Below are 71401 nucleotides of genomic sequence, written 5' to 3'. Positions count from 1 at the left end.
TAAGGCGTTCTAGTCCGCGAGAAATTCTGCCTAAGCGTTGTAAGATTTGGTATTGCTATCCTTCCCATTCCGTGCCACATGCAGCCGCGACATGAAAACCATGTTTGTGTGTGTGCAGGGTTGGTCACGAAGAGCTCGGAGGTTACTCAGCTCGCTACCCTGGCCGAGGCTATCTACACGACGGTGTAATTTTGGCTGATATCCAAACGCTTGCCTTTGTGGTTGCGACTTGGAGAAATCATGAGGGGTTGGGGAAGAGGGATGCATACCGGGCCCAAATAAATTAAACTTGTTAAAAACTGATGTTTTATTTAAAGTTGTACTATTGCATGTTGTTGCATGTTGTTGTTTATGGTTGCATGTAGTTGCGTTTATTGGTAGAGTGATTTCTGTTAGCTTGATAGCTTCCGCATGTCATCTCTGATGGTTGTTGAGTTGTTTTGCTTGCTTGCTTGTTAATCGCTTATGCCTGCATGTTGTTTATCTATGCTTGCATGTTGCTTATTTATGTTCACATATTGTTGTATTTGCGTGCATGTTGATTGTTTATGGGGAATTGGGGTTTGAGATTTATTTCTCTGCAGGAACCCTGAGCTCACTAAGTAATCTTAGATTACTTATGATAATATTGTTGTTCTGCAGGTAACCCTAGAGGGAACTAGAGGGCGTGGTGAACGACAGGACTCCGGAGTAGTTTTCTTTTTGGTGTCTATTGTAAAATAAAAGTATGTTTATTTGCGAACCAAACTTTGGCTCTATGCCTTGTGAACTTTTATGTGTACTCGGTTGTAGTTACTGTTTTAAGTTTTAATGCATTGGGATTTTTCTTTAAATCGAGCGATGTCGTACTGATATAGACTTAGTCCGAGTCGGCTCAACACGCGGCGTGTCTGTAGGGTTGCAAAGCCTTAAGGATGGGCCATGTGGTCGGGAACCTCGCCGAGGGACTGGTCGAAGGGCCTGATTTGTTCTCGCACTTGGCCGGACCTTTGACGAACGTTCCCATAGTAGCGCTTTGGTGCCGTCCGATGGCCTGGGTGGTCATAGTGCGGTTTGGGGGCGTTACAACGGTGGTATCAGAGCATGGTTATGATGCTGTATAGGACTCGCATTTTCAAATGATTTATCGAGTCAAATGGTCGCAATAGACACTTAGGATAATCCGGATCGTTCATCACTTAGGGTTAGATGGGATTAAGTAAACCCTTTGTTGATCGTGGATGCAGATGTCTCGTCAAGGATCCGAAAGATCTAGGTCGACGTATCGTTTGCCGGACACAGGGAGGGGTTCAAGTCAACAGTTTGGTCCGGAGGAATGGGGTTCGCAGTTTGATGATGCGCAAAGGGAAGAGTCGTTCCCAGACATGTATGGGCCGGACATGGTTATGCCGGAGTGGTATGTACCTGGCGCGACGCCAAGATACACACCATCGAGTTCAAAACGTTTTAGTACACCGGAGAGTATGTACCCGCCAGGGTTTTCACCGTTTGGACCGTACGCCGCCTATCCAACTCAGAACATGCCGAGGGGAGATCAAGCGCATGGAGAAGGACCGAGTGAGCAGAATGTGCCGGAGACCCAGCAGTCACTTAAGATGGTCCAAGACCTCTTAAATCACATGATCCAGCAACAGCAGCAGGACCAAGCAAACCGTGCAGCAGAAGATCCGTCCGACCAGTTTCTAAAATGAGTGATGTTGTTGCGAAACTTAGGATTTCGTAAATTCAAAGGGGACCTGAATGTGGTATTAACAGACGCGTGGATAAAAGACCTGGAGAATAATTTCGAGATGACAAGGTGCCCAGAGGAGTTTAGGAGAACAGTAGCAGTTAATTTCTTGGAAGAAGATGCTCGTGCATGGTGGGATACCGTAGTTTCTCGTTGCCGGTTCCAGACGATAACGTGGAGAATTTTTTAAGAAAGAGTTCGAGCTGAAGTACTTTCCACCAGAGTCACTCGACCGGTTGGAGAATCAGTTTTTGCAACTAGAACAAGGTGAAATGACCGTTCGAGCATATGGGAGGATTTTTACAAGACTTCGGAGGTATCTGTACCAAGGAAATGATGACGAGTTAGCAATGGCCCGGAGATTCTTTAACGGACTCAGGCCAGATATTAGAGGAAGGTTACACGTTGTGACCTACCGTAGTGTTGCGGAAGTAGAGCTGTGAGTGTTGAGGAAGCCATCGAGATAGAGAAGGAGATTGCAGCTCGGGAGAAAAAGAAGGAACCAGTCCAGCAGACTAAGATTGTGAACACCCGAAAGGTGAATCAAGTGGCAGGACGGAATTGGGGCACAGGCCGCAGGAAGGTTAAGATGAATGTTAGCCAAGGAGGTCGTAATGTGAGCAACATGGATCCGAGGGGATGCTATGTGTGCGGGCAAGTTGGGCATTTCGCTCGCGCTTGTCCGACTGTTGAGGAAACAAAGGGTAACAATCTGTCAACCGTCACGTGTTTCTACTGTGTCGAGTTAGGACACTATGCGAACTCATGTCCGTCGAAGCCGGCCAAACCGAACGCCCAAACTGTGAACCGTGCCCAGTCAGCGAACCAAGTAAAGGAACCCCTAACAAAGAAGCAAGCAACCCCAGCAAATGTTTTTGCTTTAGGAGTAGAGCCACCCAAACCTCCGCAGGCCACGAAGGGCCCTATAACAGGTTTGATTGGGTTCTAACTCTCTTGTGATTGTTAGTGATTGTTTGTGTGTTTTGCGTGGTTAGTTTTAGCATTGCATTTTGTTATATTTGCTTTGCGTTTAGGAACATTACTTGTTGGTGGTAACCCCACACATGTACTGTTCGATTCGGGAGCGTCCAATAGTTTTGTGACTCCCGAAGTGGTTGACAAGTTTGGAGACTTGTGTGAGGAGGAAGAGGTGAACATCAACGTCTACACTGCTGGTAATCAACCACCGCTGAAGACAAGAAGATGGGTCAAGGAAGTGTCGATAGTCTTGCAAAATACGAACCTCCCGGTAAATCTGTTGGTGATCCCATTGGATAGGTTCGATGCTATTTTGGGAATGGATTGGTTATCGGAACACCAAGCCCATATAGACTGCAGCAGGAGCAGAGTTATATTTGAAAATGGAGGGAGGACCCCTCTAGTTTTCAATGGGATCAGCCCAAGTAAAACGGCATACTTCGCATCAACAGCAAGAATTGGAAGATCGATTGAAGAGGATGAAGTGTATTTAGTCACTCTGACCGCCATGGGAGGAGATAACAAGGAATGCATGGAATTTGAGGACATTGCCATAGTCAAGGACTTTGAGGACGTGTTTAGGCCATTGGAAGGATTGCCTCCACCAAGGAGCCATCCTTTTACCATAAATTTGGAGCCCGGAGCTACCCCAATTGCTAAGGCACCGTATCGCATGGCACCAGCCGAGTTGGCTGAACTCAAGACTCAGTTAGAGGACTTGTTGGAGAAGGGTTTTATACGACCAAGTTCGTCGCCATGGGGAGCCCCAGTGTTGTTCGTCAAGAAAAAGGACGGAAGCATGCGGTTATGTATTGATTACCGAGGTATCAATAACATAACTATAAAGGACAAGTATCCTTTGTCAAGGATCGATGAGCTGTTAGACCAGCTAAGAGGAGCAAGTTGGTTTTCAAAGATTGATTTAGCCTCCGGCTATCATCAAATCTCAATTGCGGAACAAGATGTGATGAAGACGGCGTTTCAAACGAGATATGGCCAGTATGAGTTCGTGGTAATGCCGTTTGGACTTACCAATGCACCGGCGGCATTCATGCGATTGATAAATGAAGTTTTTCAGGATTACCTGGATCGGTTCGTGATAATATTCATCGATGACATCCTGATATATTCGCGTAGTGCGGAGGAGCACGCGGAGCATTTGAAGAAGGTTTTGGAGAGGCTAAGGGAAATGAAGCTATTTGCAAAGTTTAGCAAGTGCAAGTTTTGGCAAAGGGAAATTGGATTTCTTGGACACCGAGTTTCGGAGCAAGGTGTGTCCGCTGACCCAGAAAAGATCGCCGCAATACATGATTGGTCGAAGCCAACGACCGCGTCGGAAGTAAGGAGTTTCTTAGGCCTTGCAGGCTATTATCGGAAGTTCGTAAAGGGGTTTTCGTCCATCGCGAAACCGTTGACACGGCTTACCGGGAAAGGAGTACCTTTTATTTGGAGCGAGGAGGTAGAAGAAGCTTTCAGGAAGTTAAAGGGAGCACTGACATCAGCACCAGTGTTAGCCCTACCCGAGCCAAACAAACCATATTCTGTGTTTACAGATGCATCAAGAGTTGGAGTTGGATGTGTGTTGATGCAAGGAGATAGGGTGATTGCCTATGCATCTAGACAGTTAAGGAAGCATGAAGAGAATTACCCCACACATGACCTGGAGATGGCAGCCGTGGTGTTTGCATTGAGAATATGGAGATCGTATTTGTATGGAGAAGCTGTCCAGGTATTTACAGACCACCAAAGTCTTAAATACTTGTTCACGCAACCAGATCTTAATTTGCGCCAGAGGAGATGGATGGAGTTCGTAGCCGACTACGATTTGAAGATTCAATATCACCCAGGCAAAGCGAATGTAGTAGCAGATGCGCTAAGCCGAAGAAAAGCACAAGTTGATGTCGAGAAGGACGTGGAGTCTTTAGCTGAGGAATTGAAGAAGGTAAGGCTTTTAGCCTTAGAGGGAGAATCTAGTGAGCTGTTGGGTTTACAAGCCGTAACTCAAGCGAGCCTGTTACATCGAATTCGTGAAGAACAACCCAAGGACGAGAACTTGAAGAAGATCATCGAAGAGTTGAAAAGTTCGGAAGGACCGAATGCTAGTGGTTATCATCTGGCGGATGATGACACTTTACTTCTCAATGGGAGAGTAACCGTACCTGACAAGAACGGACTACGAGAAAAGATATTAGGAGCCGCCCATAGCTCAGCATTGAGTATACATCCGGGGAGCACCAAGATGTACAAAGATGTGCGTAGGTATTATCATTGGCCTGGACTGAAGAGAGCAGTAGCGAAATGGGTAAGCCAATGTGATTCATGTCAACGAATCAAGGTAGAGCATCAAGTGCCAGCAGGATTGCTTCGCAACTTGCCCATACCGACTTGGAAATGGGACTCTATCTCTATGGATTTCATTACCGGTCTACCTATAAGAAAAGGGAGAATCAATGACGCAGTATGTGTAGTGGTTGATCGTTTAACCAAAGTAGCCCGTTTGGTTCCAGTAAGAAGCACGGATCAAGCGCCAGTCTTGGCAGAGAAGTATATAGACGAGATTCTGAAGTTGCATGGGGTACTAGCAAACATTGTCTCTGATCACGACCCGAAGTTCGCGTCAATATTCTGGCAAGATTTACATAGGGCGTTGGGGACAGATGTTCATATGAGCACCTCATTCCACCCAGAGTCTGACGGACAGACGGAGAGAACTATTCGAACCATAGAGGACATGATCCGACTATGTGCGCTAGAATGGTCATCAGATTGAAAGAAGAATTTGCCATTGGTGGAGTTCGCGTATAACAATAGTTATCACTCGAGTACCGGCATGTCGCCATTTGAAGCCATGTACGGAAGGCCGTGTAGAACGCCTTTATGTTGGACGGAAGTTGGAGAGCGGACAAGTTTCAATCACAAGTTGATTGATGAAACAACAGAGAAGATCAAGTTTATCCGAGAGAGCATGAAGAAAGCTCAAGATCGCTAGAAGAAGTACGCAGACCGGAAGAGGCGAGAAGTGGAGTTTGAAGTTGGAGACATGGTGTATTTAAAGGTTGCACCACAAAAAGGGAAGGATCATTTTGGCAAAGTGGGAAAGCTTGCGGTAAGGTTTATTGGACCGTACCGGATTGTGAAAAGAGTTGGCGAGGTAGCCTATCGTTTATCAATGCCCGAGGTTATGCGATTGCATAAAGTCTTCCACGTTTCACAACTACGGAAGCATGTGCCAGATCCTAGAATGATTGTGCCAGAGCCTATCGAGGAGTTGGAGTCAAACCTAACCTACCCCGAAGGACCGTTTGGAATAGGGCAAAGGAGAACCCGAAAGTTGAAGAACCGGAGCATTCCTCAAATCCCAGTATTTTGGGGAAAGTAGAACCGTAAAGTCACCACATGGAAAGATGAGGATAGGATGCGTGCCAAGTATCCTCAGTTGTTCGCTGAAGAAGATGAGGCAGGACCGTCAGAACCCTATGGAATTCGGGACGAATTCTATTAAGGGAGGGAGAATGTAGTGACCCTCACCTAGGGGTAAATTTTTGACGTGATTTTAAGTCTAAAAGACCAAGAAAGGAAGCCAGCAGGAAGAGCAGAAAGTTTGTTGAAGGGAAGTCCGAGAAAAGTGTAATGGATGAAGAGTTGTCCGAGTCGTCCGAGACGTACCGCCCGTATCGTCCGAGACGCATCGTCCTGTAGTCGCCGAGAAATGCCGAGAGTACCGAGTACCCGAGAAAGTGCCGAGTACTCGAGGAAGTTACCGAGTACTCGAGGAAGTTATCGAGTACTCGAGGAAGTTGCCGAGTATTCGAGAAAGTGTCGAGTACCCGAAGGAAGTTGCCGATAGATGCCGATAGCTTCCGAGAGAGCTGCCGAGGATCGACGATGGTCGACCGAGAATATTAAAAGTCTTCCCCACCAATAATCACTTAAGTCAAGGAAGTTAGTGGATTAATATTTTAATCAAGAAGACTTAGTGGAGTTAGTGTGATGAATATTTTATTCAAGAAGACTTAGTGGAGGATTAAAGAATTCAAGGAAGCTAAGTGGAAATTAAGGTGGCTAATCAAGATTCTTCCAAGTGTTGAGTGTTACTCTAATACACACTAATGAGGAGAGTGCATGTGACTCTTATTGGTTGCCTCCACCGCCCATTCACTCTATAAATAAGCTCTCATTCCTCTCATTTTCTCACAAAGAAAGAAGGGGTAAGTTGAGAGAGTTTGAGAGAGAAAGAAGAAAAGAGTGAGTGTGGCGAGAGAAAGAAGAAGGTGTTGCGAGAGAAAGAAGAAGGTGCAAGAGAAGACTATCAACCAACGACCATCAACGCTAGATCGATAAGGAAATGGATTCTAACCGAAGGAGAGATCCGAGTTGCCGCGAGAAGAGCTTCATCAAAGGAGATCATTCGTCGACGGTTTACAGTGAGTTCAGGCACATATTTGCATCGGCTTAGATGGAGAGTTAAAAACATCCATCTAGTGCGCGGTTTTGCATGTTGCATGTAGATGCATTTACTTGAAGTTCTTTTATGTTTTCTTGTTTAAATGCATGCGCGGTGAGGTTGTGCTAGTTACTAGATCGAAATGATCTAGTAACAAAGGCGAGTTTTGGTTGAGATACTTGTAAGATTATGGGTTTAAAAACCATATAAACTCAAGTATAAACTTCGGTGAGATCTTAAGGCGTTCTAGTCCGCGAGAAATTCTGGCTAAGCGTTGTAAGATTTGGTATTGCTATCCTTCCCATTCCACGCCACATGCAGCCGCGACATGCAAACCATGTTCGTGTGTGTGCAGGGTTGGTCACGAAGAGCTCGGAGGTTACTGAGCTCGCTACCCTGGCCGAGGCTATCTACACGATGGTGTAATTTTGGCTGATATCCAAACGCTTGCCTTTGTGGTTGCGACTTGGAGAAATCATGAGGGGTTGGGGAAGAGGGATGCATACCGGGCCCAAATAAATTAAACTTGTTAAAAACTGATGTTTTATTTCAAGTTATACTATTGCATGTTGTTGCATGTTGTTGTTTATGGTTGCATGTAGTTGCGTTTATTGGTAGAGTGATTTCTGTTAGCTTGATAGCTTCCGCATGTCATCTCTGATGGTTGTTGAGTTGTTTTGCTTGCTTGCTTGTTAATCGCTTATGCCTGCATGTTGTTTATCTATGCTTGCATGTTGCTTATTTATGTTCACATGTTGTTGTATTTGCGTGCATGTTGATTGTTAATGGGGAATTAGGGTTTGGGATTTATTTCTCTGCAGGAACCCTGAGCTCACTAAGTAATCTTAGATTACTTATGATAATATTGTTGTTCTGCAGGTAATCCTAGAGGGAACTAGAGGGCATGGTGAACGATAGGACTCCGGAGTAGTTTTTTTTTTGGTGTCTATTGTAAAATAAAAGTATGTTTATTTGCGAACCAAACTTTGGCTCTATGCCTTGTGAACTTTTATGTGAACTCGGTTGTAGTTATTGTTTTAAGTTTTAATGCATTCGGATTTTTCTTTAAATCGAGCGATGTCGTAATGATATAGACTTAGTCCAAGTCGGCTCAACACGCGACGTGTCTGTAGGGTTGCAAAGCCTTAAGGATGGACCGTGTGGTCGGGAACCTCGCCGAGGGACTGGTCGAAGGGCCTGATTTGTTCTCGCACTTGGCCGGACCTTTGACGAACGTTCCCATAATAGCGCTTCAGTGCTGTCCGATGGCATGGGTGGTCATAGTGCAGTTCGGGGGCGTTACACTGTCACTCCCCCTCCTCAAGGGGACCACCACCTGGAAGCGCTTAACCAGCAGACAATAACCTCACAGCTACTAGTTGAACAACAGTCCAGGGAACAAATCATGAATGACCTCCAGGAAGTAACCATACAATATATAACCTGTCCAGACCTTGTAGAAAGTGCTGCGAGGAGACTGAGAGTCATAAAAAGCGACTCAAAAAATCTCATGGAAGAAACTGCTAACTCTATCTTAGCGGCAAACATACTAGCTTGTCACTCCCGGGACTACCTCCCTCTGAAACCCAAATGGCCAACAAGCAAGCTAATATCCTGTCGGCTGACCCAATTGATCAATGTGGTACCATGGGAGGGACCAGTAAACGTGGCAGAGGTCGTCCTCCCTCGCTGGAAGAAGCCATGTGTAATAACAACTCTTGTCAAGCCACCATTGATTTTATAAACCAGAAACTTACCATAGTGTACAAACAAGAGGAAGAATTCTGGAAACAACGTAGCAGACAGCTATGGTTGACTCTAGGTGATTGAAACAAGGTTTGTATGGTGGGTGAATGATGATGATGATGAATGTATGCAATGGTGAGATATGAATGGAATGATGGATGGGTGTTTCAATTCCCCTTATGCTGTTGCAGTATAAGAGGTATCAATCCTAAATGAGTGTTTGTGAACAATTAAGATATGAATATGAATCTAAGTCAAGCGAAATGTAAAGATTGTTTGTCACTAACAATCCTAAGATGAAAATATAAAGATGCACAAAGTAAACTACAAGAACTAAGAACTAAATGCAAATGAAACTGAATGATTGCAACAGTAATGATACTAGAACAGAAATAGAAACTACCACTAGTGAACTAATGCAAGACAGGTAATGAACTGAAAACTAAATGAATGCAACTGGAATGAAACAGGAATGAAACAGGACAATCACAAATCATAAACAAGAGTTCTGGGGATGAACTCGAGCAAGCACTCGACCGAGTGTAGGTCGAGTGGAAGGTCGAGTTGGTTAAATCCGGAAAACAGAGCAACACAATAAAAACAGAGCAATGCAAATACGAATCAAACAACAAGCAAGCAACAAGATTAAGACTTAAAAATCAATAAACAAAGAAGGTCCTGAGGATGGATTCATGGGATGAACTAATCATTGTGGTTATCTAACTTGGTCAACAAATCTCAAGCAAACTTTGAGCTAACCTCTAGACATATAAATCTAAGACAAGTTTCTTCCACTCTCATGGCAAGAAACAATCAAACCTATGCATTTCTAGACTTGTTCTCACACAGTAAAGAATCTACACAAGCAGGCATTAAGCAATACATCTTAAACCAAACAAGACCTCTAATCTCTTAGCAAGCCTAATGGTAAGCTCTAGTTCTAGCCTTATCTATGCTTCTTAAACATTGGTGTGATGCTAAGAAGCTTGAAATCAGATCCTAACCTCTCAGTTCAGGATCAGCATTAAGAACATCTAGCCTAGAAGAGATCTACAACAATCAAGCTTGACCAAATCACACAAACCACAAGATCAATCCATCCTAACCCATCCTCAAGATCCTAAGCAAACTACTCACAACAATACATGATGAACAAAGTCAAAAACCCAGAAAATATTGAAACTTGCATTATTAGAAAGATGAAACAAAGATTTTTAATATTGATGAAAGGATCAAACTCAAATTCTCAATATTAAGAAAGTTATGAAACCAACAATATTGAGGAATTTAGTCTTTTTCAAGTACAAGATCTAAGAAAAATAAAAGTGCAAAAAGAATAATTCCCAAAAAGGGTAAAAACTAGGTTTAGAGAATATCTAAAAAGCTGGACTCCTTTGGTGGCTGCAGGTACAAGGCTTTATATAGGAGAGGAGGTGGAAGCCCTAAAAATACAAAAAGTCAAAGTAGTCAACGGCTCGGTCAACTCGACCAGTGCTCGGTCGAGTGGCTGGTCGAGCTGGCTTCTCTCGTGCATCCTCCACTCGGTCGAGTCCTCCTCAGCACACGGTCGAGTGTCTGGTCGAGTGTGCGGTCGAGTTGGACTCTGGACCTTGGTTCTTCAGCCTTAACTCCCTTGTTTCCTCCTCATGATTGCTTCACATCTCTTCTCCATCGCTTCCATGCTCCTTAAGCTCTAAAATCACCTATTTATGCATGAAAAGATGCAAATGCAATGCAACTAAACTCTAATGCATGATTGGTCCTAAGGCTATGCAATAATGGTTAAAATGGATAGCAAAAGATGCAAAAGATGTGAATAAACTAAGGGAAAACAAGGTAAAATATATGAACATCAGTGATAAAAATTCAGGCTACTTCCATGCAGCTACAAAGAACATGAGAGCAATCAACAATATATCTGTACTGGAAAACAGTAGGGGAGAGAAGGTCTATGAGGAAAAACAAATAGTCAAAGTGATTACGGACTACTACCAGGACTTGTTTATCTCGCAGGAGGGTGAAAGAAAGTCAGTGGTACAGGAGGCTCTGTCACCATGTGTCACAGCTGCTATGAATGACACATTGATATCCATGCCAACTCCTCTGGAGATCCAACATGCCTGTTTCGCGATTCACCCTGATAAAGCCCCAGGTCCAGATGGCTTCTCCGCCAGTTTCTTTCAGTCAAACTGACCCTCAGTGGGAAATGCCATCATTGCGGAGGTCCAAGCGTTCTTCATAACGGGTCTCCTACCAGAAAAGATAACCATACTCATGTCAGGCTCATACCAAAGATTACTACAGCTAAAAAACAGCCGACTATAGACCTATTGCCCTCTGTTCGGTATACTACAAGATAATCTCAAAGATCTTAGCAAAGAGACTCCAACCTGTTCTGAATGAGTTTATATCTGAAAATCAATCCGCTTTTGTTCCCCAGTGAGCCATTTCTGATATCGTTCTCATCACACATGAGGCCCTACATTACTTAAAAACATTGGGGGCAAAAAAGAGATGCTTTATGGCAGTGAAAACAGATATGACAAAAGCCTATGATAGACTGGAATGAAATTTTATCAAAGCAGCACTAGAGAGAATGGGTTTTCACAGTACCTGGATCGGTTGGATCATGCAATGCGTTTCCACCGTCTCCTACTCCTTCTTAATAAAAGGACAAGCCAAAGGTATAGTCCATCCTCAGAGAGGAATCCGTCAAGGAAACCCACTCTCGCCTTATCTTTTCATTATCTGTAGTGAAGTCCTCTCGGCTTTGTGTATAAAAGCTCAACACCAAGGAAACCTTATAGGACTACGGGTGGCAAAGGGGAGCCCCAGAGTGAACCATTTGCTCTTTGCTGACAACACCATGTTCTTCATCCGATCTGACCAGCACAGCTGTCTGACACTCCAACAGATCCTACATAAGTACGAGTCAGCTTCAGGACAGAAGATAAACCAGACAAAGTCCTCTATCACTTTCTCTAACAAAACTCCTCCAGAAACCAAGCTAAAAGCCAAAAACATACTCGAAATCTAGAAGGAAGGAGGTCAGGGGAAATACCTCGGTCTACCAGAGCTTTTTGGTAGGAAAAAGGACTTGTTCTCCTCTATTGTTGACCGTATCAAACAAAGAGCCATCAGCTGGTCATCACGCTTCCTATCCACAAGTGGCAAACTGACAATGCTTAAATCAGTCCTGACTACTATGCCAACGTATACCATGTCCTGCTTCCATCTCTCTTCATCCCTGTGTAAACGCATACAATCATCACTCACACGTTTCTGGTGGGATACCAAGACGAAGAAGAAGAAGAAAATGCCATGTATAGCTTGGAAGAAAATTGCAATACCATTGAAAACGTGAGGTCTGGGACTTAGAGATATCAAGCTTTTCAATCAAGCTCTATTAGTAAAACTGAGCTGGAGACTACTTACCAAACCGAATAGTCTTGTGGCTAGAGTCCTTCCTGGAAAATATTGTTCGTCCACCACTCCAATGGATTGCCCGACTCCAAGTTCAACCTCACATGACTGGAAAAGTATCTGCTTGGGTCGATATCTTCTCAACCGTGGTTGTCCCTTTCCTCCCCAGTATCCCCGATGGGACCTCCAACTGAATCCACCCAAAACCTCACAGTTGCAGACCTAGTCCACCCACACTCTAATTGCTGGAACACTGAGCGCATTAAACAAATCCTTCCTATGTATGAACATGATATTTTAAAGTTGAAACCAAGTGGTAAAGGAGCACTAGATACCTGGGCATGGCTTCCATCAAGAGATGGGGTATATTTGACAAAGTCTGGTTATTATAAAGCAATGAAATTAGATTCAGTCCAAACTGAGACCGAGGCACTATCTCATAGTGATCTCGCACCTTTCAACTGGCAAGGTAACATCTGGAACCTGAAGACCTCTCCAGAAACAATGCTACTGCTCTGGAAAGCTGCTCATAATGCCCTTCCGGTAGGGTTGAACCTCCATCTCCGAAACATCACCGACTCAGCCAAATGTCCCCACTGCGAAGCGGAGGAGTCTGTACTACACCTTTTCTTCCACTGCCCCTTTGCAAAACTCCTCTGGTCCCTAGTACCTGTAATCGGAGCATTCCAACCGGAAAGCATCAGTAATATGCTAATAGGAATCGAAAAAGAAATAAACTCTTATGCTTACCCCATACAGGTATAGGCGCATGCCCCTTGACTCCCTGGATTTTCTGGTCGATCTGGACCTCTCGAAACAAACTCATATTCAACAAAACACGACACACAACAGAGGAAACCCTACTCATAGCAATGACAAGAGCTAAAGAGTGACAGAATTCCCAATCCTTTAGCCCCAAACCGGCCCAAACCCCCAGATCTGCCCTGCGACCTCAGGAACCCGCTGAGACCTTTCGCTGTTCCACTGACGATTCGTGGTCAGATACTGGATCGGCAGGATTTCGATGGATTATCAAAGACTCTCACGCACAGGTCAAGATCCGAGGTTCAGCCTCCGATAACCATGTCAACTCACCCCTGATGGCCGAAACGTTGGCAACTCTAGCTGCGGTTAGAGTTGCAATCGAATCGAACATCTTCAACATATCTTTCGCTTCTGACTCGCAACAGCTAGTCCAAACTCTCAATGGGAAGATCTAAATCAAGGAATTTCATGGGACTCTCCACGATGTCCTCTTCTTATCGTCGACTTTCAATTTCTATAGCTTTAGTTTCATCTCCCGTAATCAGAACCATCAAGCCGATGTACTGGCACAAAAGGCTTTACGCCTTCTATGTAACTCAGGTTAATTTTTAGCAAGAAGTAATATTTTAACCCAAAAAAAAAAGAAGGAAAAATGCATTGAAGAATAGTTACATAGTTTTGCTTAGTTTGGTATGGTCGGGGTTGCAACTTCCATTTTGGAAAGTCTAGAATGGTTGGCTAATTCACGGAAGAGCCTTTGCAATCCTTAGGCTAGATTGTGTTAATCACTGTCATGAACTTTTTAAAGTTAACATTATTAATTTTTGTTTTGGTTCAAGGTTATATATTGTGCTTTGGTGCTTTGGCTTTGTCGCCAGAGGAAAACACATAACATATGGATCGAAGAAGAACATGGTATGTTAATAACATCCGTATTGTTAATATACTTCAAATGTAAAAACAACTTTTCGTTAGAAAATGATTGTTACAGTTAATGACCAGAAAGTAACTTAAGTTAATGACCGGATAATACCTTATGTTTGGGAGGTTTAGTTTTACTAGTGAATTCAATTAAATTTCTTTTAAAATAATGTTTAAATACATAAATTAAAAACGGATGTACAGTATTTATGTCTTTAACTTTGAAAATTTCCATAACTATTTATTTAATATAAGGGGCTGAATATCTCAACAAGAAATATGCATCATAACCAATCATTGATTAATATAAAACCTATGGCTTATTTTCTAAAGTATCCTACTTTCGTTGTCTTAAGACTTAAAAGCACATCAATTTTGGTGTGTTTAGTTACGATGGTGTGGATCTGTATATTTCTTCATATAGCTGCATTTCGTGGTACTGTGGATCAACATAACGTAATTTTAATGGAAATACGATAAATAATATGCTGTATGTTTTGTTAAATACTGAAAATGTACTAGTATTTTATACCGTAGCGATCCAAAAGTTTTTTTACTTTTTTCTTGAGAAAACTAACGATTCTACCACAATCTATACTAAAACTTAAGACAACTACCACATTTATAATTCATTTTCCCGGCTACCACAAAGATAATTGAAAAAGACCAATATATCCTTCCCATTACATAAAGATCATAATTTTTAATAAATTTTTTAATAGTTTATCATCTCCATATTCGTGTATGTGTTGTGTATGTGTCTATTCATTTTTCTTCTTCTACCTAAACTTCAATCAAACCAGTGAATCTAAAGCAATTCTCCGCCACACCAAACATCCCAACTAAAAATCTGGATAAAAAAGAGATCTGTTGCAACCAAAGAAAGAGATCGTGAGATGGAAGAACACCTAGGAAAGAAAGTCAATTAGAGAGGTTCTCTCCGGCGCCAAAAGACAAGCTGGACAAAATAAGCGGATTCTGAACTGTAACACCCGTGTCCCAAAGAAAAGTGGATGAACCGATCAATTTATGTGAAATCATGAAATTGCACAGTTTGGTTTAAGTTCACCCGGTTTAGAGCCAGTTTTGGGAAACCCTAAGTGATGTATTTATAATTATATGGACGCCTTTTCTCTCTATTTGGTCGTGGCTGTTATTCAATACTTGTGTTGAGAGGAAGAAAGAGATAGAGAGAGAGGAGAGAGCCTATTGTGTGTGAAGGAGATTAAAGGAAAAGGAGCAGAATCGTTAGGGTTTAGGAAGAAACAATTTCGATATATCAAATCGTTGTCAAAGGTAAAGAAATTTGGTATATTTATTCTCAAGCCTTTCATAGTCATTCTCCTTTTTACAGAAGTGGATTTGGATTTAAACTCGATGAGTTATTGGCAGTTTCGTGAGACACGATTTCTCAGACGCGAGTTGGAACCATCGGGGATTGTAACTGAGATCGTGGTCTCGTCTGGTTCCTGATCGGCGCGAGATTTTGTGGGAAGCTTCGTGACGTCTCGGAATAGCTTTTAACCGGAGGGATTTGATAGTTAACGGTTGGTTTTTATTTTAGGGTTTCGTCTTTAAGATTGTTCTTTTCTGATGTTTCTGTCCAGTTTGCTTCAAGGTTGTTTTTGGTTGTGTCACTTGTTGTAGGACATTTCTGGACTGTTTCAGATGCAAGGAGAATTTCTCCTGGTTGTATTTGTTGTTAGAATCAGCTTGATAAGGTGAGTGCGTGACCATGAGCTTATCTGAGCGATTGGGTTATATGACTTGTTTTATGTGATAATATGTAGGTGTGGTGAATGTGTTATTGGGTGACTTGTGCAATGACTGGTTTGTTATGTTTTATTTGTGGTTGTACTCTCAATTTGCTTGTGTGTATAGCTTGTAGATGGGAGGATCGCCTCACTGGGTATTTCTGGTAATACTCACGCATCTCAATTGTTGTTTGTGGTGCAGGTAATGAATGTGTAGCGTGGAATCATGGCAATGAGGAGGAGGATGATCTAGAGTCTCGGTTTTGTGATGTTGGTTTTTAGTGTTTGTGTTGATGGAACCTTGGATAGAGTTATGTTAGGTTGTTGGATTGAATGGTTAGGAATGTTACTGCATTGATGATATGTTGGTTCTGTATTGTTGGTATGTTTCCGCTGTGCATGTTGGTTGTTGTTGGTTTATTGTTGAATTGTGGTTTGGTTGGTTTAATTAAGTAGTATGGAATGCTTAATTATATATTGTATTTATCTTTAAAAAAAACGGGTCGGGTCGTTTCATGAACTAAGGTTAGCCGGAAGAAAAATTAGCCAGAAAAAAAAAGATTCAGGTTACTTGTTTTTTTTTTCTTTAATTCACTTTACTTGTCTTTGTGAACCACTTTTTATAATTATTCACCAAATGAACAAGTCGTCCATCATCTGTAGGCTGATTTGAGGACAATTTTACCTAGTAGACAAGTTCAAAACTCTGATAACTTGTCTATTTGGAACATTTATTTATTATTAATTTTATGGACAAGTTTATAATTGAATAATTTTTCTAAGAACAATACCGGTTAATGGGCAAGTTTCATTTACAACTTGTCTACTAGTCAATATATTTGACAAATGGACTAGTTCAAGCTAATAGACAAGTTTATATTTCTCAACTTGTCCATACAACTTACCTTGTCCATCAAACCAATTTTGTCTACTGCGTTATGCTGCTTGCATATCTTTAAACCAAAAAACATATTTAACTTACAAACTCTACGTGTTCCAGCTTTTTAATATAAATTACAAACATTATTTTATGCTGACCCACAACCATTAATGCACTAACTTTTGTGTCATAAAAGGACACTATGATCTCAGATCTCATGACTTTTATCTGAAGGATATATTAATCATTTTATTCCAACTTGAAAGCTCAAATGTGGTAGTTGTCGAAAGAAAAAGAAAATGTGGTATTTGGGAAAAAGTTTTAAGTGAATGTGGTAGAATCAATAAAAATCTCTTTTTCTTTTTCTTTTAATTTTAACTAACTGTAAAATTTAGTATAAATGGCGAAACAAATATGTACACTAAGGGGAGAGTATTCAACTTGACATTTTAAGTGATTTGTGTAAAAGTTAGAAATCCAATGTTATTCAATTATAGATTTTAAAAAGTCTCCTGAAATCCACTGTTATTGAATTGATGATTTAAAATTCTACTTTAAAATCCACTGTTATTCAAAACAGTTTGTGGGTTTGGATTTTAATAAATTTTAGGGATTCTAGAAGATTTGAGAGGATTTGTTTAGTTAAAAATACAGAAATCCAAATCTCATAGTTTTAGGTGGGATTTGAAAGAATTTTACCATAAATCATATCAACTTCTCTAAAATCTATCAAAATTCCAAATTTCATAAATTTCATAAAATCCTCCAAAATCATTGTTTCAATACACCCCCTAAGAAATACACGGTCCGGCACCAAACACTAACCCTAAAGTAGTTCAATAAACCAATATCAAAAGTTAACCACATAAGTGCTTGTCGCTAGTGGCTCGTTGGTAGAATTCAAGCATGGGTCAGTGCTTGTGACTACGAGCTCGAGTGATCGAGCACATATACCAAACCAAAACAAAGTTAACCACATAATTATTGGGAATGGTGACATACACTGCAGTTCCTCCAATCCCACATATAGTGCGGCTCTCATTCATGGCCATAGTTTGAGACTTTGAATCTTCGACTATGTCGCTTGCTTGTAATTTTGTAAATTGTTTTGACAACAAATTAAACAAATGCTTTAATAATACTCCTACAAGATATTTAAAATTTAAATCCATTAAAATATGCAAATCTAAGAAACAATCCTAAAATTAGCATTCTCATAAATACTAACCAAATTTTATGAAATCAAAACAAATCCGGCTAAAACGGATAATAAACCCAACCAGCCACACTCTGGCCTTCCAATAACATACCGGCTACCGCTTGATGGATTAGCATGGTGGTGCGACGAAGCCACAAAAAACGGGTACCCGCCGTGAGATTGCCTTAGATTTGCATGATCTCCTTCTCCTCCTCTTCCTTTGACACCACCACTGCGTCCTCCTCCCCCTTACCGCCACCGCCTTTTCGAATAAAAATTGCTAGTTTCGGTGTCTTTCTTCCATAGCCAATAATACTTTCTGGTTTGGATATGGTGGAAACATGGCCTATATCGACGGAGGCTAGACGTAAATATCGTGAGTTTACAAAGGAAACAAAGTTGTTATGCAAATAGAGAAACAAGAAAAAATAGAAAAGCAACGACATTCTTGTCAAACCCATGTTTGTTTCTATGTCTTCTGAGCCTCTCCTTTAGACGTCTCCTATATATATAAACGGTAACGCAATTTACATGTCCAAACTTAAGCAACAAACAAATATTAGAAAAAAAAATGGAAATGAGATGTTTCTTTCTGTAAATTTACACGGTTTAAGTTGTCAATTTAATTTGAGAGAAAAAAAGTAGCCAATTTTATTTGGACTTTAGTTTCTTTTAATAAGATGTTATCTCTACAATCAATGTTGAGTTCGTCGATTTGTTTTCATTTTTTGTTGTACTATTCCCTCTGTCCCTAAAAGATTGATGTTTATAAGCTTTTACACATTTTAAGAAAACAATGATTAGTGAGTTTAAATATATTTTTTTCTTTGACTAAAGAGATATTATTTAATTTTAAACCAATAACAATTCAAAATTTTAAATATTTTCAATGATTACTTCTTGAAGTTTACAAAACATCAATCTTTGTGGGACAAAAAATATTCCAAAATATCAATATTTGTGAGACAGAGAGAATATATTTTATTATATATATCTTTAAATAATAATTATTACTTTTACCTAAACAAAATCACATTTGCTAGATAATCTATACCATAAAAGTTGGTTAATACTCTCCCTCAACATACCACCTCACCATCCAAGAGTGTGCCACGTGTACTTACAAAACCTCTTGAGCTTCTTGCCTCCTCTTCTACGTTTTGAAAGCTTGGAAAGCTTAAACATTTGATTTGAGACCCATCACCTAATCTCTGAAGATGATATAACTGCTCTAATGTTAAATCAATGGCTACGGATTTCACAGATTTCATCGCTTTCTTTTCTCCAACCCGATTATCTCAAACTTCAATGTTCCTTGGCACCAATATCATCCAAAGTATCTTTATTCGTCGATTGAACAGAAGGCTTCATATCCAATTTCTCGAATTTTCTGAGAGAACGCGTGATGGAGGAGCAACGGAAATTGGCCTTGACTCTTTCATTTTAAAAGGTAGATATTAAGTGCTAATTTTATTTGTTAAAAGGAATGTAGATTCTTATATCTTACTTATGCTACAACTTATATTGGTTGATTGATTCATGGCTCTAATTATCTTGATGATAACTTGAGTGACTCCAAACATTCAATAAGTAAAACACAATTCATTTGTTCTTGCAGTTTTTTAAACCATTTATCTTCTTGCCGTGTATTACAGTGAGGAATGGATATACTCCTTGTCTATAACAGGTGAGTCATCATCAACAGTATGTCTTTGTTTGATCTTCTGTGTGTTTTATTATTATTTCCTCTTATAAAGTCAACTTACAATGACACTAAGAAAAGTGGATTGTCCACTTGTGGCAACTGAACATGATTGTTTCAATAGACATGAGGAACTGTATGAAGAATATCGAGCAACGCCCCTCAGGCTCAGACACTGTAACAAAATAATGGTTGGAAACAAGGCTGACATGGACGAAAGGAAAAGGGATGTATACAGTTGCAATGTTGAATGCTTACTTTCTTGATTTTTAGTTTGTAGTATACTGATGCATGATCTTCTTTTTCATGCTGTCCCAACAGCGAAGGTCCAAGCTTTAGCTGAGGAGTATGGAATGAAATTCTTTAAGACATTGAGCTAAATAAAAAACATAATATCTGTCCTGTTTTCCATTAATGTGTTCTTTAAATTACTGATGTAATTATAATTAGCGCAGGGTGCAAACACATACAAAGGAGGAGGTGTGAATTGCAGGAGGTTGATACTCGCTCTTCTAATTATCTTACCGACATTATCACTAAGTACAACATATATATGTACTCCTCTTGTAGTTTTGCAGCCTCAGGTATCACGATCCGAAATCAAGATGATGTCTCATACTCAGTCTTCTACAACCGAAAAAGGCTGTAGTCGATTAGTAACTTTTAACAAAGACGGGGATGCATAGCTTTGAAATGATACACTGAAAGATGTTTACTTTGTCTCATTGGACTGTATTTGTTGTGACTTTGGTCAAATTGGACAGAGACGCAAATGTATTTTCCGAGGATCTGTTTGGATTAATATGTGAAAGGTTTCTTATTCTCTTCCATAGATCTGTTTATTAACGAATATTTTATCGTAGAATCTTAGATGATTAAATCATCATGGTTTAAGTAACTGTTATGGGTGAATCTTGGATCTGAAAACCAAGTAATGAGAAAAACTTTATTTGCAGCCTCTTTATCTACAACATGGCGAGTAGTTTTACGATTTTCGGTTTCGAAATCCCGGAAATTTAATTATGCTACATTATGAGGTACATGTGAAGTGGAAAAAGAAAAGTATTGGAAGTAGCAGCAGCTTTATAAGATATAGCAATGTAAAAACTCCTGAAAATAATAGTAGGTTTAAAAGAGGTAGCGATATATCCACTAGCAGGTTTTACATTTTCATAAACATGTACCACAAAATGTAGCTGAAATAAGATGCCTTCTTTCTTGTGACCATTTAGAAATAAAAAGTTAAATACATCTTTAACCTATATAGAAGTTCCTAAAGATTTAAGGTAGAGGGACAAGCAACTTTTCAAGATGTTAAAAAAAAAAAAAAACATCCCACGACGTTTTGGAAGCTATAATATATGGTTATGTTAGTGGTTAAATTAACCAATCAAAGAACATCTATTGGAGAAAATGCTGAGATATTTAATTTTAAATAGTAATGTTGTGTTATATTTTATATTTTTAGTGTAAAAAACATCTTTAAAAGTTCTAAGTATATAAAAATGCAAAAGATAACATTTACAGAATTAAATAAACGAATTGAAAATTCTTTGGTTTTCAAAATGCAACAATATAACTAAATTTTGGTTATACTTAGTATAAAATATTTTTTTTAAGTAATCTAATAGATAAAAACCCGCACGTAGTGCGGGTATTCACCTAGTATCACTAATATTTGATTCTTGGATTGGTGAAATGAATTGTATAACTTATGAGATAAAAAACGCTTTTTACAAATACAATGTTGTTAGTAAATAGTACTAAATAATATGTACGTTTCACATATGCATTGGCATTATATGTCTACATTATAATTATTGTGTCTAGATTTTTTATTGACCAAAAAAAAAAAACACTATCCTATTTGAAAATGTGTTTTATTGATAAGATTATATAACATGTGTAAAATTTCATTTTGAATTAAGTTAGTAAAATATTTGTAATTTTATCCTCTTAAAGTCTAAACAGAATGAAATTTACGTCAAATTAGAAATCAAAAATAAAATTCAGAATTATGACTAATCGATTTTATCTATATTTGAAATAGATGTTTCGAAGTAGATGGTATATTTAATATTTTAAATAGCTATATATTTTTTAATAATTTGAAAGAGATAAATTAGAAAGAAAAATGATGAAATTTCCTTCTATTTATATTTGATAAAAGAACAAAATAAAATAAAATAATAGATGATATATTGATTTCGTTTTTAGAAATTTATATTTCTATTGCTATTGTAAAATATTTTTTTATTAAAAACAACATAGAGTTATGATATTTTAAGGCTGGCGGCCTGGCAAGTTTAAGAGCATCTCCATCAATGAATTTAAAGAAAGTTGTTTAATAATTATTTTATTATAATTTTTGAAAAAAAGTTAGATTAACAACTTCTTAAAAAACTATAAAATTCCATTGATCCATTGATAGTTGTTAAGCTTGGGGTCTTTAATTAAAAACTGTAAAATATAATTTTGTAAATATAGTTCAGCTATTTCAATACTCTACTGTATTGTTAAACCTTAACATCCTCAAATGCTCTACGTATCAAGGAACAAACCATATCAAACTTCTGAGTTTCTATCGCAAGAGAAGAGATCAGAGGATCTCCATATACTGTTAAGTGTTAACTCACCTCAGACTCATTTTGCTCTCATACAAAAGGTGAAAACTGCAAAAATCAAAAGAGGAATTATCGAAGTTGTTACAAAGACTCATAGCAAAACTGATCTCCAAATCTATTTTCTAATGTACGATCATTACCGTATCTATTCTTTAGATGATCAACAATATTGTTTATCTGCATTTGTTAACTTACTGTTTTAGACATATACAACACAAGCCAGTTAAAAAAATGAGGTTTTTTTTTTTTTTTTTTTTTTTTTTTTTTTTTTTTTTCTGATGTCTCACCATATTACCATATAAAGTAATGCAGGTTTCACGTCTCCAACAGCCATATAGCCCAACACAATGATGTCAAGAACAGCAGCTTGTTCGATACCTTGCAAACCGGAATCCATCTCTTCTTTCAAAACAACATAATTAGCTTGAAGAAGGTCCATTGCATCTCTTTCCTTCCCCATCTTCACCATAGTTTTGGCCTAACAACTCTTGTAATTCCATCTCAAACTCTTTCATCTCATTAACATTTTTGCTTGAAGTATACCTGAATAGAAAGACAAAACTCAACTAAATTCTTCTTTTTTTTTTTTCAAATTAAACAAAAACATCAATCAAGTTCATGATCTCACCTTTGAACTTCAGAAACACCAACAAGTAGCATGAACTGAGGAGGAAACTGAATCAACTGGAGTCGATAAAAAATGGAAATACTCGACTGAGAACTTAACTGACTCGCCCTGAAAACCCAAAATCACAAATTCAACAGAGAGACAAAAGCCAAACAGTTTCAGATCCATTTTTTAAGAGAGGTATTGAGCTAAACCAAGTCACCTTGGATCAAACTAAAGCTACTTTACAGTAATTTGATACCAAACTCAGAAATTAAAAACACTAATCTTTTTCCACTAAAAGGCTAAACAACATACAAGCAACTCATAAGATACAATGATCAAGATGGTCTAAGAGTGTAGTTCATGTGAGTGGAGAATAGTAACGATAAAAAGCCTAAATGTATATGATAATATTTTTTGTCAACAGAAACATTATATATATTTATGATTTTTTGTTGTGTGTGTATATATATATATATAACTTCATTGTATATAAAAAAGCTATATCATTAAACATATATATTACATATAGAAAATTTTAAAAAATTTTATCGTTCCATTGTTGGAATTATCTCGCATGGGTTAGACCTAGGTCTAGGTGAACTAACCTTGATTCTTATTGTAATCGTCAATAATATTACAAAAACTTAAATCACTGATATATGTAATGGTATTATATGGTAATAGCCAGTTAAAAAGGAAATAGTATATAAAGTTTTTACGCTATTGAGATACACAAGTTAGAGCAGACGCAAGCTTTGAATATTAATTCCACCCATCTCTTCACAACGTATTCCTTCACCTTCTTTTCATCGTTTCCGAATACATTGCACAACGTCTTGACGTAGTAAGAGGGGAACTTTCCTTACAACTTTAGATAGAACATGATGACACGGCTCGTTTCTCTACAATATTGGTCCTCGGTCTTTGGTCTCTCAATGGGTTCGGCTGAAAGGCTTGGTGGTTGCGACCGGGCAATTTCTCTTCTTATGCAAGCTTCCTCGAGGTTTATTGTCCCGGCTATGGAAGCAACAAAAACTACAAAGAAAGTCACAAAAAGGATGATGATGCTCATGGAGGTATTCATTGAAAGTGTAACAGAGCTCTGAAGGGAACATGCAGCTGTGGAGTGTTTCAGAGGTCTGACGTGATGACGTGGAATGACGTGATGATGTGGAGAAATATTGTGGACTTGGTGACAAGATTCGTGAGAAAGAAGGAAGAAGGGATCAAGATATACTCGAAGATATTGAGAGTATATTTGGTGAGAAGAGATAAGGGAAGATATTTCTTAGGATAAGGAATATTTCCTTTAGTTAGGGATTCACAAAGATCTAGGTTAGAGATCATTTGTGTAGGGTATAAAGAGACGAGGGCTAGCCGCAAAAAGAGTTAGCACTCGTGGGGATAAAGTGGTGAGAATTGTAAATCTTCAAGAAACAAAAAGCCTTGAAGGAGAGTGTGTGTTTTTTTAACTCTTTTAGATCTACACAGGGTGTTGTGTTAGATAGATAAGAGAGTGAGCTTAGTTTCAAGTCTTGTAAGAAACGGAAGATTTTATAAGATTGAATAAAGTGTTTGCTTGGCGCGTTCCAAGTGTTTTATAGTGTGTGTTGAGTTCTCTATACCTTTACAATTGGTATCAGAGCAAACACTTGATAAAAGGTTCTGGTATCTTTTTCAATAGGTGAGATCTTGTGACTAGGGTATGGAGAAATCACTGGAGAGTGTTGCGTTACAAAGACCATTGAAACTGAATCCAAAATAATTTGGTTACTGGAAAGTCTCGATCAAGCAAGTCATCTCAAGCATTGGCATGGAAGCTTGGCTTGTGGTGGAAGACGGCTGGTCTCTTCCAACTGAGAAGAATGAAGAAGGCGAACTGGTGCAGAAACACAAAGAGAAGTGGACAGCTGAAGAAAAGGATGAGTCCAAGCACAACTCACGGGCGTTGCTGGTCATTTTCGAATCTTTGCCAAGAGATATCTTTAACCAAGTTCAAGATTGTGTATCAGCCAAGGAGGTATGGGACTTTCTGGTCGTCATGTTTGAAGGCACTTGCCGAGACAGACATACAAAGTTGGACAATCTTGCATCTGTTTTTGAGAGCCTGCAAATGACTGAAACCGAATCTGTGACAGACTACAGTAGTCGCTTGAGTAGTATTGCTCATGAATCTGCTGTTTTGGGCAAACGATACAAGGACAAGAAGCTGGTCAAAAAATTCCTCCGAGGCCTTCCTGATAAGTTCCAGCTGCACAGATCTGCTATTGATGGGTCTTTGAACTTTGATGAGCTCAAGTACGATCAAGTTGTCGGAATGATGGAGGCTTTTGAGATGCTTCAAAAGAAGAAAGTGAAGGTAAATGCTAAGTCAGTTCCTCCTAAAGCTATAGAGGAACAGAGGCTTGCTAAATCTCATGAGCTTGAAGAAGATAACAAAGGTGAAACTCTGAACTTCTTTGCGGCTCTGCTGGGAGTAATAGAGGAAGATGAAGAAGATGAAGATCGATTGTTGACAGAAGAGATTGACAAGAAAAATGAGTCGGACTCTGATGGAGAGGAGGTTGGTTTGTCGATGGAAGATCAGATAAGTCTTCTTATTCAATCTATTGTGCAAAAGACGCAAGATAACAGTGAGTTATCTGCTGAAAGAGATACGCTTCAGATGAACATGGCAATGTTGTCTAAGGAACTAAGTGAAGAAAAGGCCAAGTCTCTGCGTCTTGAGAAGAAATTGGAAGAACAGCTGAAGAGCATCAGGATGCTAAGTAAAGGAACTAAAGATCTGGACTTTTTGCTCAGTTCAGGACAATCAAGCACTGCAAAGTGGGGTCTAGGTTATCAGGGAATCAGCTCTGACAAGTCTACTCAGTTCGTTAAAGGGTAGAACCTTGAGCCAAAACTTAGAGCACAACCTACTGCACCAAACGGACTTTATAATCAAGTCCCTGAGGCAAACATGCATCCCATGCAGATGTTTGTGCAGCGTGAGGTACCGGGTAGACGGACGTATGGTCCGCAGAGCTATCCTCAGACTGCTCAGCAACCTGCTGGTCTCAGCAGGAGAAGAGGATGCTGGTACTGTGGTCATCTAAATCACTACAAGGCCCAGTGTTTCAAGTTTCAGAATCATGTGACAAACCTAGTACAGAATGATAGCTTCTGCCCAGCTGTGAGAAGAGAGAGACAAGGCTATTTCAGAAAAGATGATCTCTACTGTCATGTAGCATACACAGCTGATAGAACTGAAGTTGATCAGGCCAAATGATATTTTGACAGCGGATGTTCTAGACATATGACAGGGGTTCTTGACAATTTGTCTCACATGGAGGATGTTGCTGCTGAAAGAGTCATGTTTGGAGATGGAAGAAAGGGAACAATTCGAGGGAAGTGTACAACTAGTGGTGCAACTCAACCTCAACTGAAGGATGTGTTCCTGGTAGATGGATTGGAGGCCAACCTGATCAGTGTCAGTCAAATGTGTGATGAGGGCTTAGATGTTACTTTCACAAAGAGGGATTGTAAAGCTGTTGACCGACAAGGGTCTGTCAGACTCAGAGGAAAACGATCTGGAAATAATTGCTACATGTGGAAATCAGAAAGGCCATGTTTCAATGCAACTGTTGAGTTAGACACAGAGCTGTGGGACCAGAAACCTGGTCAGTTGAATGTACGCACAATGGTGAAATTGGCAAACCAAGAGGTGGTACGTGGACTGCCAAAGCTGAAAGGTGATCCACACTTTGTATTTGGGTCATGCAACAAGGGAAGACAGATCAAAGCATCCCATGGGTCTCTAACATATATTCGCACAAGTCATGCGTTACAGCTGGTTCACATGGATCTGATGGGGCCTATACAAGTTCAGAGCATCTCTGGTCGACGATTCATTTTTGTGATGATGGATGATTACACTCGCTACACCTGGGTAACGCTCCTTCGTGAAAAAACTGATACTCTTGAGTGTTTTCGTATTCTTGACTTGTAGAGTAAATGTGAGAAGTGTTCAATCGAGACCATTAGAAGCGTTCATGGTGGTAAGTTTCAAACCGACAAGTTTGAGCAATTCTGTGAACATCAAGGGATTACTCATCAGTATTCTGCACCAAGAACGCCTGAACAGAACGGTGTTGTTGAATGTAAGAACAGAATGCTGCAAGAAATGGCACGCGCTATGCTACATGGAAATCAAGTGCCTCATCGGTGCTGGAATGAAGCTGTTAACACAGCCTGTTACATCTTCAATCGTATGCTTGTTCGTCCAGGGTGTGGAAAGGGAAGTCTCCAACTGTGCACTACTTTCATGTGTTTGGATGTCAGTGTTATATTCTAAATGATAAGGATCAGTTGGGTAAGTTTGACTCTAAAAGTGATGAAGGTATCTTTCTGGGTTATTCTGGGCACAACACTGCTTTCCGTGTCTACAACAATCGCCTGAGATTCGTACAGAAGACTGTCAATGAAGTGTTTGACGACACCTCATATCTACGAGTGGCACTGGTGCCTATTGTCACCAACACAGACCTGGTAACTGATGCTGCGAAGTCTATGACAGAAGCTGCTAGTCATGTAGTCTCTGTCAGGCCTGTCTCACCTTCTGGTCAGGATTATGTGCCTTCTCAGGTTCATCAGAATCACTCCTCTACTGATGTTATAGGTGCGATTCAGGGGGGTAGAGTTGCCAGAGGGAAGCAGATTGATTTTGCTCAGTTGGCTGGGAAGAAACAAAAGTCTGGAGTTCCGGAGTCTGTCTCTCAGGACTCTGATGTAGTGCAATTTGCATGTTTTGTCTCTTCCATTGAGCCCAAGAATCACAAGGAGGGGCTTCGTGATGAGTTCTGGGTTGCTGCTATGCAAGATGGTTTTGAACAATTCGCACGAAGTGATGTTTGGGAGCTTACTCAGCGCCCTGCTGACGTCAATGTCGTAGGCACAAAGTGGATATTCAAGAGTAAGAATGATGCTAGTGGCTGTATTGTAAGTAACAAAGCAAAGTTGGAAGCTCAAGGTTACTCACAAATTGCGGGAATTGACTTTGATGAAACCTTTGTTCCCATCGCAAGGTTGGAGTCCATCAGGTTTATGTTCGGTATGGCATGTGCTCTTAAGTTCACTCTGCATCAGATGGATGTCAATAGTGCCTTTCTAAATGGAATACTGCAAGAGGAGGTTTATGTTGAGCAACCAAAAGGTTTTGAAAACTCACAGCATCCTGAGCATGTTTATCGACTGAACAAAGCCTTGTATGGCCTAAAGCAGGCACCACGTGCATGGTATGAGAAATTGACTACATTTCTGATGGATCACGGATACAGTCGAGGGAGTGTTGACAAAATGCTGTTTGTTCTCAACAGTAACAATAATCTGTTGTTTGTTCAGATCTATGTGGATGACATTATCTTTGGCTCCACGTGTCAGGCTCTTGTAAAACAGTTTGTGGAAACCATGTCTCAGGAATTTGAAATGAGTATGGTGGGAGAGCTAAGGTACTTTTTGGGATTGCAAGTTGAACAATCAGCTGATGGGATCTTCATATCTCAAAGCACTCATGCTAAGGAACTCGTACAACGCTTTGGCTTGAATAAGAGTAAAGAAGCAAAGATCCCAATGGGTGTGAACGACAAACTCTCCAAGGATGAAGAAGGGGAGGATGTAGATGAGAGGTTGTACAGAGGGATGATCGGGAGTTTATTGTACTTGACTGCTAGTCGTCCAGACATTTGTCTGTCAGTGGGGATATGCTCACAGTACCAGGCCAAGCCCAAGATGTCCCACTTATTAGCAGTCAAGAAGATCATCAAATACGTTAAAGGGACAATGAACTTTGGTATTTCCTTCACCAAGGATACCAATATCAGTCTGAGCGGATACTGCGATGCTGATTGGGCAGGTTTTGTGGATGATCGTCGAAGTACAAATGGAGGATGCTTCTTTATGGGAAACAACCTAATATCATGGCACAGCAAGAAGCAAAACAGTGTCTCATTATCAACCGCTGAGTCTGAATACATTGCCTTGGGCAGCTGTTGTACACAGCTCCAGTGGATGCATCAAATGTCCTCTGACTATGGTATGGATTCTGATACTCTATTGATTCATTGTGATAATTTGAGTGCAATAAACATCTCTAAGAATCCTGTCCAGCATTCAAAGAACAAAACACATAAATATTAGACACCACTTTGTTCGTGAACTAAGTGAGGCGAAACTGATTGAGATAGACCATGTGAGCACTGATTGGAAACAGAGATCGTCGGCGTCGCATATCTACCAACGAAGATTGAGAAAATGGTTCTTCGTGGTCCTTGGATGGACCCGAGAAAGACGATCAGCTTTGGTTCGGTGGCTAGGAGGGCTGAAGAAGGACACTGGTGGAAGTAAACACCATAGCTTCGACGAGCGGCTGCCTCGGGTGTCGTGCCTGGGAGAGAAGGAACTAGGGCGAACTCCACTCGATAAATGTGTCATTCTTCAGTTTTGACTTTTAATAGATAAAGTAAATTAATTTCATCAAGCTATCAATTAAAAGACTCATCAAAGACCTATTATAGAGTATTAAATATGATCCGTTTTCATTTAAAAAAAAAAGTATTTCTAGTTTTTATTTTTCAATTTTATACAGGTTGCAGTGGTTTAGCACCACCTAGTTATGGTGATTCCAATCAAGAATAAACCATTCCATTATTACTGGCGAGGCCCAACAAAGAGTCCGACGGTTTCAAGACTCACTAATTTGGGGCATGAACGAAGGCGCTGAGCTCCTTGACCACTTTATCCTGTTCCCATCTCCGAGCCAACTCTGACGAACAGCCAAACCTTCAACAACTCTCCCGGAAAATCTAACATCCGACAACGGTTCTCCGTTGACGAATCCCATACCTAGCAAGACGCCATACTCAGATCTAACACTCGATTGACCACCGTTGCATGCTCCCTTTTGCCCTCTCGGAGACAAGACTCCCTTTCAATCCGGTCTGGTGAATGCTAAAGCCACCCGCGACTAGCAACGAAACCTTCCTTGCCCCGCCGGTAACTTCCGCCGCAACCATAGCCAGTGGCGGACCTATGTAGAAGGAAGGGAGGTCAACTGACCTGCCTAAAATAGATAAATAGTTGTTTTGCATGTAAATCATTGAAGTCTCAGTAGCTAAGTTGGTTTGTTCCCCCCTAAGTTGACCTCCCTAACCCGTGTTCGATTCTCCCCTATAACACATTGAACCCCCTAATTTTTAATCCTGGGTCCGCCACTGACCACAGCGAACCCCAATAGGGTTGAGCCTCAAGAACCTCCGCCTACATCCTCTCGCGTCCTCTACTATTAAAACACGAGAGCGGAGTCCCTTGACTACCTTGAAGGAGCCACAGCTGCATCGACGGTTTATCCACGCCTCATTGTTGTCGGAGAAAAATATTTGCTCACTCATGCTTCACTGTGGTTGCCCAGACCTTCATTAAGAACAAGGAGAGTCCTCCCACGCGCTTTAAGGGAAAACCGGAGAGGCAAGGAAATCTAGATTTAATAGTTGAACGAAAAGAAAAGAGAGAGAAGAACGTAGGGCATCTTCAACCTTACTCTGTTTTAGAGTCGAAATATTATTATAGACTAACATTTACTATAATTTTATTCTATATTTTACTCTAAAATAGAATAAATAATAGGATCAAACTGCTATTCAATAGTATTTTATACTAATTCTATATTAGAGTAAAAAATAAAATGATACATTGGTGAAAACTGTGTTTAATTTTAAAATTACTTTATTTTAGAATAAAAAATAAAAATATACATTGGAGATGTTCTTGTAGTGTCCTATGTGGGTTTCATCCGCGAAATCCAGTGCTTTAGGTCTTATCAATATTGTCTTAGACTTAGGTGAATAAAACCTTTTTCTTACTGTAATTATCAATAAAATTGCAAAAACTTAATTAAATCATTGATATCTAATGGAAAAAGCCAATTAAAAAGGAAATAGTATGGAGTTTGTACGTCAATGAGAAACACAAGTTAGAGCAGATGCAAGCTTTGAATATTCCACCCATCTCTCCACAACGTACTCCTTCACCTTCTTGTCATCGTTTCCGAATACATTGCACAACGTCTTGACGTAGTAAGACGGGAACTTTCCGTTCAACCTCACATAAAACATGATGACACGACTCGCTTTTCTACAGAATTGGTCCGCGAGGAAATAGAACGTTGATCTCTTGGTGGGCTCAGCTGAAAGGCTTGGTTGTTGTGACCGGGCAATGTTTCTTCTTATGCAGTCTTCCTCGCGGTTTATTGTCTCGGCCATGGAGGCAACAAAAACTGCAATGAAGGTCACAAAGAAGACGATGATGCTCATGGAGGTTTTCATGTTATCCTCTTAATGTCTTGGAGAGGATATACAATGCAGATTTTTATATGTATATGTTGTGATATTTTAGCTCTAATTTGAAATTGTTTGACATTTATTTCTTCAGTTTTTGTTATGATATTATATTTTCTCTATAGGCACAAACTAAATATATATGTAGTTTACCTTTATGTAGCCCGCCTATTTGTAGTCAGTCTTACGTCTCCAACACGAACGGCTCGGAAAGGTCTCCAAAACGTTTCAAACATGGCAGGGACGGCTTGCCGTTTGTGGTACGACAAAGATTTGGATACGGGGACGTTTCGGAAACGTTTCCAGCTAGCACAATTGGTGTCCCCAATATGTAATTATATTAATTATATATTTTCCGAAATGATTAATAAAAAGAAGAAGGGGAAAAGTCGTTTAATGATACTAGGGTTTCAAAAAACTTTTCTCACGTATTTTATTTCATGGTACGTATAATATGGTGCAGTATGATTGTATAAAGAATTTGACATGGTCCTACTAGTACGTAAAAAAAAAAAAAAGTGGAGAAATTCATTATAATACCAATATATATGTAATGGACAGAAGAGGCAGATCACAATGATAATTTTAAAAAACCTTTGATTTCAAAAAATCACAATGACAACTAAATCTCAAGATTTCTATTTTAAATTGATGTTGACAGGAAAAACAAATGATTTATATTTCAAATTTCATATATCAAAAACTGAAACCATTATGACTTTTATTGCCGCATTAATTGTAAAGATCGATGTCGTTTAATTCATCACATAATTAGGAAAATGTTACACTCTCACCCACAAGTCTTTTTGGCTACTTATTCTTTACTCTCGCCCACCATCTCTCACAAAGATTCTCTGGTCTTTTGCTTACAAGTAAGCTTTCTCTCCATCTTCTTTTATTTCTCGATGCTATATTGTCTTGAGCTCTCTCTAAATATGTGTTTGTGTTACTGATTTGAAAATATAAATTAGTATTGACGAGATTAATCAAAAACTCTAATACTTCTGCCCTTTGTTAATTTTTACTTTCGTTGATTTATTTTTCTCTATATTGACAATTGATTTTGTTTTTCCTTTTCTATATGATAGGTTATCAAAAAACAAAGTTTCCTCTATATTTTTCTTCTTCTTCCTTAAAAATAAAATTAGGATGATTTTGAGACGAGATTTTACTTCTTCTTCCTTAAAAATATTGTCATTTGTAAACAGCGTAGATATTTGGAAACAGTTTTATTTGATAAAATGAAAAACTGTTACGTAGAAAATTCAAAACTTGTGCCATTTATTAATTTAACGGTAATAAACATTATATACTCGTTGGAGATGTAATGATTGATAAATATGGTATATTAACGTATAATTCTCACTAAAGAAATAAAAAAGTTTATTGATACGTTATTGATTGAGTGGTTTATTTCAGATAAAGGAAAAAAGTACTTACGTCCATGGCAAATGGTGGCGCTGGTGGTGGTGGAAACAACGGTGGTGGCGGAAACAACGGAACAGGAAACCGGACGGAGGAGTTACAACCCCACCCGGTGAAAGAACAACTCCCCGGAATTCAATACTGTGTCAACAGTCCTCCTCCTTGGTGTATGCTTTGTTTTATTTGAATATTGTTTATTAGTTTCTTTTATTTATTTTAGATTCTAATGTGCAAATGTATTACTTTGGTGTCTGCAGTTGAAGCGGTAGTGTTCGGTTTCCAGCATTATTTGCTGAGTCTTGGCATCACAGTTCTCATTCCAAGTCTATTAGTCCCACTCATGGGAGGTGGTGATGTAAGTATATGATTATTTGATATATGTTCTTAACAAACCTTAACACAAGAAAATATGCTTTGATTGTAAAAATATGTTTTGACATTTTCAGGCAGAAAAGGCTAAATTAATACAAACATTACTATTTGTGTCTGGATTAACAACAATGTTTCAGTCTTTCTTTGGAACTCGATTGCCTGTAATAGCTGCGGCTTCTTATACCTATATCATACCTATCACTACCATCATTTCTTCAACTCGATTCACTTACTACTCTGATCCATTTGAAGTAAGTCTTAGCATTAATATTATCATTAATTTTACAACGTATATTTTGTACTAATAAAAAATTTGTTTGATGATTAAAACAAATCAGAGATTTGTAAGAACAATAAGAAGCATACAAGGCGCTCTTATTATCACTGGATGTTTCCAAGTTGTCGTCTGTTTTCTAGGCATATGGAGAAATATTGTTAGGTAAATAATTTCTATTGTTTTTTATATTGGTTTGGGGTTTTACCGTTAAACATGCATGTTTGATAAGAGAGGTTGCTCTTTTGGCAACGTGGTTGGTGATGATCAGATTTCTAAGCCCACTCTCTATTGCTCCTTTGGCAACATTTACCGGGCTGGGACTATACCATATCGGCTTCCCTTTGGTATGTATATATATATATATATATATATATATATATATATTAGTATATATATATTAGTATATCTATATATATATATATACTAGTATTAGTCATTTACGATAATACTTTTATGTTATTGAATACTTATAGCCTTAAATAATATTCATTTATATGATTCTTTATAATTTATAACTATTTCGTTTTCAGTTAGCAAGATGCGTTGAAGTGGGACTTCCTGGATTGCTAATACTTGTATTTATCACTCAGGTAAATCTCTAATCATTGCTTCCTAATCTTTTAATTGTTTGAACCCATACACATATGTTCGTTTATTTTCTTCTGGAATTGGCGTAATTAACAAAAAAAAAAGTATGTTACTTTTTGTCGTGTGTAGTACTTACCTCGTTGCCTCAAGATGAAGAAAGGGGTGATGCTTTGCGATGGAAACAGATGTGACCGCTATGGGATAATGTTATGTATTCCACTAGTATGGTTGTTTGCGCAACTACTCACATCGAGTGGTGTTTATGACCACAAGCCTCAGACTACTCAAACAAGTTGTCGTACAGATCGCACTGGTCTCATAACCAACACTCCTTGGTTAGTTCTTCTATTTGAAATGTTTGCTCCTCGTTTTTTTTTTTCAGCGATTTTACTATTTTGATATTCATATTTTATTTTTATGTGAACATAGGATATACATACCATATCCGTTTCAATGGGGAAGCCCAACTTTCAACATAACTGATTCCTTCGCGATGATGGCTGCATCTTTCGTTACTCTCTTTGAGGTTAAACTTTTATTTTTATATATGAAATTTCTATTAAAAATCAAAGAATATTTTAATTAGCTTACTATTGTTAAGCATGAAGAATGATAAGTTTTATGTACTATGTTAGTCGACTGGTTTGTTCTACGCATCCGCAAGATATGGAAGCGCGACGCCCATCCCACCATCAGTTGTTAGTCGTGGTACTGGCTGGCTGGTTAGTTTAACATTAGTTCAGTCAAGTCACTTTTGAGAAAACAAAGATTTTACCGTTTATTGACTATTTATTTCATCATCTCATGAATTTAATTTATAATTATTTTGTAGGGAGTTGGAGTATTACTCAATGGCATGCTTGGAGGTATCACAGGGATCACAACATCAACGTAACAAAACTCATCTCAATATTACAAGTTTTTTTAAAAAAATTTCCCCACGATTTATCTTTAACGTTAAAAATAGAACTTCTATTTTTAAAGGCTTATGATATGGTTTTGATATGAGTATACGTAACTTAATATTTAGAGAAAATGTTGGACTTTTGGCAATGACAAAGATTGGGAGTCGAAGAGTGATACAAATATCAGCTGCCTTCATGCTTTTTCTCTCCATTTTTGGTAATGGTTTTTTTTTTTACTATAAAACCTTTATATTCCTATAAAAATGTGTAAATGATTTTGTTGATCATAATGCAGGAAAGTTTGGAGCTTTCTTCGCGTCCATACCATTACCAATCATGGCATCTCTTTATTGTATTGTCTTGTGTTTTGTGTGTAAGTCTTTTTGCATGTACCAATACACTAGTAATATATATCATGTCTTACTAAAGATAAATTCAATTATTCAATTCAAAATATTGCAGCTTCTGCGGGACTTAGCTTTCTACAATTCTGCAACCTCAATAGCTTCAACACCAAATTCATTTTGGGATTTTCATTTTTCATGGCTGTTTCAATCCCTCAATATTTCAGAGAATATTACAATGGAGGTTGGCGGTCTGATCATCGTTCGAATTGGGTAAGCTCATCATTTTTTTTGAGACACACTTTTAGAATCACAATTTTTTTTTTTTTTTTGTGACTTGTTAAATTGGGAATTATTTCGTGAATACAAAACAGTTTGAAGATGTGATAAGAGTGATATTCATGTCGCACACAACAGTTGCAGCAATTATAGCAATAGTGCTTGATTGCACATTGTCTCGTGAGACCGATGAAGCCAAGAAAGATTGCGGGCTGAAATGGTGGGAAAAGTTTCGACTATACAACCTAGATGTGCGAAACGATGAGTTTTATGGTCTACCTTACAGCCTCAACAAATTCTTCCCTTCTCATTAAAACTTTCACACATATTTTCATTTGGATGTTGTCCTTCTTCTTTCTTTATATTACTTAGAATTTTTGAGTACTTTTATTAGTTTATATTTTCTAAGCTTTAATATTTTGTTCCATAATTACTAAATAATGTTCCAAAAGTTTTTTTTGTTTTGTTTTTAAAGTCGTTACATGCTAACAGATTAATGTCCCTTTTTTTTTTTTTTACTAATACAGTACGTCTAACGTATTAATTTAATTACTTTGACAGTCAAAACTATTATATGAGAAACAAACAACTATTTAGAAGAAAAAAAAGAGTCTGTTATCTATTAGTTGAAAATGGAATCTTCCAGATTCATAATCAGCAAAACTAAAAAAAACTTCCACCTTCACGTACTAATGTTGTCTCAGATCTTAGACTGTGGCACATCTTAGACTGGAGTATTGTTGTAACATGATCATTTGCAAACATATCCTTTTCTTTCCGAAAACCTGGTAGGAAGGATGTACTATCCTGGTTCATGTCATTATGGCTTTTTAAAAAAGGAATTTGTTGCCTAGATTGAATCCACAGCTTTGTTTGCTGTTATGCCTATGGGTCTGATAGGATCACATGATTCACATCACATACACTTCAGGAGCTTCTACCCAATGGCGGATCCAGAAAATTAATCTGTCTGGGGCACATAATTAATAATTTTAAATTAAAATAAAAATAAATATTAAATAAAAGTAGTGTTAAATACTTGAATATATTTTTAAAATATGAAATCCAAAAAGACATCAATTTTTTCTTCTTTTTGACATGACTCCAATATATTTTGGTTTATAATTATACTCTACTACATATATATATCATATAAAATTATTTTAGTTCTCAGTTACAAATCTCAATAAACATATATTTTTCTGTAAAAGTATAATTTAAATTTACATTTCTAAATATCACACAGTTTAAACTCTATATGAAATTAATAACAAAGAAGATAATATAATGTTTACTAAGTTACTTATATTATTAACATTTTTTAATTCAAATGTAATCTTTACATTCTAAAATAATGATTTTTTCAAAGTTAAAATAGAATTAGAAAGAGAAAACAATATGAGTGAATACTGAATATAATTTGTGAGACAATAAAATGGAATAAGAAAAAGCACCAATCATAACAAAGAATAAAAACATGTATGAAAGAAAAAAAACACTAAAAAGAAAATGAAACAAAAAGATAAAGAAAAAATAAAAAATTATACTGTGGCTGTGGAGCATCGAACCAAGCACAAGAGACCCAGCATGTGGCACTTTGTAAACCAAATGGGCTAAGGAACAATAATAACACGGTTTCACATAAAGAAACTTTATAGTGGGGCACGTGCCCCACCTCATCACCATGTAGATCCGCCTACGTATGAAGACCCTTTCTGACTCGAAGATCGATCCAAGCGTGGTTGCCTAAGTATCAAGAAATGTGAACTCAAAACAAAAAAAAAAAAAAAAAAAAAAAATCTTTAACTAAATTTATATAAGATTTATGGTTTTTATTATAAAAGTGGTATTATTAACAAATTTGGGCTTTTTGTATTTTAGATGAACATTTTGAGCTATAAATATTGGACTACTAAATAGTAACCTGCATTCTGAAGTGCGGGGAAATGTTTTGTTAAATTTATATGGTATTTTCTATATTTTTAAAGTAATTATTTTGTAACACCATAAATGATATTAATAAGTGAAGTTAATTTCTCATCTAAGTTTTGGACTGGATTCATTTCAAATTCGAATTTCAGGGAGTAAATGAGATTTATTTAACAAAGTAGACTACAAGAATTGGTTTAGTTTGGAATTGCTTGTTTTTAGGTTTTCTTTTGGCTTAAATACGAATAACTCATAATTACAGTAAATGATAAAAACTAAAAGAATTTGGATTTTGTAATATTTTTTTTCTGGTTCTTTAAAGAAAATAATATCAAAAATAAATAAAAAGACACGTAATTTTAAATTTGTAAGTGCAAAGAAAAAAAATATCAAAATTAGACTTCTAGATGAAAAAGGTTTTACAATTATGTGGTTAAGGAGATATTTAAATTCAAATGTTTTGGTGTGCTTTGAAAAATAAATAATCATAGGATATAATAAGAAATATTTATTACAGATTTTAAAAAAGCTGTAAAAGAATCCAAATAAATTGTAGTTAATGATTTAATATGCCCCTTAATTTATTTATATTTCATGCCACCAATTTTTCGTGTGGTTTGAAACTATATATTGTACATTTATGCATTTTTTAAAAAGAGTATATATAGACAAATCAGTTTTCTTTTATCTTTATAATTCATTTAGATAGTTTTGCAATTTTTTTATTTGAAATTTTCATTCAGGCGAATGCGATTAAATGCCCACTGATCATATAAGATAATCAAACGGAAAAATACAAATAATATATATTCTTCAAACTTCTAAACTAATAACATTACAAACACATAAAATATGAAAACATAATAATTCATAGTGAGAAGTATAGACTTATGGGTCAGCAATATAATTCTTTGTCCCACATATTTACTAACACCTTGCCCCATTGTAGCCTTAGCCTCCAAACAAAACCCAGTTACACCTTGCCCTATTGTAGCCTCCAAACAAAATCCAGTTTTAAAAGCTTAAAAACAAATTCACTCTATGGAAATCCATAAATGAATTTTGCTACAAACAAATATACAAAATCTGCAAAATTTTCATCAAGCAAACTTCCACGTCATTAACCCGCTGCCAATCTACACTAAAAACATAAAATGTTTTACTCAAAAATTTATTGTGAAAGAATGCAAAACATGATCCAATACCTCTTATATATTTGTATATGCATGACAAAAAGATTTTGTAGGTTTAGAACAAAAATATGTTGTAGATTATAATAAAAAGATTAGTTGAAACGTCCTACTTTTTGAAACCGTGAATCTTGCTCCATAATCTCTCATATTCATTTAAATTTATCTTAAAATTTTCAGTTATTTCAGTAATATTTTTTTAAAGATTTGTATATGAGATATAATATAATTGGGAGTGTATAACTGTATGTTCGTTTATTAGTGTGTATATATATATATATATATATTATGTGAATGCATACAAAATTAAGTTTTTGTAAGAATTTGGTAAATTATCATTTCCTAAAAATTTGCAATAAAAAAAAAAATTTGTTTTCATTTGTTTACCAAAACATGAAAAATGCCAGAAATCTTGGTATCATGAACTTTATTAAATGACGTAATCAACAAATGCTTCTAACCAAATAATTAACATTTAAATATAATGGTACTTTCTGTAATATATCACATGACATTACAGTTATTTTGCTAACAACATTTTTTAAACAATTATATAGAGATTACCAATTTTAAAAAATATTTAAACTTGTATTTATGAAAATTTCAAAAAAAGGCATAGGCGGCCATTGCCGTCCTTGGCCACCCTTGTGGGTTGGGGCTGAGTGGAAAGAAAAAGAAGAATAAGAAACTAGAAATAAATTTCAAGACAATTAGCACTAGTAAAAAACGTTCATATAGTTACGAAATTTTGTTACGGGAATAGTTGTAGGAAACTATTACTACAGATTGTTACTACTTAGTGACTAATAAGTTGGGAAAAAAAATTGTAGCTAAAATGTCACTAAATATGGGTATTTAGTTACTGAAAGTGTCAATTTAAATCTGTAGGAAATTTGTGACATAGTTTGTGACACAACATGTTGTAGGTAATGAAAAAAAAAATGTAAAATAATGAAAATATAAGTGTAACAATCTGCTATTAATTAAAATAATGAAAATATAAGGGTAAAATATTTGCCTTATAAGTCTTACTTAAAATCAAATCTAATACTTTTTAGATCCTAAACCCTCAATATAAAAATTATAACATTAAATGAGAGCAAATTACCAAAATTTTATAACAAAAAAAAAAGAATTTTCTTATTGGCTAATAAAAAATGGCAAGGATTGTCCTTTGGTTTATCATCCACCATTGATTCAGTTTAATCTAAGGGACAGAAATCACCTCTTGTTTTCTTTCTCTTCTTATGGTCATCGTGTCTTTCCTTCACTTTTGAGAAAATCAATTTTTCTTTTTCTCATCTTCTCTCTTTCCATTGTCGATTCAACAGATTCTTCTAAGTGATTTCAGGCTTATAAACACAGAGTATGTCTACGGAGCTGTTGTTTTGGTTTGTCACCTTCTCTCTCTCTCCTTCTCAATGTGTTTTAATTATTTCTTTGATTTGTATTTTAGGTTTCATCGACAGATCTGAAGAATCAATATCAACGGCAATGTCGGAGGTGGTGGATCTGAAGACCCTTGTGTCAATGATGGCGTCGGAGATGGTGGTGGAAGTGAAGGACCACCGAAGATGCTCGCACCTTTTACCACCGCCACTACGTTTTGAAGCTTCCGCCAGTTCACCACCAATACATCTCGGCCGCCGCCGTCGTTTTGTTCTCCGTTGCTCCGCTGCCGCAATAGTACATTTCCACCGTCGTTTTGTTCTCCGTTCCAATAGTTGTATAGATATATATTTATTCTACATATAATATAATGAATTTAAGAAACAAATAAAAACTATTATTAATTTCTTTTTCTAATTATTTTTTTTTTAATTTTTTTTTAATTTTTTTTAGCATTTTCCTACAAATTGTGTTGTCTCTAATTTGTAGCACTTTGCGACACTTAGTGACGATGAAAAACTTTGCTACGGCCAAATAGTTACTAACATTTTTGGTCGCAAATTTGTAACTAATCTTTTTTTGCTACAAAAATCATGAGATAACTACAAAATTATTAGTAACTATATGACAAGTTTTTACTAGTGTAGTGTTTTACAGAGAAGAAGACAAGAGAAAATATGAAGCTTAAATAGAGGCTGAGCCATGGATGGAAGTTGTAATATTGCTCAAGAATGTACCATACCTCTTATTTTCAACAGTCTTTGAAACTTGACTACTTAACGTACCATACCTCTTTATTTGTATGTTTGGATTTGAAACAATTCATCCCATTTTTTTTTATTAAATATGACATTTTACCAGTGATACAATACTCACTAACAACCTAATATAATTCAACAACAACATATAACATAAGCAATAACAATAGTCCAACATATAACTCCACCAAATACCAGCGTCTAACAATTCATAATGCAACAATGTCAAGAAGCAAATATTCAACATCCTAATAATGTTCTATGACCAACTTTAGTAACTTATCAGAAGTCCAATATTCGTCTTTCGGGTTGCCACCCTACATCGCGCTCCCGGATCGTCAACCGAAGTCGATATACCCACCATACTCACAAGCCACAAAGTATCAGAATATGGCAGTACTAGGAGAACCAAAGTCCCCCAAAAGTGGTTCATGACCAACTGTCCTTAGAGAAAACAATTCTGAACACGTTCGAGTCCTATCCCTACCCAGGTTTCCTTCCCGTTGTTCATGTAAAACAACACAATGTCCTACCAACCACATATCCCCTCACTGGAATACATCATGACTACACAAGGATCATCAAAATGCCACAAGGGCCGCCACAAAAGCCAACAAATGTCCTAAACCGGACCGCCTTAAAGGCCAAACAAATATCCTAAAATCCATCAGGTAACTGATTTTTCATCAAGTAACCATGGATTTAACTTCTCAATTTATGCACCACCGATTCTTTATGCATGCCAAACCATTTTAGTTCTCCTCAAGACTCCATACCATCTAACCAGACTATGCATGCAAGTCTATTTTAAATTGGGCTAGTTTACATGCATCCTATCAAGAATAACATGCAAAACAAGCAAAAAAAACAAGGATTGATACAAGAGCTTTAAGCTCATGCACCATCCACAAGCAACCACAACTCACAGTCATTTAAGCAGAAGATTGAATGATTCAGCTTCATTACACCACAGATCTGACAACACTCGTCCTTCTTCTTTAGACGTTAGCTCCAACAAACATTCCTCTTTTTCCTCCTGAAGCGTTCAAGTCTTTTTAGAGAGATTTTTTTTGTGTTTTCTTCAGGCTAAGAACTCACAAATAAGGCAGAGGGGTTGTATTTATAGGCCCCTCAGTCCGTTATCATGCAAGGACAAGTTGCAAATCGATCTGGACAAGTGTTGTGTAATTTGCATGTGACTACATGTGGCTCTGCATGAGCTGCAAGCGGCGCATGTAGCTCAAACGCGGCAACAAGTGGCTATTAATCTCGACAAGTGAGACTTCTCCTCCATCAAATGGCAAATTTTCCCCAATAAGTGTCTTATTTCATCTCTTCCTTTAAATAACCCATGACATTTCAAACTGTGCACATGATCTTCAATTCTTCTTTGAATTCACGTCCCTTCCGCGTCCATTGATCCTCACGCAATGCTTCTCTTCTATCAGACACTAAGTCTTGATCATTTAGCTTATATCATACTCTTACTTCTTCTTCGTGTTTTAGTGTACTTCCTCGACCACTTTGTGCGATCTTAGGAAAGTTGCTTTGATCATGGTGCTATAGTTTGGTTCTTTTTATCAGAATAGTTCCCTTCTTTGTTAGTTCCTTACGCCAAAACGCATTTGGTACGTTCTACATATTTCCCTTTGATAGCCCCTCGGTACAATGGTCCGTGGTGAATGGCCCTCTTGTCCGCAGTGAACGGTCCTCTTGTCCATAGTGAATGGTCATCTCGTCCACAGTGAACGGTCAACTGGTACATTGCCATTCCATTTCTACCATTCAATCTACGACTTCTCTTATTTTTACCTCGACTGTTTCTCTTCTTAGTAGTTTTTAAGACTTTCCATCAATGAATTCCCCTTGACCATCGAAGATCCTCCCCGTTGGTCCGATGGTACACATCTAGTCATTGGCCATTGATCGTCTCTCAATCTATTGACATTTCCTAATAAGTCTCTTGGTTGTTCCCCCTTTAATTTCCCTTCTCCATCATTATGAGTTCTTCTAGGCTTCCTCTTCAAAGTTTTTATTTTGGCCTTTATCCCCTAGACGTGTTACTACACCGACCCAATAATAATACCACTTAAGGTCACGGTACATCTTGGTCGCTTATGGATGAATAGAGAACATTAGTCCTAGGCAAACGGTGAAACCCAAATAAACCGACCCGAGAGAACCGAATGATTCGATTATCGGCACCAAACAATTAGAAAGGGACAAACCGATCGATCAAATTAATTAGAGAATTTAGATGTCGGTTTGGGTTGGTTCGGTAATTGGACCCGATTGGTTTACCTAGCCCGAGATTATGCAGCCATATATAAGGGTACTAAGTTATTAACTTAACCCTAATTGTGTGCTCATTTCTTCTTTAGATTCACCTCCTGCGAAACAAAATAAGATTTTGCTCCTCTTGCAAAACTGAAGAAGCTTACGAATTCTTGAAAGTAAGCTCTTCTTCTTTGTTCTTTCTCTTTAATCAATACTTCTTTTTTCTTTGCTCTACCATTCATTCCTCTGGATAATCTTTGATTTTGAATTGTAAACCCTATTTCGATTTGGGGAATTTTAGGTTTAGGGTTTAGACTTCGAAAGCACAGGTTGTCTCTACCACTCAATCCTATGTAGTCTGGATAATCTTTGATTTTGAATTGTGAACCTTAACCCTAAAATTCCCAAATCGATTTTGATTTGGGGAATTTTAGGGTTAGGGTTTAGACTTCAAAAAGTGGAGGTTGTCTATTGTTGTTATGGGGTTATTGTGTCTGTTTATCGATTGTAACATATTACTTATTAGGGTTAAGGTTCAGTTTTTAAACTTCCAAATCAGTTTTGTATTTGTGAGTTTTTTCTTTTGTGTATGGTTCTTGTGTTGTGTATGTATATCGATGTGAGTTTTGTCTTTGTTTATGGTCCTCTTGTTCCATTGTGTTGTGTATGTATATCGGTTGTAACATATTAGGGTTAGAGCTTGGTTTTTAAACTTTCAAATAAGTTCGTATATATGAGTTTTGTCTTTTGTTTATGGTCCTTGTGTTGTGTATGTATATCGATGTGAGTTTTGTCTTTGTTTATGGTCCTTGTGTTCTATTGTGTTGTGTATGTATATTGGTTGTAACATATTAAGGTTAGAGCTTGGTTTTTAAACTTTCAAATAAGTTTGTATATGTGAGTTTTGTCTTTTGTTTATGGTACTTGTGTTCTATTGTGTTGTGTATGTATATCGATGTGAGTTTAGTATTTTGTTTATGGTCCTTATGTTCTATTGTGTTGTGTATGTATATTGGTTGTAACATATTAGGGTTAGAGCTTGGTTTTTAAACTTTCAAATAAGTTTGTATATGTGTTTTTTATATATGTGTGTACTTTTGTTAATCTGAATTTTGTGTATGTTTTGTTGATGAATGAAGAGCACAATGAGATGGAGCCGCCGCTTCAACATGAAAATACTGAAGAGGTTCTAACAGGGAACACTCGTAAAGAACCTACCACTGCTTCTACTAAACCACCAAGACCACAAAAGAAGAAATATGTTAAAAGAGCGGTGATATGGCAACATTTTCTGGAAAAGGATGATGTTTCTGATAAGATTTTTTGTAAGTATTGCGCTGCGGAGATTGGTTGTGATTCAAAAACAGCCGGAATTAGTCCCGATGATAGGCCACTTAGCTAGATGTAAACAGTACAAGGATTTTGATGAGAAGAAAAAACAGAAGGTGCTAAGTGGTGATAGTAATGGGAATCTGAAGGTTATCAAGTTTGATTCGTTTATGTTTAGGAGAGCAGTTAATGAAATGGTTGTTGTTAATGAATTGCCATTTTCATTTGTCGAATCAGAGGGTTGGATATGTTTTTGTTTCAATGTCCTACCTCTCTACAAGACAATCTCGAGAAGGACTTGTAAAGAGAGATATTGTCGCACTCTATCTAGAAGAGAAAACAACTTTGAAGGGTGTCTCTGACTACAGAGATATGGACTTCTCCTCACTACAACAAATTTGCACATTCTTAGCGTATGATAAATGCTATTATATGTGATACACAGCGTTTTTGTAAACGCTGTCTCTGCCCAAATTATCGTAGACCCCCCCCCCATACAATAGCGTTTTATACTCCCGCTATTATATCTTTATATATAATAGCGTAATTTCAGCGTTATAAATGTTTTAAATATAGCGTATGTAAATGCACTTAAAAATTATTCAATAACATTATTGCACAGCTGTTATATCCATCTGTGGATTAAATCCATCTGTGGGCAGTCCAAGACGGATGTTCCTTGGTTCAGCAGAAAATGATGGGTATTTATCATTCATTTGATCCCACGTCACAGAATCTACTGGATGACGTATCTTCCCATCGTTTCTCTTGTTACTGAAATGCCATCTTAAGTCCTTAGCCATTTCTTCAGACCTAAACATCCTCTTCAGACGAGGAATTATCGGAAAGTACCGTAATATTTTTTGTGGGACACCCTTCTTAACTTCACTAGTGTGCATATTGCTCTTCCATCTTGAAGCCTTACATTTGGGACAGTTGTCCAGCTTCTTGTACTTCTTTCTGAATAGGCAACAATCATTTATGTAGGCATGAATCTTTTGATAACCCGTATCAAAAGACTTCAGAAATTTCTTCACATCATTTAGTGATGTGTGAAGTACATTACCATCCGGTAACATTTCTGACAATATCTCAAGGAGATCACTGAAGCTTTTGTCGCACCAGCCATTCTGTGTCTTCATTCTAAATAATCTCACAATGGCTGATAGCTTACTATGGGAAGAACAGCTTGGATATAAAGGGGTTTCTGCATCAGCTAGCTTTGCGTAGAACTCATCATCTATCTTCTATTCCCCCTCAGCATTCTCACAATCTCTTAATGTCTCTTCATCCATAAACTCAACAGCTTGATATAAACCACAAATCTCTTCATTCCACCGATTTAATTTCTCAACGAATTCACCCCCTGAGTCCACTTCACCGTGATGATACCAATCTTTCCCCAACTTGTAAGTCTCATCCATGCCTCTAGTTACTAGATGAGCAACCACAACACTACACGAATGACGATCTACATTTCTACAGTCAACGCATGGGCATATTACCATGCCACTGTCTCCTAACTCAGCAGCCACCGTCCGGACAAATTTCCAGGCACCTATTTCGTATGCTGGATAGAGTCTTCATTGTATTTGGAAGGAAGAACGATACAAACGAAGATACCTTAATGTCTATATTCCTTTATTGAAATCCTAACAGTCTGTAATCAATTACATACCTGCTAAGATGAACCCATTCCTTGTCCAGCATTTTAGTTTTTAAACAGTTGAATCTAAAACTAAGCATAAGTTTTTAAACAGTTAACAAAAATCAATACAAAAATCTAAATGACCAAAAAGAGCTTAAAAGTGAAATTTAGTTTCAACAGATTAGAGAAATCAAGCAAACATGCAATTTCAAATTCGACCAAAATCAAGCAACAAAGTTTGACCAACAATTTTAAGAGGACACATACAATTTTAAGATTCGACCAAAATCAAGCAACAATCAGTTCGCACATGTAATTTTCGAATTTGAACAAAATTTTTTAACTAAAATGTGAACAAACTTACAGATTTGTTGTTTAGGTTTTAGATTTCTCTTCTTTCAAATTTATCTTTGTTGTCGGACGAGCTTCACACCTCACAAAACGAGATTAAAAGTGAAATTTAGGTTAGAATGAAATTAAAATTGAGATTGAAGAATTAGGTTAGAATGAAACTGAAAAAAAAAAAAAAAAACAATTAGCTGTATAATTTAGGTTACCTTCGTCTGAGAAATCGAAGAGGAGAAGATATAGCTCGTCTGAGAAATCGAAGAGGAGAAGATATAGCTCGACGGAGAAATCGAAGAAGAAGATATAGCGCGACACAGAGATAGAAGGAAATCGAAGAAGAAGATACAGAGATGGAAGGAAATCGAAGCCGTTGGAGTCGGAAATCGAAGCCGTCTGAGTCGGAGTCGGAGTCGGAATTGAAGCTCGACGGTGATAGACTTTGATAGACTTTTTATTTTTTTGAGACTTCGTTTAGGTTTAATTTTTCCTAAGTGATTTTTGAGACGATAGAATAAAATTTTGGGCCGCCAAAGTTATTTTAGCTTCCCGCTTATGCTATAAATGGGCTTAGCACTAATAAAATGCTGTAATATAATTGCTAAAATCCGAAACTATTCTTTAACAGTAGTTACAGAATTAGTGCTATCAAATGATGCTATTAATAAGCAAATTTAGTGCCAACAACCTCCTGCAACTATATGGTGACCACAACGCACTGGATTAATGCTCAATAGGAAACACAGAAAAGAATCCTCAGTTTTAAGGCTGTGACGGATCATAAAGGAGATACTGTTGTAGGACAGTTGATGGATTGCATTGAAGAATATGGGATTGAAAAGGTTTTCACAGTTACTGTTGATAACGCAAAGAACAATGACAAGGCACTGGAGATTTTCACAGATGCATTAAGGCTGAAAGGAGGAGGAGCACTAGTAAGAGATGGTGAATTTCTACACATGTGTTGTTGTGTACACATACTAAATCTGATTGTTGGGGATGGTTTGAAGCAGGCAAATCCAAGTATAGTTGCCATAAGGAATGCAGTCAAGTATGTTAGGTCATCCTTCAGTAGGCTTAGATCTTTTGCAATGAGGTGCGAAACAGGAAAGGTATGTAGAGGCAGCTTGCCATTAGATGTTGTCACAAGCTAAAATTCAACTTATATGATGCTGACTGCTGCTATGAAGCTGAGGGTTACATTTGAGAAAATGGTGAGTGAAGATAAGTTGTACTGTGACTTACTTCGAGGAAGTAGAAGAGAGGTCAAAAGTAAAAAGGATTGGACCACCAACTTCAGTTGATTGGGAGGAAGCTGAAAGGTTGGTAAAATTTCTGAAAGTATTCTATAAGGCTACTTTGACATTCTCAGCTTCAAAGTCGGTAACTTCTATATTGTATTAAAATGAAATTGCTGACATTGAGAGGAATCTAAATGCTAAGGCTTCTAGTCCTATTGAGGAGATCCGAAAGCAAGCTTATGTAATGAGGCACAAGTTCGAGAAGTCCTGGGCCAGATTGCATAACATGAATCCTCTAGTGATTATGACCAGTGCCTTTGATCCTCACAACAAAATGGAGTTTGCTTCCCTCTGCTTTGAAAAAATCTATGGCAAGGACACAATAGAGAGTAAGCAACTTCAGTCTTTAGTTTCAAGTGCAATGAAGAGGTTGTATGAAGATTATAGTCTTAGGCTGAGTCAACCAACAGAGGATGAAGATCCTCCAGATTTTAAGCCTACGGTCTTGTGTGACATTTCGGATGATGATGATTGTGAGTTGATGGGGTCACTTTACAGTCAGTTGGTTGGTTGTAAGAGAAGTGAAGATGGCAGCAATGAGTTACAGATCTATTTGACAGAAAAAACTGAGGTAAGAGTTGAAAACAGTTTGGGGTTACCTTATGATGTTCTCAGTTGGTGGAGGTGCAATAGTTCTAAGTTCCCAATCTTGTCAGAACTTGCTAGAGATGTTCTAGCAATCCAAGTCTCATCAGTGTCTTCTGAGTCGGCTTTTAGTACAAGTGTCCGAGTGTTGGACTCTTATAGGAGTTCCTTAACTCCGTACATGGTTGAGGTTTTGATATGTGCACAAAAATGGCTAAAGAGTTCACATAAGTCAGAAGCACAAGTATCAAACTTGGTGCAAATGTTGGAAGAGGTTGAGTTTCTGGAATCTCTTGGTAAGTATCACTAAGTTTCTTTACTATGTTTTTAATTTTTCAAATCTCTTTTGTAATTTCTTTTCGTTTATTGTGAAGATTCTCAGAATTCAGTGGCAGCTCTTCCATAATTCTGCAAAGTATGGTACGTAGGTGTTTAGTTTTGTGTATGCTTACTTGTGTCTTGCATTGTTAAGGTCTAAGTCTATTTTCTAGTTTCTGATTATGTATTTGATTTACATTGTTAAGTTTATGTGTGATTTTCTTTATAGATTTGTTAAATATTTTGTTATGGTTTTCATGGTGCACAAATAGATAGGAAGCTGCTCTTTTGCCTACTTTTGGATGTGGATTGGCAGCCTTAACAAAGGACTGGATATAACTTACTTGGAAGCTATTTTTTTTTGTCATGACCTGAATTTCCTGAAACCGATTAACCCGACCCATTTAACCCGTACAAACCGTTTTCCCAGGACTAGAGAACATGCTCGCATGAGCCTCCCTCAGCATCTCCTATCTCAACTCCTCATCCTTGGGCACAAATATCCTATTGTGCACAAGTATGGTACCATTGGAAGAGACTTCGTACTCCAAATCAACATCTCTAAAGGTATTCACCAACCACACATCTTTCTCCTGAGCTAAACGCACCCTATTCAGAAGATCTGCTCGATCAGCCGCCTCCAAACCTAGCGGCTCCTGAGAGACAGCACACAACTTTAATGCACTGATCTCTCCTAACAGAGACTCCATGTCCTGCTCGTTAGCCGAAGCCGCCCGCTTCCGATTTAGAGCATCTGCAACCAAGTTAGCCTTACCAGGGTTGTACTGCCCCCAAACCATCCTATGGCCGGGAACCCCCAAAACGACCCTGGGATGCTACATGGAAACAGTCACCATCGATCCGGCCGAGGTTATAAAATGGAACTATACCCCTAGCCATTCAACCGGTGCTATTCCTACCACTTTAAACATCACTTAGGCTTGCTAACCATCATGATGCCCAAGTGTTGACCCGACTCGGACTAAGTCATTATCAGACATTACTCGTACTCAAGAATATATAAAATCGATTTCTTTCAAAGTAAAAATATTCTGCAAAGTTGACAAAAGGACTTTTAGAGTTTGTGGCCAGGCCTAGAGACAAAAATATTATACATTTTTGGACATATGAAACATACTTTACTTTTCTTTACACAGGCACAAAACTACTCCAGGCTCCTATCGTCCAACACGCCCTCTTGCTCCCCTGTACTGGTTATCTGGAGGGCAAAATACTATCATAAGTAATCTAATATTACTTAGTGAGTCTAAGGAGTCCCTGCAGAGGATTAGATTCCCATCCCAACTGATGTGATCATGGATGGAGGTAAGGAGGAAGAGCTTGTAGCTGAGCTTGAACCTGAGGAACTAGTAGCTGAGCTTGAACCCGAGGAGCTTGTAGCGGAGGAACCATTGCTTGTACCTGAAGTACAAATGAATAGAGCAAAGGCTAAGAAGCTAAGAAATGCACTAAATGGGCTTATTCAAGAGCTTATGGCCAAAGAGAGAATGGGAAAAACTATTGGGGATGATACCTATCAAGTCCAGCCCACTTTGAGCCTAATTCAAGTCCAAGAGAGCCCAAAATAATCACTTTATTTTGTGGTCAAAGAGGAGTGACGAAAATGGAGTTAAACTCACCTTGGGAAGAACACCTTGGGAAGGCAAACTTCAAGAGTTGGGTCTTCATTAACCTATCTATCTTTATTGTGTTTTAGTTTCAAGAAAAATACTTGGCTTTGTGACCAAGTTTTCTATCTCCTTATAAACACATGTAATCTCATTTGAGAAATCAATCAATTTTCCTTTTTGTTTTAAGAGTCTATCTCTTTGTTCTTTGTCTAGAACATTTCTTTGTTTCTTGGTGTGTAATATCCAAGCAACAGCCTCCTTTTGTTGGACTAGTATGTCATATCTAGCAGTGATTGGAGTTGGGAATATCATCAGCCTTCCGCAACTGCTGTGCGACCCCTCAATCCATCAAATCTCCCTTGTTGCACCTTGCACCTTGGCGAGTTTATATCCTTTCTAATTCGGCTGAGTGATCTTCAAATTTGTGCTTGGAGGGAATGTTGCACAAGGAGATTCTAATCAAACAACAAACCAAGAGGAAGGATTTCTCTAAACCTTCCTTTACTTCAAAACCAAGTTATCAAGATAAAGGTAAGTCTCCAACGCCATCAAGTTCAGTTTTTAAGACTAATGCTCCTACTCGTCTTGATAAAGGAAAGGCAGTCGAGACCAACAATCGGGCAGGGGATATTCAATGTTTCAAATGTCAAGGACTTGGACATTATGCCAGCAAATGACCGAATCAAAAGGTAATGATCCTCCTAGACAACGGTGAAGTAGAGTCTGAGGACGATAAAGAAAAAGAGGAAGATCTTGGTCCAGTCTTTGACGAACAGAAATGGCAGTTTGAATATCCAACTCAAGGGACACTTCTGGTCACTAGGAGATCATTGAGTGTTCAGTCTAAGTCCAATGACCGAGAACAAAGGGAGAATCTCTTTCACTCTAGATGTTTAGTTAAAGATAAGGTTTGTTCTTTGATCATTGACGGTGGAAGTTGTACTAATGTTGCTAGTGATACTCTTGTTAGGAAGCTTGGACTTTAGACAAGACCTCATCCACGAGCTTGTAAACTGGAATGGTTGAATGAAACGGGCAAACAGTACGTCAGGGAGCAAGTCACGGTTCCTCTTACCATCGGCCGATATGAAGACGAGATCCTATGCAATGTTCTTCCCATGGATGCAAGCCATATTCTTCTAGGGCGACCTTGGCAGTTTGACATGAGGGCGATACATGATGGATACACCAACCGGCATTCCTTTGAGCATAAAGGAAAGAAGATCACCTTGGTTCCTTTAACTCCGTTGGAGGTCCATCAAGATCAGGTCCAATTGAAGAAAAGCCGAGACAAAGAAATTAAAACAACAAAACCTGAGGAATTCTCAGATATCTTTCCAAAAGAGAACCCTAACGGTTTGCTGCCAATAAGAGATATAGAACCCCAAATTGACTCATCCCAGGTGCGTCACTTCCAAACCGACCAGCTTACATGACTAATCCTGTGGAGACATTGGAGATTCAAAGACAAGTTAATGAACTCATGGAGAAGGGACATATCAGAGAGAGCGTGAGCCCATGTGTGGTCCTAGTCCCACTTGTGCCCAAAAAGGATTGAAGTTGGTGCATGTGTCTTGATTGTAGAGCTATCAACAATCTCATGGTAAAGTATCAACATCGTATTCCTACTCTGCCTTGGCATGATATTTATGTGGATTTTGTGCTTGGTTTGCCTAGAATTAGGACTGGTAATGATTCCGTTTTTGTAATTATTGATCGATTATCAAAAATGGCGCATTTCATACCTTGTCACAAAACTGATAATACCTTGCATGTTGCTTAGTTGTTCTTCAAGGAAATTGTTCGTTTGCATGGAGTGCCTAAGTCAATTGTTTCTGATAGGGATACAAAGTTTTTGAGTTACTTCTGGAAAACGCTTTGGTCTAAACTAGGAACTAAGTTTTCTCTGTTCCAAATCATTTATGGCTTTAATCTTTTATCTCCATTGGATCTAACCCTTCTACCTTTAAGTGAAAGAGCTAGCCTTGATGGGAAAAAGAAAGCTGACCTTGTCAAACAGATCAATGAGAAAGCTAGAAAAAACATTGAGGAGAAGACAAAGCAGTATGCAAAACAAGCTAACAAAGGAAGGCGCAAGATAGTATTTGAACCCGGAGACCAGATGTGGGTTCACTTGAGGAAAGAACGGTTTCCAGCTGAAAGGAAGTCAAAACTGATGCCTATAATCGATGGACCCTTTAAGATCAAAAGAAAGATAAATGACAATGCCTACCAACTTAATCTTCAAGGTAAGTACAATGTGAGTTCAAGCTTAAATGTTTCTAATTTAGTTCCTCTTGTGGCAGATGATCCAGATTTGAGGACAAATCATTTTCAAAAGGAGGGGGATGATGTGATCATGGATGGAGCTAAGGAGGAGGAGCTTGTAGCTGAGTTTGAACTCGAGGAGCTTGTAGCGGAGGAACCATTGCTTGTACTTGAAGGACCAATGACTAGAGCAATGGCTAGGAAGCTAAGAAATGCACTAAATGGGCTTATTCGAGAGCTTATGGCCAAAGAGAGCATGGGAAAAACTATTGGGGATGATACCTATCAAGTCCAGCCCACTTTGAGTCTAATTCAAGTCCAAGAAAGCCCAAAATAATCACTTTATTTTGTGGTCAAAGAGGAGTATTTATAAAAATTAAAATTAATAATTAACTGTATATTTTGTTTAATTCCTTTTTCTATATTTTTTGTAATATTAGTAAATTTAAATTAAAAATAAGTAAATAATATTATAATTTCGAATTTTATGAATATATATATAGATATATATATATATATATATATTTTTATAAATTCTGTAATTTTTGATAATTATCTTTTTACATTATTAATATTTTTAAACAAAATATTTTATTTTTGTTGTAATTAAATTCTTTCTATTAAATATTAACTTTTACACATGTCAAAATCTGAGATTGATAACTAGACACATGTCAAAATCTTGTTAGTGGCTACCTTTCAAAACCTAAATTTATATAATAAGATTAATATGAAGTTTGAAATCCAAAAATAAAAATATAGTGTTATCATACATAAATATTAAGTACACACCTTAACATAATTAATAAACAAAAAATAATTATAAAATCAATTTTATCGTGACTATTTTTTTAAGTTACCGGGTCTACATACTGATTACAATAAGCAAATCCTTTTTTCTTTCTTTCTGATCAAAGTATTATCACACTCTCCATTTAATACTTATTACGTTATTAGTCAAAGTTAATAATAATATGAGTCACATAATATTGCAGTCAAAGATTCATATTTTTATTTACTTTATTAGGAAAAACTGATGTAATGCTAATTATATGTATATATAAGTAACATAGTGATTTCATTCTTGATGAAACAAAACAAAACAAAATGTCTTCACTAACTAAAATAGCACTGGTTTTAAATCTCTTACATCTATTGTTTTCAACAGCCTTAGTTCGTTCTAATCGAAGTGTGTTGCCTAGCTGTTCCTTCAAGGTTAGTGTTAATATCTTTTAGAAATTCATACACATGTCCCCCTTATTATTTTAATCTATTTTACTAATTCAATATATATATATATATATATATATATTATGTATAATCATGGATTGAGTTCAAAATCACCTCTATTTTTTTTTGTCTGTTGGCAGATAGGTGAAAATGCTACATATAATTGCGTAGATATTAATAAGCAACCAGGAATTGATCATCCTTTGCTACAAAATCACACAATCCAGGTGCACTGACAGATAAAAAGTTCATTTCTTATGTGATTTTGAATTTACTTTTATAAAATGTGATTTTGAATTTGACATACAAGTATTTTCAGACATGAATAAAGGAATCAGATTGACAACAACAAATCATATTCAAAGAAAAAAGGATGTCCAAGTGGAATCGTTCCTATTTTGAGAATCTCAAATGAATAGAATACCAAAACACAACTTTTTACCGAGAAGTATTTCCATCCTCTAACAGTCAATGATCCTAAAACACATGTAAACATTTAACTTTCTCCTTATACATTAGATCTAGTTATGTTTTATATGTATTTCAAGTATTATTCTATATATATGTCAATAAAACTGGTTCTTGTTAGGTTGTTGGAGTAAGGTCACGTGCTGGTCCATATCGTGGTGTTGAAGCTTGGTATAATGGATATACACTGAATATCGGAAAAGACCAGGCTTCATATAGTGAAATATATATAGGTAGTTGGTTGAATAACCAAGTCAATTTTATCCAAGCGTGTTATATTGTAAGTTCTACATTTTATTGTTTTTTTTTTGTAAAATTCATTTATAAACACTTGATAGGATTCAAGTATTAAAAGTCATTTTAACAGATAAATCCAAGTTTCTTTGGCACCAGACAACTTTGGACATATGGATATTTTAAGGTGTACATGTGAACTTTTTATTTTTTAGTTTTCCTTAAAGTATTTATACTTAATCCTTAAATAAAATAAAATATGAATAATTTCAACAGGGTAAAGATGGAAAAGGATGTTACAATACAGCATGTGATGGGTTTATTCAGGTATCAAGGAGAATTCCCATAGTCCAACCTATAAACCTTAACCCTGGAGTCCCTGATTGGACACGTTGGTCCATTCATCAGGTATTTCTTCAGTTTCTTTATATATTTTCATGAAAATAAATTATGAATTTAGAAATTAATTATTTATGAATCATATAAATGATCGACATGTATTTGCTTTAACTAATGTTAGTAGCACATATTCTTTTTCGTTTTTACAAATTTGTTTCATCTTTTGATAAATGAAAAAGGATAAAGCAACAGGAAACTGGTGGCTTACGCAACTGATAAAAAATGCATCCAGCGTAGATATTGGATATTGGCCAAAAGAGCTATTTGACATTTTAAACAGTGGTGCTAATACAGTTGGAGTTGGAGGTATAGTTCGTGCTTCCCATTCAGGTTCAAGTCCCCCGATGGGTAATGGTAATTTTCCAGTTGGAGGAGGCCGCACAGATTCAGCATTGTTTACAAATATTGAAGCTTTGGATTCCAACTATAACAGTCGTAAAATGAATTCTTTTCCTATGGAGATTTTGGTAGATAGTCCAAAATGTTATGGCATAAGAATTGGTAGAGTGAAACCATTTCATCGTACACGACTCGGTTTCTTTTTTAATTATGGTGGTCCGGGAGGAAACTCTTGTTAAGTTTAATATTTTACATTGTAATCTTTAGACTTGGTACATAATAAAACTTGTTATGAATTAAAATGAGGTACATTTGAGACAAGTTATTTCAAACTAAAAAAAAAAAGGTTGTGTTTGTTTGTTAATTTTGTTTGCTTTCTTTAGTATTTAAGATTGTATAATCGTATTTAGGTTTTTGGTTCTATGATTTAACTCACGGTATACCGAGAAACAACTTACTTTTTTTACATAATATTAATTTAATCAATTTAATTGGATATGTCTATTATTCTAAACCAAAAACAAGAAGTCTCCAAGAGTACATGATAGAGAACGTGATTCTAAAGTTATATGTATTTCTATTTTATGTTCTAGGATTATATTATTTCCTTTCTTATGTCTTAGGAGATGTCGTTATATATGAGCTCTTTAGCAAATGAGTGGATTATCGAAGAACAGGTCTAGAACTTTTGGACGGCTGCGCCATTAAACACTACATGAAATATGTATATTGTTAGGACGAAAGAAATACTACATAATGCTGTGACATCGGCAGTCATGATAGATACCTGTACCCCATGTATTATAGCGTTTTTGACATGCTTTGATAGATCCCCACATAAGATAGCATTTTTATATCATAACGCTTGAATGCTATATTACATTTTATCATTACACAAAACTAGTGCTATTCTCTCGATATATAAATTTTGTATATTTGAATCTTGTTTTGCATAATTTATTCAATTAGATTTAATTTAAAAAATTATACTTTATAAAATCATCCACATACATAACATTAAATATTATATTAACTAAAAGAAGTCTTAAATAACATAAGTCTTACATAACAAAGTGTCAGTCTCAAAATAAAAATAAAACTAATTTCCTCTGTTTTGGTAGCCTCCAAGTCTTTGTGTCATTCCAAAAAAGAGAGTCTTCATTTATCTGATAATCTTACAAGTATGATAGTCAAGTTTCTGCTTGTATGTACAAATTTTATCACTAAAATAATACAAAGCCTACAAAAATATGGGAATGTACCCACTTAACAACCACTTACCAATCGAGTCACACCAGAATCTGGTTGTAGACCAATAGCAGCTGAAACAAAAACAAATATTTCATACTTTGGAGAAAAATGCTTAACAATATCTGAAAGAGTTCTTTAACATCTCTTAAAGAGAAATAGGGTCAAACAAAACTCAAGATTTCTCACAAAACAAAAAAACATTTGCGTCATGCTTCAAACGACTGACTAAAAGCAAAAACGGGAAAGCAAAGAAACACAGATCGTAGATCAACCAGAGAACACCTCAATCAAGCATAAGGAAGATATGACATTTAAACAAAAATGGTGAAGAAGAAAGCAGAGATGTCAGCAAAACGCCATACAAAAAAGTGAATGACATTGATCTACAAATTAACAACAGCAAAAGGACACAAACCCACAAATCCAAACACAAAGGGACACAAATCCACAGATCCACAAATCCAAAAGATTCACAAACACAAATCAACAAATCCAATTTGAATTAATACACTTATACTCACCCTAAGAAGATGATTTTTTCCTCAATTCATCTCGACTTCGGCCGGTTGCCTATCGTCTTTGTAAATCCTTCTGTATAAAGACGAGATCCTATTCCATAAACACCAGAGGCCACCGACGATGATGATGATGCCAACTATGACGAGGATGATGACTTGTAACCAAACCTGAAGGTACAACAAAGTACTACATGCATGGCGAATCTAGGAATTATTTTTACCGGGTTAAAACATAACTAAAACCTTTTTTAAATATCTTATTATATAAACCTTAGTTTTCAAAGTTAGTAATTCATATAATTGCAACATGTGTCAAGTATATCGAAAATATTTGAACATATGTGAAAAGAAAATTTATTTAATAATTATAAGAAAATTAAAAAATCTTAAAAATAAAAGATTATAATTAATATTTTTAAAAGTATATAAAACCAAAAGTAATCTATTATATCACTAATTCTAATAGGAAAGTTACTAATTTCAAAAGGAAAATATATGCAATTAATAAGGAAAATATTTGCAATTTAATTGCAATTATTATTTATTATAGTCATATAGTAAAGAGAAATTTATACAGAAAAGTGATTAAAGTATGAAAAGGTTTAATGTGTTAAAATTAGTAATTAACATAATGTAAGAAAAATAAAATAATCAAAATAAAAAATTAATGTAATTTTCTTAAGTTTTCAATCGGTGAATGATTTGATAGAGTATTCAATATTATTGTGTTATTATATAAACCTTGGGTTTTAAATTAGTAACTCATGTGATCGCGACACGTGTCAATTTAACAATTAAAGATTTTGTCATATGTTATACATAAATTATGTTTTAACATATTTGTAAATTATAAGAAATTAAAAATTTAAACAATTTAATAATAGAAAAAGATAGTTCATATATGTATATAAAAAAATAATACTAATTCTAATCTTAAATTACTATTTCTTTAAGAAAATTAGGCAATTACTTACTATACTACCATAATTAAAAAAATTATACTGTCAGTTATCCTTTACATAAACAAATAATTTTCTCATCTTTGAAGTTTTGATTAATTTATGATAATGTTGGACAAATAGTAAAACTATTACTTTATGAGATTACAAAATATGAAACAAATATATTTAAGATATTGTTACTTTTTAAAATATGAGATAAAATTAGTTTTCAGTTTCTTTTTGAGAATTATGTTAATCCCAATGAGTAGCATTTATAATTTCATATCAAATAAATGTGCATTGTATCAAATTTATACCTTACTTAAAATTTTAGAAACACTGAAAATATTAATAGTAACAATATTGAAACATTGAAAGTATTAATAGTACTTGAAGAGAGAACAATTTGGTTAGTGTTTTCTTCATCTATTTACGATTTATATTCTGTACTTGAAATTGTTGATTAGCTTTTAATTTTGAAAATATAATTAATTGATAAATCCTTGAAATTTTATTAATATAGAATTCATGGTAGATAAAAATACTTCAAATTGAAAACATAGATAAGTAACAAAGCTATAGAAGATTTTTATAAAATCTTCAAACATATGCAGAATTCTACAAAAATCAGTAAATATGCAGAATTCTACATAAATATTTGATATGTATTTTTCTTTACAACATTGCAGGGATTAGTAATCGATTTTAAGCTTCCCAGTGTTAAAAGAGGTTCATATAATCAAGAAGAAGACATATACAAAGAAGACGTAATACCTATATGTAAGTTTACAATTCTTCTTCGTAATTTTTTTTTCTCAACTCAGATAATTACAATTACTAACTTACACTTTTGTTTTGTGTTGAATGTATGAGAGCACTTATCATGTAACCCGAAGGAACCATTAATAAACCTTATAAGATGCAAAAGTGCTTGAGGAGACAACATACTGGTTAGTGTTCTCCTAAACGCTTTAGGAATTATATTTCTCAATGATTCTCCACTGACCAGGCACGATCATTCTCTGAAACTTAGGTAGCTATTGCTTTTTCACTGTAGCATGGATCAAAGTACCCTACAGAGAAAGAAAAGGATGCATGTATGAACTTCTCAAGTAATTTGGAATCATAATTTTTCACGGATATAACAGCATTATTATTAAGCTTACCGCCACATCAGCTAGGACTATTTTCATGGTCTCACCGGAGTAAGTGGTATACTGCTGCCAGCTATGGACGATTTTGACCTGGATTCTCCAGCAAGTCTTGAATGGCTTGATGGATGCTAGATTAGTTGTTGCAAGATTTGCTGCCATTTTGATTGGTTTACGTTTGATGAATCGTAAGCAGTAGAGAAAGGTATATTTATAGGTAGAAGTTTATAATTGATTGAGAGAGGTTAAAGTTTAGAGAATATTCTGGTAATTATTCTCATATCCTTATACGGTTTTGTTAGTTTAGGATAGTGTTTATTGCGGTATCTTGATTCGGAATTCGTAATATATTTAGTAGTCCTATGATTAAGATGAAATTGGAGAGAAAGATATGATACAGTTACTCGGTCTGATTTTTCAGAAATTCATTTGATAAAGCTGAATAGTTGCCTAAAGTATATGAAAGCATTCTAATAACCGATGAATATTTGTTTTCTTATATGGTTTCAGCGATTTTCGCCGAAGGTTTGGTGAGATATTATCTTCAGTTGTAAACGGGTGACCGATATTTATAATTCGGTTTTGTTTTCACCCGTATCCGTTTCTTTAATTTCGGTTTAATTCCTCTTAATCGACCCGACCCAAATTCGTTTATGTACTTCTCTTTTACTTATATAGGGATACACAAGTAATATATATCATGTCTTACTAAAAATAAATTCAATTCAATAAATTGCAGCTTTCTACAATTCTGCAACCTCAATAGCTTCTGCGGGACTTTGTTTTCTACAATTCTGCAATCTCAATAGCTTCAACACCAAATTCATTTTGGGATTTTCATTTTTTATGGCTGTTTCAATCCCTCAATATTTCAGAGAATATTACAATGGAGGTTGGCGGTCATATCATCGTTCGAATTGGGTAAGATCATCATCTTCTTTGAGACACACTTTAAGAATCACAATTTTTTTTTTTTTTTTTGTGACTAGTTAAATTGTGAATTATTTCGTGAATACAAAACAGTTTGAAGATTTGATCAGAGTGATATTCATGTCACACACAACAGTTGCAATTATAGCGATAGTGCTTGACTGCACATTGTCTCGTGAGACCAATGAAGCCAAGAAAGATTGCAGGCTGAAATGGTGGGAAAAGTTTCGACTATACAACCTAGATGTGCGAAACGATGAGTTTTATGGTCTACCTTGCAGCTTCAACAAATTCTTCCCTTCTCATTGAAACTTTCACACATATTTTGGTTTTTTGGAATGTTGTCTTTCTTCTTTCTTTATATAACCGAAAAGTTTCGAGTACTTCTTTTTTTTTTTTTTTTTTCTAAGCTTTAATGGTTAATTCGATTATTACTAAACAACATTCCAAGAATTTTTGTTTTGTTTGTTTTGTTCTAAAAGTTGTTAAAGACCTAATTAGATGTTCGATTAATGAATGGATGTTTTTTTTTTTCAGTTAACAGAGTAATCTCTCTCTTTTTTTTTTCTTTTTTTCTAATACGTTGGTGTGTTACTCTGTCACTCACATACTCTTAGTTAAGGTGACGAGTAAGATGACTTCTCAAATACACTGACAAAAAACTTGTTAGCACAGTAAGTGTTCTCCAAATTGAAGTACGACATCTCAAAACATACAAACAAACATTAGTGTCACTGTCACAGTAACGCACTCTAACAGCAAAAACCAAACCACCTACCTGATCAAGTGGAATGCAAGGTGTTTCAATACCCTTATGATGTTGTAGCATAAAGGATGTCTATCCATAAATAGTGATTATGCAAGCAGTCAAGATGTGATCAATGCATTCAAGTTAAGCCAAATATCAAGTTGGTTTTGTTACTAATAACCTAATGACAATAATGAAATGCAGAATGTAAAACTACTAAGATAAGAGACAAAATGCAAGTGAACAATATGAACAAAGCAGTAATGATTCTAAACAGGAACAATAACTAACAAATGCTTATGAAATGAATGCAACATGATTAACAGGAATGAATGCAATGGAACAGGAATGAAACAGGAATGAAACAAGAAAGATGCAGAACATAAACAAGAACTCTGGAAGGAGCTCGAGCAATCACTCGATTGAGTGACTTGATACGAAGAACATAACCAAAAACAACAATCAAAACAGAGAAAACCGCAAGTAATTCAAACAGGAAACGGATAACAGTAATCAAACAGAGAAATTAATAAACAAAGTAGGTCCTAGAGATGGATTCATGGACTGGACTCAAGCTATGACTACCTAAACTGATCAACAAACCTCAATCAACAATGAGCTATCTCTAGACAATGATCTTCTAATACTTGCTAATCCATTCTCATGATAATAACAATCAAGTTTAAACACTCCTAGACCTAGTTCTCACTAGCTAAGACATGTAAATATAGTCATTAAATTCCAGATCATCATATGTCAAAAATCACCTTAGACAACCAATCTCTTAGTCTAAGCATGATAATCTCTAGCATTAGCTTTATCTAACAAGCTAAACATTGGTATGATGCAAGGAAACTTAAGATATATTCTTACCCTCTCAGATATAAGAACAGCATAGAGCATATCTAATCTATAAGATATATATAAACAATCAAGCTTGATCAATCTAAGAAACCAAAACTCTTATCCAGCCTAATCCATCCCTAAGATCCTAATTCACTACTCAAATCTAAAAATCATGGTGAAGAACACAAACCCAGAAATTGCTAAAACAAACATGATCAGATAGATAAGAGACAGATGAACAATTTAATACAAAGAAGTGAAAGCAAATACTCAATAGATCCAAAGTTATGAAGGTTACAAATCTATCAAAATTCTAGAAAAGATAAGAGATGATGCAATAAAGTAAAAGCAGCTCAAAATGGCAAAAACTAGGTTATGACATGTCTTGGGCGGCTGCAGGGTACAAGGCTTTATATAGGGGGAAGAGGTAGCCCTAAAATAGCTAGAGCAATAAATACAAAGGCGGCTGGAAATGCTCGACCATGCTCGGTCGAGTGCATAGTCGAGTGGTTGATCCGTCAAGTAACTCCAATCTTCGATCTGGAATGATATCGGTTCAGTAAAACAGTCATAACTCTTGAACAACAGCTCCGATTGACCTAATACCACTGGCATTGGAAATGTAACTCGATTTCCGACAACTCTTGTGAAGAAGTCTGAAGCTGAATCTCAACGGAAGATCTTCATTCGAATGGATCTTTGAGAAGCTCGTTATGAATCCGACCATGTACTCGACCGTGTGCCTTCTCGAGTGGTATGGTCGAGTGCCTTTTTTTCCCTTCCTGATACTTCCAATCTTCTTGTTTAGCTCCAGAAATAACACCAAGTCCTTCCTTACCCTTTTAGAGCTCCATAACACCTAATAATACTCCAAATGCACAAATGTATGCAATGCATGCTTCTAAACATCCTAAGTGCATATTTGGACATAAATGGCTATAAAACCTAAGGAATCACTTCTATATGATGCAAAACATGAACTAAACAAGGCCATAAATATGGTAAAATATAGTAACATCAACACCCCAAACTTAGTCTTTGCTTGCCGTCAAGCAAACAAACAAGACAAAGAGAGGAAAGTGAGGTTTGAAAATGATATCTCAGAACCTAAAGCTTATTAATAAACTAGCTAGAATCAATGTCCAAGTTACTAGTACTATGATGAAAGGTGAATGAGCTGTACTTAAAGATTTTAGACAAACATATCACAACCTTAACTGATTCAAGCCTTAGACATCCACATGCATTCAATTCAACCATTTCCTTTAACATTCATTAAGCAAGAACATGAATAAATTTATGCAATGCTTAAACTCATTTGGTTTGGTAGTAAAAGGTTTAGAGACAATGATGATCTCTCTTTAGAGTGGGGCTTATCAATATCAAGGTTCTCTCATAAAAATGGATTGAGCTTTAGAAGAAGGCTAAAGGTAAGAACACTTAGACACATACAAGAACAAAACCTTGTCTACCCAAAGGTAGCCAAAGTGTTTGATCCTAACATTCTAATCCCAAATGATCATAGTTCTACCATTTATCTTCATCTTTTCTCAAATACCCTTTTCTCTTTTGTTTTTAAGCCTTAGGAGAGGTTTCTTATATGAATTCTTTAGTGGAATGGAGGTTTCTTTCTTAATTGCTATGGTTCCCTTTCTTTCTTGTTTCTTAAGACATAAAAGCTTTTTGCTAGACTCTTCTTTTCTTTCTTTCTTTTCTTTGATTAGAACCATCTTCAACAATCTCATACTTCCCATTCTGTCACTAGAGCTTAAATTTACTTAAACACATTCCCCTCCTAAAGACTCTAACCTTTTCTTTCTCTTTTTCCCTTTTTTTTTTTCTTTTCTTTTTCAAACAACCAAGTCTCAAACCCAAAAATTAAACCACCTAGTCCTATCTAGCTTGAAAATTGCAAACTAGAACTACACAAGGCTTTACTCTTGTCAACTCAAACCTAACACTTGTTACCAAGCTCAATCCCAAATAGGCCTTACACACACAAAAATAAACATGGCTTGAAAGAAGGGTTGGTTATGGGTAGGGGAAACTGATTTTAATGATGAAATCAGCTACTTGGATCAACAAGAGTGGTAGAAAGGAGAAAGATGATCCAAATATGTATATGGTATCCATGAGTTTAAAGCAATGCACAAATTAATAATTAAAAATCAATACTAGGTTCTTATAAGTAGGAAATGACATCAAATCACAACATGCTTCAATTTAGACTAGAATGCAATATAGGAATTCAAGGCTTGGTTCAATCTTATGTTTCTAGCTACTCAACTAGCATCAAAGTACTATTAACTTGGGCATTGATCCTAGTTTAGTGAATTTAAACAACCTAACAAGGCAAAACTCATCATAGATCCCTAATGCAAATTATGAAACAGTCCTAAATGAAACATGCTAACAAGATCCTAATATGCAATACAAACTACATGAACACTCTTTTTTTTTGTAAAGAATTTTGTAAAAAAAAAATCAAATTTTTATGGTTTTTCTATGCCTTAGATGCAATGCAAGTATTAACATAATTATGCTAAAAATTTGAAATAAGAAAACAGAAAACAATGTCAAATGCTATCTCAAACCCTCCCCCAAACTTAAATTACACAGTCCACTGTGTAAGCGAAATTTGAAAGAGGATTCAAGAATCAAGAAGCAACACAAAATCAAGAAATGCAATGGTATATACAAAGATAGAGTTGGAGTATTACTTGGGATGGACTGAGGGTGGGATTCATTTGTTGGAATATCACCAAGTGCCTAAAGGACCTTCATACTACCTGACCAACCATAACACTAAAGAAAACAAGATCAAAATAACAAGAAACTTAAACCTATATGTACAAGGATACCTTTGGGACTTCCTCCCAAGTGAGCTTGTTTAAAGTCTCTAAGCTTGACTTTGCATACTTCTTATGCTTTGGAAGGGTCATAGAGAGGTGATGAAGTCCCCTTTGTTCTCAAAGATTGCATTGCTCCTCTTATTCCCCGGTCAATGCTAAAAGAGTTGTTTCTTCTAATAATACTCAAACCTTGTCTTGCTTTCTTTGGAGAAGAACTTCCAATTTCATCATGGAACTTGTTGATTTACCCACTTCTCTCCTCATCCTTAGTTTTTAACTCCCTCACTGAATCATGTATAATGTTGATAATTTGAAGCTCAAAGAAACCATCATATGAGGGATTTATTGGCTCTTGTTCTTGGTGAAGCTTGGGGATGAAGTCTGGACATTCTGGGTGACTTGGTACCACTCGGTCGAGTGACTTAAGGTGCTCGGTCGAGTGGTAGGTCGAGCAGTAGGTCGAATGACCTAAAATCTCTGTTTCTACCCAATTCACACCCTCAAAGATTTCAGACTTAGTTTCGTGACCTTTCTCTTCAATCCTGAAGGTCTGCCCATCAATAGTTGACTTCTTCTGTTCAAGCTCTTTAACTTGTGACTTAACCTTCATTTCAACATCTTCTAACAAAGGTTCATGACTCAAGACCATCATTGCTTGCTGATCAATAGAAGCCTTGTACTTTTTCAGCATTTGCTCTTTAAACGGTCCTTTAAATGGCAAAGGTGGCTGATAGGAAGGAGGAATGAACCGAACCGGCTTGTTAAAATTTTGAGCAATGACTCGATCAAGCACTTGACCATGTGCTCGACCGTGTGCATGGTCGAGTGTGTGGTCGAGTGGTGTCTCAAGCTCAGTTCTCTTCTCATTCTGCACCTCTGGGTGGAGAAAATCCTCTCCATCTTGGTTGTCACTGTCCTCAGGGAGCTTTGAAGGTAGTTCTTTGAGAGAGATAGCTTGGGAAGTGGCAAACTCCTTTAGATTGTTAATTGCTGTCCCATGGAGTTGTCTAGAAGAAGAAGATCCACTCTTGCTCTCTAGGTGAAGCATTCTGCAAGTTAAAGCTTCAATCTTGATATTACGGGCACCATATGTAGAGTCTATCTTGTTTTTCATCTTTGTGAGCTTCTTAATTGTTTTCATATCTCCATTAGCTTGGACTTGTAGGGCTTGCTAAAGCATACTCTTCATCTCTTGATCTAGAGCAGGAGCTTGTTGGGGTTGTTGTGGAGGATAGACTGGAACCATAAACTGCTCATCTTCACAACAATATGTACTTGCTTCTACTGGGTTAAAAGTAGCTTATCTAGCTTCTCAAGCTTCTCATTTAAGGCTTGTAGTTCCTTTCAATGCCCTTGCTCAGATTCAACACCTCCCCTTAAGCTTCTATCATATTCCTCACTATGATTTCCATTAGACTAAACAAGGTTCTCCACTAATTCCAAACCTTCATCTATATATCTATTCATGAAGCTCCCATTAGAGGTTGTCTCTAGGAGCATCTTGATCTTGGGAAGAACACCTCTGTACAAAGTACACAACAAATATTCATTGCTAAATCCATGATGTGGGCATTTTCTCTGGTAGTCTTTAAAGCGCTCCCATGCTTCACTGAAAGATTCACCATTCTGTTGGAGAAATCCTGAAATTTCATTCCTCAAATGTGCAGTCCTTGAGCTAGTGAAGAACTTTGCAAGGAAGACCCTCTTACATTCAATCCAAGAGGTGATTTTTCCTGGAGGTTTATCTCCTAGAGAAAAAGGAAACAATCTTAGCTTCAAGGCATCCTCACTAACTCCATTTATATTGGTAAGGCTACAGAGCCTATCGAACTCATCAAGGTGTGCAAGTGGGTCTTCAGTAGGCAGGCCATGAAATCTGCTGCTCTTAACCATTGAGATCAGACTAGTCTTGATTGTCAAGGTTGTGTTGTGGATAGGAGGAGGCACTATCCCATACCTCTGAGTTTGAGTAGTAGGAGTATCACAATCACCAATCTTCCTTCTCCTTTGAGGTTCAGTCTGATCATGTGGGAGTTCCATTTCCACCTTTTCTTCTGTGTTTTTGAGACCCTGAACAAGTGCTCGACCAGGTGCTCGAACACGCACTCGACCGTTTGCCTTTGGGTGCTCGGCAGAGTGCCTGGTCGAGTGGAACCTGAAGATCAAAACAGAACACCAGAAAAACAAAGAGGAGAGTAATAGAAAGAAATATAACATAACTTAATCTTGAAACGTTGATATCTCGACTGGAACATATAAACACCCTAATGGCAACGGCGCCAATTGAAACATAAACTTTTTCTAGGTTCTACTTATGCAATGGATGTATGCAAAATGCAAACAGAGACATAAGCAGAGATGATCAAGTGGAATGTAAGGTGTTTCAGTACCCTTATGATGTTGTAGCATAAAGGATGTCAATCCATAAAGATGATTATGCAAGCAGTCAAGATGTGATCAATGCATTCAAGTTAAGCCAAATATCAAGTTGGTTTTGTTACTAACAACCTAATGAAAATAATGAAATGCAGAATGTAAAACTACTAAGATAAGAGACAAAATGCAAGTGAACAATATGAACAAAGCAGTAATGATTCTAAACAAGAGCAAGAACTAACAAATGCTTATGAAATGAATGCAACATGATTAACAGGAATTAATGCAATGGAACATGAATGAAACAAGAATAAAACAAGAAAGATGCAGAACATAAACAAGAACTCTGGAAGGAGCTCGAGCAAGCACTCGATCTTATGCTCGATCGAGTGACAGCTCGAGTGACTTGATACGAAGAACAGAACCAAAAACAATAATCAAAACATAGCAAATCGCAAGTAAATCAAACAGGAAGCGGATATCAGTAATCAAACAGAGAAATCAATAAACAAAGTAGGTCCTAGAGATGGATTCATGGACTGGACTCAAGCTATGACTACCTAAACTGATCAACAAACCTCAATCAACAATGAGCTATCTCTAGACAATGATCTTCTAATACTTGCTAATCCATTCTCATGATAATAACAATCAATTTTAAACACTCCTAGACCTAGTTCTCACTAGCTAAGACATGTAAAAACAGGCATTAAATTCCAGATCATCATATGTCAAAAATCACCTTAGACAACCAATATCTTAGGCTAAGCATGATAATCTCTAGCATTAGCTTTATATAACAACCTAAACATTGGTATGATGCAAGGAAGCTTAATATCTATTCTTACCCTCTCAGATATAAAAACAGCATAGAGCATATCTAATCTAGAAGAGATATATAAACAATCAAGCTCGATCAATCTAAGCAATCATAACTCTTATCCAGCCTAATCCATCCCTAAGATCCTAATTCACTACTCAGATCTAAAAATCATGATGAAGAACACAAACCCAGAAATTGCTAAAACAGACATGATCAGATAGATAAGAGAGACATGAACAATTTAATATGAAGAAGTGAAAACAAATACTCAATAGATCCAAAGTTATGAAGGTTACAAATCTATCAAAAATCCTAGAAAAGATAAGAGATGATGCAATAAAGTAAAAGTAGCAAAAAATTGCAAAAACTAAGTTATGACATGTTTTGGGTGGCTGCAGGGTACAAGGCTTTATATAGGGGGAAAGAGTAGCCCTAAAATAGCTAGAGGAAAAAATACAAAGGCGGCTGGAAGTGCTCGACCATGCTCGGTCGAGTGCATGGTCGAATGGTTGTTCCGTCAAGTAACTCCAGTCTTCGATCTGAAATGATATCGGTTCAGTAAAATAGGTATAACTCTTGAACTAAAGATCCGATTGACCTGCGACCACCGGAATTGGAAATATATCTCGATTTCCGAAAACTCTCATGAAGAAGTCTGAAGCTGAATCTCAACGGAAGATCTTCATTCGAATGGATCTTTGAGAAGCTCGTTATGAATCCGACCATGTACTCGACCGTGTGCCTGCCCGAGTGCTATGATCGAGTGTCTTCTTTCCCCTTCCTGATACTTTCAATCCTCTTGTTTAGCTCCAGAAATAACACCAAGTCCTTCTTTACCCTTTTAGAGCTCCATAACACCTAATAATACTCCAAATGCACAAATGTATGCAATGCATGCTTCTAAACATCCTAAGTGCATATTTGGACATAAATGACTATAAAACCTAAGGAATCACTTCTATATTATGCAAAACAAGAACTAAACAATGCCATAAATATAGGAAAATATAGTAACATCACTCTGTCATTTGTTCATCCACTTTCTGAGAATTTCGCAAAAACAGAATGAAACTTTGGCGTAGATAGTAGTTTTGAGTTGGAAGAGAGTATCCATCTAAATAGCCTTACCAGAATCAGAAGTATAGCAGAGGCAGCGGCTGACTCTTTCTGAGAATTTTGGGGCTTAGGATCAAGCGGTTCAGTACGGCCGTGCCATAGTTATAAGATTTGAAACTTTGGCCTATAGCATTTCTTTTATCCACTAGGAAAACATGCATATAGCATATATTATATTTTAAAGTTATTTTTTAAAACTTATCAATTGTATTTATTATAAATTTCTTTTGCCTCTCGCCTTCATTATTGTTGGCACGGCTCCGTACATTGATGATCTCTTTTCCACTATTCTTAAGGATTTGCACTTCAAGATTCATTGTATCATCATGTAAGAACAAGTTATCATTTGGACTAAATGGTTGTCATCCATAAACTCATCCCAATCTTCTTCTATCATAAACAAAATTTAATCATCTTATATAATAAAGTAGAGAATCTTACAAAAACTGTCAACTAGAGCTTGATATCTGTAAAAAAAATGAAAAAACTCTCTCTAATATGGCAACGGCGAGGCAACTCTAGGGTTTTCCTGACAATGAGATGGAAGCTCGGATTCGAATGGGGTTTTACTTTGGTGATATTTTGGGATCCGAAATGGATTTTGATTGCAGATCTTTTGGTCTCAATGAGATGGAAGCGTGGGCTCGTTTGTGGTGTTATTTTGGTGATACGTTGGGATCCAAAATGGGATTTGGTCGCGGATCTTACGGTCTCAAGGCGGTTGAAGGTAATCAAGGGTTTGATCTGGTCGTGGCTGGAAGGAGATTTACAAGGTGTATGGTTTCGGGGATGGATACTCTCGGATCTGTCTGTTTCCAGATCTGCTTATTTTGCTGTGCAAGGATTTTGTTGTGAGATTATATTATTGCCTCAATGGGGGTCGTTTTTGCTAATGTTGGAAATCCGGATCCTGGAGATTGCGTCTGATTTGGAGGGATTCGTTAGTAGGCGAGTGTTGAGTGGGCGATTTTCTACTGATGCGAGATCCTATGGGGATAGAGTGAGGATTTCGGGTGTTTTGATTGAGCGAGAAATCTGGGTAGATATTGGGTTGCTGGTGCCTCTTCAATGCTATGTTTTTTGGTGGTCATGGAAGGAGTATTTATATGTGTTTAGGTTTGGTGTTCTTAGTCATCAGCGAGTTCTCCAATATTTCATGAGCTCTTGTTCTCGCTGTTTGCTTCTCTCTCTCTCAGATTGTTTTCTTTTTTCTTGGTGGTGTTGTTTTCTCCTACAGGCTCAAAGATGTCTCAGAGTGCTCTGGTTGCCATAGGGTCGAGTGGAAAACAGATTGTGGAGGCGGTTCCTAAGCGCAAGATCAAAATTCCTCATTTTGATAACTCTGCTTTAATTGAGGGCTACTCGAAGACAGTTATAGGCCGCTGTTTTAATCCAAAAGTGCAGGACATGAAGTCGTTACTCCTTATGCTTCCCCGTACCTGGCAGCTTGAGGGAAAGGTTGTGGATGCAGATTTGGGGTTAGGTAAGTTCTAGTTCGATTTTGAACGGGAGGAGGATATTGTGGAGGTGCTAACAATGGAGCCTTTCCATTTTGACCACTGGATGGTGGCTCTGGTGCGGTGGACACCGACGGTTGATCCATCTTATCCGTCGTCTCTCACTTTCTTGATCCGGGTTTTGGGCGTTCCACTTCAATTCCGGGCGGATCCTACCTTCCGGAGTATTGGTGCGGACATGGGGGTTGTTAAAGCAGTGGACATTGGCGGGGGACGTGTTCAGGTGGTTATTGATGGCTTTAAGCCTTTGTGTTTCGAGACCGAGACCGAGTTTGGTAATGGAGAGCAGATCATGGTTGCTTTGAGATACGAGAGATTGTATGGTTTCTGTGCAAAGTGTTTTAGCTTGTGTCACGAAGAGGATTCTTTTGGTGTGGGTGCAGTTGCTCCGGTGATTAGGTCCACTGCTCGGGTGGAGGAAGAGAATGGGGACAGGAGACATGGCGGTCAAAGCTACAAGGGTGCTCTGGGGTACGATCAGAGAAGGCAGAGTGGTCCGGAGGGTTCCGATGCTGTGGCAGCTCGTCACAGGGGCCCTGGTGAAGATTTGCGGAGGGATTCTCATCGGAATGAAGGTGGTCACTACCAGGGTGGTGCTAGGTCTCGCTCCCGTCGTGCCCCGAGAGACAATCCTTCTTGCTTTAGGGGTCTTGCTACTGCAAATGTGATCTCTGGTCCCCAACAAGTCCTTCCACGGGCTGCGGAACAGAGGGTACATGAAGTAGGAGGCAGTTCACTGGTGTTTCAGGATGTGGTCCAGAGGAAGAAGCAGGTTTGTAAGGCTCTATTCTAGGAGACTGCTGGGGTTATACCGGAGGCTTCAGGAGAGGTTGTGTCTCCTCCTCATGAGGGTTCCTGGGTTCAGGATATGGAGGGAGAGCATGTTGCGGATAAGGAGTCTCTGTTTACGCAGGGAGGTACCGCTGGCTCGAAGGAGGTGTTGGTGGGATCTCAGGTGGCTCTCGGTGAGGGAGTGAGTATCGGTGTTGTGACTAGTGAGGATCAGATTATTGCCGACACTAGTAGCGAGGCAGTGGTGAGTTATACGGTTCCTGCTCTGTTCGGGACCACTCAGGAGGCTGTTGTTGTGGCCGCTGAGAGGGTTCCTTTTCCTGCGTCTGTAGTCCATACGCAACTCCCGGGTGGGGAGATTGTTTAGGAGGCTGGGAATTTGGCGGCTGTCTCCAATATCTCGCTGTCTGATGTGCCTTCAATGGAGGTGGATAGCGGTTTGGTTGGGGACGGTACGGCTCCAATGCTTGAGAAGGGGAAACCTTGAAGGTGGAAAAGGTGCTTAAACCAAAAGGGACAGGTCTACTGAAGGGTAGCGGTTCGCGGTAGCTGAATGTCTATTTCCA

General features: G+C 37.1%; 5 protein-coding genes, 3 long non-coding RNA genes, 1 other non-coding gene and 3 pseudogenes across 11 annotated transcripts; 9 read left to right on the top strand and 3 right to left on the bottom strand.

Annotated features, from left to right (window-relative positions):
* The first annotated feature begins 5747 nt into the window (after window positions 1-5747).
* Window positions 5748-6086, top strand: LOC147918962 (uncharacterized). Its single transcript, XM_087503799.1, has one exon. The coding sequence runs from the start codon at window positions 5748-5750 to the stop codon at window positions 6084-6086; it is 339 nt and encodes a 112-aa protein (XP_087359925.1).
* Window positions 6087-12497: 6411 nt separating this feature from the next.
* Window positions 12498-13540, top strand: LOC147918961 (uncharacterized). The gene is made up of 2 exons (XM_087503798.1): window positions 12498-13079; window positions 13373-13540. Exons 1-2 carry the CDS (start codon window positions 12498-12500, stop codon window positions 13538-13540), a joined length of 750 nt encoding a protein of 249 aa, XP_087359924.1.
* A 1229-nt stretch (window positions 13541-14769) lies between these two features.
* On the top strand, window positions 14770-16237 carry LOC147918960 (uncharacterized). The gene is made up of 3 exons (XR_015592367.1): window positions 14770-15302; window positions 15399-15553; window positions 15654-16237. It is a non-coding gene; the product is annotated as an uncharacterized LOC147918960 (long non-coding RNA).
* Window positions 16238-17651: 1414 nt separating this feature from the next.
* Window positions 17652-18329, bottom strand: LOC147918959 (uncharacterized; annotated as a pseudogene). Its single transcript, XR_015592088.1, has 2 exons — window positions 17869-18329; window positions 17652-17784 (listed from the first exon to the last, which is right to left on the bottom strand). The product of XR_015592088.1 is annotated as an uncharacterized LOC147918959 (transcript).
* Window positions 18330-19089: 760 nt separating this feature from the next.
* Window positions 19090-20370, top strand: LOC104771024 (uncharacterized). Of its 2 annotated transcripts, none has more exons than XR_015593819.1 (5): window positions 19090-19288; window positions 19494-19525; window positions 19665-19886; window positions 19996-20036; window positions 20111-20370. It is a non-coding gene; the product is annotated as an uncharacterized LOC104771024 (long non-coding RNA). The 2 variants fall into 2 exon arrangements; XR_015593818.1 differs by having other exon boundaries at window positions 19457-19525.
* Window positions 20371-23497: 3127 nt separating this feature from the next.
* LOC104772601 (uncharacterized) lies at window positions 23498-23861 on the bottom strand (annotated as a pseudogene).
* Window positions 23862-30645: 6784 nt separating this feature from the next.
* Window positions 30646-31159, bottom strand: LOC104772600 (uncharacterized). The gene has a single exon (XM_010497197.2). It carries the CDS (start codon window positions 31132-31134, stop codon window positions 30766-30768), a length of 369 nt encoding a protein of 122 aa, XP_010495499.1. The 5' UTR covers window positions 31135-31159; the 3' UTR covers window positions 30646-30765.
* Window positions 31160-31851: 692 nt separating this feature from the next.
* LOC104771023 (putative nucleobase-ascorbate transporter 10) lies at window positions 31852-35751 on the top strand. The gene is made up of 15 exons (XM_087506111.1): window positions 31852-32018; window positions 32566-32738; window positions 32829-32926; window positions 33018-33194; window positions 33282-33382; window positions 33489-33564; window positions 33751-33810; window positions 33938-34143; window positions 34238-34334; window positions 34444-34530; window positions 34641-34699; window positions 34839-34930; window positions 35009-35086; window positions 35176-35330; window positions 35432-35751. The coding sequence occupies exons 2-15, from the start codon at window positions 32591-32593 to the stop codon at window positions 35648-35650; spliced, it is 1653 nt and encodes a 550-aa protein (XP_087362237.1). The 5' UTR covers window positions 31852-32018; window positions 32566-32590; the 3' UTR covers window positions 35651-35751.
* A 3956-nt stretch (window positions 35752-39707) lies between these two features.
* On the top strand, window positions 39708-40248 carry LOC104771022 (uncharacterized). The gene is made up of 2 exons (XR_764700.3): window positions 39708-39821; window positions 39912-40248. It is a non-coding gene; the product is annotated as an uncharacterized LOC104771022 (long non-coding RNA).
* A 7438-nt stretch (window positions 40249-47686) lies between these two features.
* On the top strand, window positions 47687-48493 carry LOC109131205 (zinc finger BED domain-containing protein RICESLEEPER 2-like). The gene is made up of 2 exons (XM_019241894.2): window positions 47687-48383; window positions 48462-48493. The coding sequence occupies exons 1-2, from the start codon at window positions 47687-47689 to the stop codon at window positions 48491-48493; spliced, it is 729 nt and encodes a 242-aa protein (XP_019097439.2).
* A 4918-nt stretch (window positions 48494-53411) lies between these two features.
* LOC104772599 (protein neprosin-like) lies at window positions 53412-55285 on the top strand (annotated as a pseudogene).
* A 10481-nt stretch (window positions 55286-65766) lies between these two features.
* LOC147918958 (small nucleolar RNA R71) lies at window positions 65767-65872 on the top strand. Its single transcript, XR_015594251.1, has one exon. It is a non-coding gene; the product is annotated as a small nucleolar RNA R71 (small nucleolar RNA).
* Window positions 65873-71401: the final 5529 nt, after the last annotated feature.

This window comes from Camelina sativa, chromosome 20, assembly GCF_030686135.1.
Source record: "Camelina sativa cultivar CO46 ecotype springtype chromosome 20, ASM3068613v1".
NCBI lineage: Eukaryota > Viridiplantae > Streptophyta > Magnoliopsida > Brassicales > Brassicaceae > Camelina > Camelina sativa.
The sequence above is the reverse complement of the archived record's forward strand: the minus strand, read 5'-3'. Positions and strand labels throughout refer to the sequence as shown.

Coding starts and splice junctions, on each gene's coding strand:
- LOC147918962 (XM_087503799.1), top strand. CDS start 5,748: ATGGTGTATTTAAAGGTTGCACCACAAAAAGGGAAGGATCATTTTGGC.
- LOC147918961 (XM_087503798.1), top strand. CDS start 12,498: ATGGGACCTCCAACTGAATCCACCCAAAACCTCACAGTTGCAGACCTA. Junction 13,080..13,372: donor CTTATGCTTACCCCATACAG/GTATAGGCGCAT, acceptor TCTCACGCACAG/GTCAAGATCCGAGGTTCAGC.
- LOC104772600 (XM_010497197.2), bottom strand. CDS start 31,134: ATGAAAACCTCCATGAGCATCATCGTCTTCTTTGTGACCTTCATTGCA.
- LOC104771023 (XM_087506111.1), top strand. CDS start 32,591: ATGGCAAATGGTGGCGCTGGTGGTGGTGGAAACAACGGTGGTGGCGGA. Junction 32,739..32,828: donor CAACAGTCCTCCTCCTTGGT/GTATGCTTTGTT, acceptor TGGTGTCTGCAG/TTGAAGCGGTAGTGTTCGGT. Junction 34,700..34,838: donor ACAGGGATCACAACATCAAC/GTAACAAAACTC, acceptor CTTAATATTTAG/AGAAAATGTTGGACTTTTGG.
- LOC109131205 (XM_019241894.2), top strand. CDS start 47,687: ATGAGGCACAAGTTCGAGAAGTCCTGGGCCAGATTGCATAACATGAAT. Junction 48,384..48,461: donor TGAGTTTCTGGAATCTCTTG/GTAAGTATCACT, acceptor TTTATTGTGAAG/ATTCTCAGAATTCAGTGGCA.